The following is a 51,424-nucleotide window of genomic DNA, read 5'->3' as shown; positions in this document are numbered from 1 at the left end:
AATTCGTGCACCTTGAAAGGAACTGTGGGGTGTGAGGCTGCGGTAGGCAGAGGGCCAAGTCTTGGCCCATTCTCTGCCCCTCCTGCCACGGCCCCCTGTCTGCCAGCAGCCCACTCCCGCACCCTGATGGTGCTGACCCTGCTTGCACCCATTGGTAGCGCAGAGCAATTGGGGCTGGTGCTGGCCTTGAGTGCCTGGTGGAACCGCAGCACGTGGAAGCAAAGAATTTTCAGTAACCACCAGATGCTCTCCCCAATGACAGCAACCGATGCCCTGCCTTGGTTTGGCGCCCCCGTTCACCTGCTCCATCCTGCCGCAGCTGATGCCTGCCATGTTCTGCGCATGCCTCCTGTTGGTCAGTGAACATCATAGCGGCTGGTGGTTAGGTTGTTTCACCGTTCTATTTGCATATTAGCCTTTTGTTATATAGGGTTGTAAAGATAAATGGCAATATCACGGAAATGTATTTAGGACTAGAATATTTTCAGAATCTCGGAGGAAGCAAGCAAAAGTATTGAACACATTAAAAGAGGTTTTTGTGTTCATGGAGGTTGAGAACGATGTCCAATCATCTTTTTAAAGATTTTGTATTGATTTTTAGAAAGGGAGAAAAACATCTATTGGCTGCCTCTTGCACACCCCTACCAGGGATTAAACCCACAACCTTTTGCTGCACAAGACAGTGCCCAACCAACAGACACACCAACTAGGGCAATTCACCTATTGATTCAAAGTTTGGTAAATTCAAAAGAACCTTTTTGATGGTTCTTAGAGATGTACAGGAATGTGTCGCTATCTACACATGTGTTCTGAGAAGTGCGTTGTTAGGTAACTATCCTGTGAACATCTGACTCAAACTTAGGTGGTTTGCCTACTGCTGCAAGCTACAAACCTGTACAGAATGCTATAGGCCAACCGTGTCGTGTCAAACTCCAGCCAGCGGGCTGTGAGTTTGACATACTTGCATAGGCAATGGTAAGAGAAGGTACAGTAAAAATACGGTATAAAAGATTAAAAATGGCACACCTGTATAGGGCATTTCCTGCAAATGGAGATTGCAGGAGTGGAAGTTGCTCTGGGTGTCAGAATGGTGAGTGAATGAAGGCCTAGGACATTACACTACTGTAGACTATAAACACTGAACCACAAACCCTCTCCCCTCCCTGCTTGCTTGCTTTATTTATTTATAATATATTTTATTGATTTTTTTACAGAGAGGAGAGAGGGATAGATAGAGAGTTAGAAACATCGATCAGCTGCCTCTTGCACACCCCCTACTGGGTATGTGCCCGCAACCAAGGTACATGCCCTTGACTGGAATCGAACCTGGGACCTTTCAGTCCGCAGGCTGACGCTCTATCCACTGGGCCAAACCGGTCTCGGCCCTGCTTGCTTTCTAATAGGGTCGTGTAGAATGTCAATGCTGCTCCGTGAACAGTATGTTAGTTGGACTGATTGGGAATACAAAGAAGAAACCAAATCGGCTGGGCAAGGTGTAGATACCATGATAGTGACTAAGGAGGGAACAAAACTTGGCTTGAGGGTCAGGAGGAATCATTAAGATGGGGGAGATAAGGGGATCTAGAGGATTGTCATGGCAATGTGGTTTTGGCTATTGCATGTTGGAGCAAAAGTCAGATTAAGGAATTTTGGTATGCCTAGAAAACGCGGAGATGGTGTTTAACGTGCAGAGGATCTAGAGCTGATCCTCTAGGTTTTAACTTGGGAAATTTTGGTTTTTGCTTCATTACCCCATCTGGTTCAAAGGGCTCTCTGGCATTGAATTGATGGAAGAAATAAAACTTACACTTTACCCTATGTAATAAAAGTGTACCTGGTAATATGCTAATTAGACCAGACAACTTCCCAGAGGAAGACGAGGCTGCGAGGGAAGCTGGTGCTGGAAGCCGGGGGAAGGAAGGCCTACTCTCGAATCGGGCCTCTAGTACCCTAACAACAACAAATTTGCAAAGTACAGGGAGGGACAGGCTGGCTCCACTACTGCAGAAAGCTCTTACTGAAGTGGCAGTGGTACATAGTTCTTGAGGTAGCTCCTGTGGACCTGTGTCCTTGTGCAGGATCTGAGGTCCTCCAGGAGTTTACAGCAGTGTCCTCTGGAGACATCAAGGTAGATCAGGCTCCTCTGCTGAGCGGGTCACTGGGATGTAATCCGTGCTCTCAAAACTGAGGTTGTGAGAAGTGGAATCTATTGCCAAGCACACAGATAGTGACCCATCAGAGATCCTGTGCCACATACCCTTCCATTTCTTAGACAAAATTCAGCTCCATTATGATCTTATGGGACCATCATGGTGTATGTGGTCTGCTATTGACGAAACATTATGTAGTGCATGACTGAAATAGTTGTCTTAGGGAATGGGAAAGCAAATATACTAGGGAAATAGAACATCTGGCAGGTGGGGGGTTGGTTTTAGTCAGGGCTTTGCCACTTAACTTCAACAGAGGAAGAAAAGAGCAAAACTATTGAAAGTGAAGGTAGGGCTATAGTTGACAGGAATGTTCCCAGCATCCCCTGATCCAGGGATGGGTCTGATTAGCCAAAGCCAATAAAAACATAGCATTCTCTGGTGACTGGAATTGGTCCAGGACTTGGCAAGTGTTCCAAATTGACTCAATGGAGTGGGAGTACTATTTTAAGGGAGTTGGTGGTAGTGGTCCTAGATTGGCATGCTTAACCTTGAGATGTGGTGCAGTTACTGGTGATGACGTGTAGGTTATGGTCATATGAGGGGAAGATGAAGAGAGACTGCTGGAAGTGGAAAGGTCAGAAATAGACAATGGTGTTCAAAGACTCCTCTGGGCAATGAGATGGTCACAAGTGATGGTAGAAGTAGTACCATGGAGAAGCCATGACGGTGAGCCTGGAATGAAAATCTATAAGGAATGCTGCTGGATATCGGATATAATCAGGGTGTGGGCTTCAAAGAAGTTGACATTGAGGTCTTATGAGGGAGGAAAATGGTGTAACAGGAGACTTAGCCCACCACCAGGCATCATGGTACTTGGGTTAAAAGAAGAAAAAGACGTCACTGAACAGGCTCCGAGGGAAGTGTCCTAGGGGTGAGTCTGGTTAGAGGTAGAATAAGAAGGTGAAGGAATATTCAGAATAGGCTGGTGGCTGGCTTTCAGAGGGCACGGTGGAAGGTTTGGGAAGGGAGCAATATTGGATCAGAATCGGAGTAGGAGAGAGTTCATGGGATTAGAGTGACAGCTGAAAGGGGGAAGCTTTAACATCTGGTAGAGGCAGGCGAACAGGAGTGTAGCCCGGGACAGGCTTAGTCCTGCGGTTCTGCTGGAGGAAGGACTAGTCTGATACTGGTGAGGCTGGCTTGTGGCTGGGAAGGAGCAGTTTTAGCAACTCTGCCTCTCCCTGCTCGGAATGGTGCCCCAGGGAGAGGAGGGCCAGTTTACATTCCTTTAATCTGGCTGCCTGCTTACAAGGCTATAAATGGTACAGAAGTGAGTAGATTTACACCTATTCGAGTGATGTTTTAGCACTTTACATGCTGGGCTGCTAGCTGGTGATAGGGAATCTGGATTATTTTTAAATAGAATGCTTTTCATTTCAAAAATATTACGCCCTAACCGGTTTGGCTCAGTGGATAGAGCGTTGGCCTGCGGACTGAAGGGTCCCAGGTTCAATTCCGGTCAAGGGCAAGGGCATGTACCTTGGTTTCAGACACATCCCCAGTAGGGAGTGTGTAGGAGGCAGCTGAGTCGATGTTTCTCTCTCATTGATGTTTCTAACTCTAGTCCTCTCCCTCTCCATTCCTCTCTGTAAAAAATCAGTAAAATATATATTTTAAAAATCTTTAAAAAATATTACTCTGGGGCAAAGAAAAGAGTTTAATCAGAAATGACCAATTTAGACATTGTTGCAGAAGTCCATGTAAGTAATGAGACCTGGACCATAGACTTGACAGCAGGAAAAGGAGGTCCAGTTTGAGGTGTTTTCAGAAATGGAGTTGACAGATCTTTGTGACTAGCTAGATGTAGGGATGAGGACGAGGGAAGAATCCAGCGTGATTGTGGTATGTTGATGCAAATAGTGCCATCTGCTGGAATAGTGAATGCAAAGGGGTATGCTCAGTTTTAGCTATATGGAGCTTGGGCTACCTCTGGGCCATCCATGGGGAGTATGCAGGAAGCCGATTTGGAGCTGAAGCCAGGTTGAAGCTGAATGTTTGACACTCAGCAGGCAGCTATTGAAAGCTATGGTCATAGATGAAGTCACATTACTCCAGGAGCATCTGTGAAGAGCAGAGGGTGGAGGCCCCGGCTTTGGAAATAATGCCAAGGACATAAAAGTGATGACTGGAAACGATGTATTAAATCAAGAATCATGGACATCGTAGAGTTCTAAAGAAGAAAGTAGAAATGGTTCAGCTGGATCAAAGCCAAGAGTTCCAGGGCAGGTGAGCTAGGCCCCAGACCGCAGCAGCTGGAGGGTGAATGGAGCTGCGAGCCCACAGCCTTCCCCATTTCGGTAACAGCCGTTCCATCCTGACAGGTCCCAGCCCCTCAGAGTCAATCCTGACATCTCACTTGTTCTCACATTCCACGTCCCATAAGTCTTTAAATCCTATGGGTTCTACCTTTGAAACCCCCAGAATCTGAGCACTTCTCACCGCTTCCAGTCACATGGATCCAGGCCTCCATCATCTCGCCTGGATTATTGGCGTAGCCTCCCCGGTGAGCTCCCTGAAACCTTCCTTCCCACGCCCGCCCCTCTCCCGCAGTCAGCTCTCAACATTGCAGCAGGGTGTCTTAAACACCATGTCAGACTTTGGGTCACTTCCCTGCTCAGACCCTCCAGAGGCTTCCGTGTCACTTGCACCGTGTGCCCCCACCTGTCCCATTCCCAGCCTCCTCCACCCCAGCCTCAGGCCTTCCCTCCTCGTGCCAGGCACACTCCCACCTCAAGGCCTTGACACTTGCTTTCCCCTCTCGGCAGGATGACTGTTTCCCCAGATAACAAAATGGCTTCTCCCTCAGACCGCTCTGACCTTCCTTGACCGTCTGTTTAATGTAGCAGGCCCTCCCACACCCAGATCTCCCAGCCTCCTTACTTACCCTGCTTGATTTTTCTCCGTAGTGCATACCCTCACCTGCTCATCTATATTAACTTTATTCTCTCTCATAGAAGGTAAGCTCTATAAGGGATTTTATCTCTTTGGTTCACCTGTTGATGTAGCCAACAAGACTAAAAGAGTACAGAGTTAAAGCTCACAGCCCTAGCTGGCTTGGCTCAGTGGATAGAGCATCAGCCTGGGGACTGAAAGGTCCCAGGTTTGATTCCAGCCAAGAGCACATGCCTGGGTTGCAGGCTTGATCCCCAGTAGGGGGTGTGCAGGAGACAGATGATCAATGATTCTCATCATTGATGTTTCTATTTCTCTCTCTCTCTCCCTTCCTCTTTGAAATCAATAAAGAAATATTAAAAAAAAAAAAAAGCCGAAACCAGTTTGGCTCAGTGGATAGAGCGTCGGCCTGCGGACTCAAGGGTCCCAGGTTCGATTCCGGTCAAGGACATGTACCTTGGTTGTGAGCACATCCCCAGTAGGGGGTGTGTAGGAGGCAGCTGATCGATGTTTCTCTCTCATCGATGTTTCTAACTCTCTATCCCTCTCTCTTCCTCTCTGTAAAAAATCAATAAAATATATTAAAAAAAAAAAAAAGCTCACAGGATATGTTGAAGTGGGATGAAGGAAGCAAGGGCTGTCGCTGGAAGGGTAGATGCGTGATTGGGGCCGTATTAATTTACATATTAGCCAATTAGGATGCCTGTGAGAAGGAAGGGGATGTGGTTATCATTCGTACTGGGATGAAAATTGCCCTGGGCAACATGGGAGTTCCAGTAGCTCTAAAGATAGGTAAATTTTGGGGAAGGATGAGGAGACATGTTTATAAGGCGAGGGAGAAGGAGCCAGCTAAGAAGACAGCTTTATGCATACGGTACAACAAAATGCCTCATTTTACCTGTGCATAAAATTTGATTTCCATAAGTCATTTTCAGACACCAGGAAGGAACGTGATTTGGAGTCAGGAAGCCTGAGCTCCACACAGACAGTGAAATCCCACCTTCCAGAGCCTCCTTGTGGAGCTCACACAGAAGTCAGTACGGCACGTGGAAGTAGTTCTCAGAGTGTGGTCTATGGGCCCCACTCGGGAGTCCCCATCAAACCGCTAATCCAGATGCAGGGGAGGACCCTCCGAATGAGCATATTACATAAGCCTGGAAACATTCACATAGAACCAACTTCCTGAAGTTCTTGTGAGGATCACATGAAAATCAGTAAAATGATAGATAATACCTGAATAATAGCTGAAGTGGCTCCCAGGGGATATAAAGGCCTGGTGCCTCCCTCCCTCCACCCCACTCATTTTAGCTTTTTTCTCCTTTTGGGAGCCGGGTGTTAAAGTTTAGGGGCCAATCAAAAGCAGCCACATATATGGGGGAAATCAGAAAGTCACTGCACGTGCCCAAGGAAAGCCACAGCCTCAGTTAAGACCTGAAAAGACCTTAAACTTACACCTGAGGCTGATCCTTGGCTTTTTGCCGTAAGTCAGAACCCACCTACATCAGCACCTATGTCACTCACATGGAACACATACACAGCAGTAATGAAGTGAAACAGTAAAAAAAAAATTTTAAAGAAAGATACCAATTCCTGACCTTTACTTGTGGTAAATAATAAAAAACATAAAGCACATATGTACATATGTCGAAATGACGGAACTTTTCTTTTTTTATGAATAAACTAGCGTTCCCGTTGCAGGAAAAATCCTGCAATAGGGTTTCCTACTGCACTCTACCCCGCCCCTCCTGCTCTCCTCCCTTCTCTCCCCACCCTGCCTTCTCTGCCAGCTCGCCTGCTCTCCTTCCTTCTCCCCCGGCCCCGCCTCTGATCCTCCCTTCTCCTCCCCCCAGCTTGCTTGCTTCTCCGCAGCTTGCTCCCTTCTGCAGCTCTTGGCTTCTTCTACACTGTCTTGATATGCAAATTAGCCACCATCTTGGTTGGGCTAATTTGCATACTCGTCCTGATTGGTTGGTGGGCTGGCTTGGCTGGTGGGCATGGCTTGGGCATAGCAAAGGTGCGGTCAATTTGCATATTTGTCTATTATTAGGTAGGATGGGAGATGGCAACATAACCATGAAACGATGTACATCGAGTCCGACGTAACCCAAGGACTGCCTGTATTTACTTATTTGTTCAATCCCCGTCACATGTAACCAATCTGTGCCCCTGCCAGCCAAGGTCTCCGCAGCTCTGGGGGCCACCATGTGATCTACAGGGAGAGGGAGTGCTTCCGTGGCACCATAGCATCGTGTCAGCCTTTTGATGCTTTGAAAAAATTTTTACACTTTCCCCAACAGGAGTGTTGTCCAGAAAGAAATTGCCTAAAATTTCTCATAAATAGAACCAAATCTTACTTTTATGGGCTCTAGGAGCAAAAAAGATCAGGGAGCATGACTTTGGTCCAGTTTTTCCTGGGTCAGGTGTAGCTGGGGCTCTCCCTAATCTCACCAACTCGAGATGAAATAATAAATTCATCCATTTTCAATGCACCTAGTATTCAAATGATGGAGGAGCACAAGGTATCTCAATTGAAATTCTCCTCGAGAAAAGGAGAGCACCACACAGCTCTCGCTAGCTTAGGTCAGTGTTTCCCAGACTTCAATGTGTACACGAATCACCTGGAGATCTGGAAACGTCTGTTCCACGGGCTCCGGGGCGAGGCCTGAGATCCCGTATTTCCAACAAGCTTTCGGAGGATGCGATGCTGCTGTCGGAGGGCTGTGCTCTGAGTAGCAAGTCCCTAAAGTATTTGTCACACTTATTCCAGTGGTCAGCGGGGCTATATTAAATCGTACACCTGAGAAACGTGGAGGGATTTTTAGCCTTTTATTTCTTGCACTTGCAAACGTCCACACAGAGAGGACAGTGACCCTCTGAGAAGCACTGGTTAACACACAGTGCACCGCACACTGCTGAAGATGGAACTCAGCAATTACAGGAAAGAGGAAGGCCACTCAGGCCCAGAGTCTAGGAGCGTGAAGCAGCCTGCAGGTTTGGGGAGCCTGGAGAAACTTGTCATTGAACAGCAGTTAAGTGTATTTGTCTGCTTCCAATTTCCAATTTCCATTGCAAATGTGATTAGTTTGCTTGAATGCATAGGAATATGAAAGAAAAGAAAAACACTGGTTACCAAACTTATTTTATTTTTTATTTTTAAATATATTTCTTTATTGGTTTCAGAGAGGAAGGGAGAGGGAGAGAGAGATAGAAACAAAAATGATGAGAGAGAACCACTGATCGGCTGCCTCCTGCACGCCCCCCACTGGGGATCGAGCCCACAACCCGGGCATGTGCCCTTGACCTGAATCGAACCTGGGACTCTTCAGTCCGCAGGCCGACACTCTATCCACTGAGCCAAACCAGCCAGGGTACCAAACTTATTTTATAACTTCTTCTGCCCTTGACCTTTTTGTTCCTAGAGTATTTTAAAGCAAAGTTAGCCATTATATTATGTGAGGGTGCAGTTCTAAGAGATAAGGGTTAAAAAACAAACAAACCACAGTGTCATTATCACACAAAATGAACAACACAAATAACACAGAATTAACCGTAATTCCTTGACATCATCTAATAGTCAATCCCCACCCAGATCTTTGGATGCAGGCAACAGGTGAGTCCCCTGGCCAGCTACTCCAGTGCCCGGGTTTACTCCCCTTGCTACTTGGACATTCCTTAGGGGCTGAGCATACAAATATATTCCTCCCCAAACCGTATTTTTTGGCCAATTTCATTCTTAGGGGAGCAGTGTTTGCAAAAACAATGGCAGAAGCTTTAGGATCAAACCCTTTGCCTCTGGCTAATTCTTTAGCCTTGAGGTTGGGACAGTAAACAGGAACCCAGTCCTCAGGCTTGGGAAGTTAACCCCACCACAGGTTGGCAGCCCAAGTGACCTTGACTTTGACATTTGAAAGAGGTTGCTTCAGGAGAGTCCTGGGGGATCAGGCTTCCCAAACTCTTCTAGCTCCGAAATCTTCTCACTTCTCCCAGGCACCCTCACATTGCCAGCACCACAACCTCCGCCCCCTCTCCCCCCCCCCCCCCCCCCCACCACACACACACACTGTTCATCAGTGTATCAGCTTGGTTGTATGTGGTGATCTGACTCCACCTCTCCAGACTCTGGCCTCCCTTTAGGAAGGACCACACTGAAGTGTGCTCCTGCCTTGCTCTCAGGCCTGCCCGGGGCGCAGAGCTGGGCTCTCTCACAGCCTGTCCCTGAAACCCTCAGGAAGCAGCTGGGGCAGCCTATCCCCACATCTTCCTGCCGCGTCCTATCACTGCAGAGCCTGGTTCTATCCTGTTTTAACAAGACCCAGAATAGAAGTTTAACCTTGGTGTGGGGTGGGGGAGGGGGGTAATGGTAAGATATGTACACATATAATACCTCAATAAAAAAATATTAAAAAAAAAAAAAGAAGTTTAACCTTGGATACACCACCTGGGAGAACACTGGTGGCCCTTAACGTTACCCCTCACAGTCCCGCCCGCATCCTGGCCTGAGGAGTGCAGACCTGAGCCGTGCCTCCTGTCCCCTTTCTTTTCTCTAAAGCTGGTGCTGTTTCTATCCGTGAGGATGGTGGTGGTGGTGGTGAGGGGGGGGGGAACCGGGGTGTGTGTGTGTGGACCCTTGCTCAGTGACAGTCCTGAGCCTCTGGTAAACCCTGAACCGTAAGAGACCACAGTTTCCTGGCCAACTGCTTGGTTGCCAAATCCCCAGCCTGGGACCGAGGTCGAGCCTTGGGCCCCACGTCCCACGCTGCTCCGCCTGCACCAGTGACAGCAGCCTTCACTGCGACTCTCAGTGACCAGGTCCAACTCGGGGTTAGTCAGGGCTCTTGTGGCTGCGCGACAGGAATCACACTCCAAGTGGTTTCAGCAAACGGTTTGTTTATTGGGAGACTCGGGGAACAGCCTGGTCTCGGGGTCTCAGGAAAGGCAGAGGGAGACAGGGCTTCCTTTCGTCCTCCTCGCCTCTCCTCGGAGGTGCCTTGTTCCTCTGAGACCCCTCAGAGTGGCGAAAAATGTGGCCCCAACTTTAGGCCTCACAGAGGTGCTGACCGCTGCTGTCCCTCGGGAGCTGCCTGAGCTCGGATGCCAGGTCACCCCAGGCCGATTACATGGGGGTGTCAGGGTGGAGCCTGGGCGTCAGAGGTGAGAGCTGCTGAGTTATCGCTCAGGCTGGAACTCAGGCCAGAAGACCCTTTCGTACTCATCCATGACGGGAGGGGCGGCCGTCCTGTAAACCATTTGGGGCCACACTCGGGGCCCTCTCTGGCGCCCCCTCTGGCCAGAGGCTGGATGGGCTTCATGCAACAGCCATTCCAGAGACTCCACACAGATGTGCAGCAGCTGTCCAGCCAGGGCCCACACCCATGATCCCACAGCAGCTCTCCTCCTCCCCCTCCCCCTCCCCCCGAGCATCCACGACAGTCATCTTGTCAGAATTCATCTCTCAGAGTCAAGCTTGGAGAAGGCTGGGTTGTGTCCTGGGATCTGTGACTCGGTGAGAGAGGTGGTCACAAAAAGTGGTGGAGGAATCAGAAGGAAGCTGGCTGAGGAGGGCATCGGGCAGGCAAGGGACCATCGCGTCAGCTCTTTCCGCGTGGGAGAGAGAAGGCGGTGGCCAGAGAGAGACTGGGGGTCCGGGAAGGACGTTTGGGGTGGGAGAGGCCTGAGCAGGAGGGGAGGAACGGATCTGGGTTTATTTCCCCTGCATTCCTCTGAGGCCTCTCCCCCTTTTAGACTAAGCGGGTGGGTACCTGTCCCAGGGGCACACCTAGGAACAGGGGTGGGACTGCATCTCTCTTTAGGTCCGGGGCTCCCTGACCGGGGGATGCTGCCCAGTGCTGGGCCAGGCCTCAGGGTGGGGTCTCCCATTAGGAGGTCCTAGGGCCAACCCAAGGCCGGGCTGCGGAGGTTACTGGGCAGGAGTCCTGGTCAGCCTCGGCCACTGTGTAACCCACCCTGGACCTGTCTCCCCATCCTATGCCTAACAACCCCAGGGACCAGCTCTGACCTCTCTGAGCCAGCCCCCACCCTGGCCATGCCCGGGACACATCAAATGACACCACACTTGGGGCTGGGTGTTCACTTCTCTTTCCAAAAAGCACCAAACACACAGTCTGGGTGTGGCAGGGAGACAGCCAGGCTGGGGGCCTGGGCATTACACACCCAGGGGGGCCTTGGAGGAGGCAGACAATTTAAGAATTGGTCTGAAAGTCAAAAGAGAGGACAGCTGGTTAGTGGGGTGAGCAGCAGAGGGGGAAGGAGGGGCAGGGGCTGTGGGGATCGGGCCTAGGTCCTGGGACGGGCCAGTGGGGTCAGACCTGGGCTCCCACAGCAGCCCTGCCTGGGGCCCGTTCCCTGGGGCGGGGGGAGGAGGACGCAGTCTGTGTGGGTGTCCATGCAGGGCTGGGCATGCTGCAGAGCTGAGACCTGAGCTCAGAGGCAGTGGGGCCAAGGGTCTTGGTCTCCCGGAACCTGTTCCCTCATGCACAACGTGGGGACATTCGTCATCCCAGCACTGCCTCCTTCATGCGGTGGCTGTGAGGAGCCCAGGGCTCTGGCCACCCCAGGGCGCTGGCCACCAAGGTCCATCTTTATTGCTCTGCCCCCAGGGACCAGCACGGTGTAGACCAGGGGTCCTCAAACTGTTTAAACAGGGGGCCAGTTCACTGTCCCTCAGACCGTTGGAGGGCCGGACTATAGTTTAAAAAAAAAACTATGAACAAATTCCTATGCACACTGCACATATCTTATTTTGAAGTAAAAAAAAACAAAACGGCAAAAACACCCGCATGTGGCCCGCGGGCCGTAGTTTGAGGACGCCTGGTGTAGACACTCACATAGCCCTTCAGTGAGTAAATAAGCCTCCAGTGAAAGGGCCGGCACCTGGCCTGTGGGGAAACACGCAGGTGCATGAGACTGTGGACCGGCTCATGCCTGCACCCGGACCTGTGTGTGCACATGTGGCCTCTCTCTGAGTGTCTGGGTCTCGGTCTCAGAGCGAAGGGTGGATGCCTATGTTGGGGACAAGCGGCTCAGAGCCCTAACCAAGCTCAGGGGACACCCTGTATCCCACGGGCCCTGCCCAGAGCGCTGCAGGGGCGGTGGAGCGCTGGGGGTAGACGGCTGGCTGGGGCTGGTGGCTCAGACGTACTCTCTGGCTGCAGCTGAGGGGCCCGGCCGGTAGGGCTGCGGGCTGCTGTTGACTCTCTCAGGCTCTGGGCACGTGCAGCAAAGGAAGGAACCCCCCAGCATGGCCAGGCCGGCAGAGGCCCAGCCCACGAACAAGGCTGGGCCAAACTCGTACCTGCAAGGAGTAGGGAGGATGCCATCAGGTATGGCTGCAACCCAGGCGCTCGGTGTCACCAGGGGCTCCCTAGCCCGGGCCCTGGCTGGGGTCGGGCAGGTGTTGGGAGCTGAGACTGGGGCCTCACAGGCCCGAGCAGCCTCTCCGGATGAGCTGGGATGAGCGCTCATTCTTCCTCCGTGGCCACCCCAGCAGGTCGACACTATACAGGGTGACCCAGACCCAGGGGAGGCTGCTCCATGCAACCCCGGGCCCCTCCCTCATCTGGCCCGTCCAGGGGTAGGGGAGGGCCTGCAGGTCCTGTTGGCAGAGCAGGGCAATCTCTGCTACCTCTCTCAGTCACGGTCTGACCCTTAGAATCCCAGCCAGGGCTCCCCACTGCCCTCTGAGAAGGGCAGACCCTCCACCTGGCACTCCAGGCTCTCCACGTCTGGGCCCTGTCCACCAGCCTCGGCAGTGCCCTGGGTCTGCCTGCGTCTGTGCCTTTGCCTGAGGCGCCCCCTCCTGGAGCATCTCCTGCTCTGCGGCTGCTGTGCTCCGCCTTCAGGACCCAGCTAAGAAGCCACCTCCTCCAGGGGACTTTCCCAGGCCCCTCTGTGCTCCCCTGAAGTGCACGGACTCTCCCTAGGTGGCCATTCAGTACCATGCTTGCTCAGGCCATACACCCGAGGTCTCATTTTTCTTCCCTCTCCATACCTCTGCCTCCTCCAGGGAGCACTCCCAACTGCTACAGCCCAGGCATCTTTTCTCATCCTCCCTCCACCCCCCCGCAACTCCTCCACCCCCCACCATCCTACTCTCCCCACCTGCTCAAGGCCTGTGGGAGGTCTGGGATGGAGGTTGTCCCATTCGCTGCTCCTGGCAGAGCTGAGAGGTGAGGGAGGAGCCACAGGGGCCCAGGTTCTTCAGACCCCCATTCAGCCCCCACGCCCTTGGCCTCACGTGTCCTGACCCTTCAGCCTTAGAAATATCTCTGACCTACTCTTCACTGCCAGCCCCCTGGCCCATGCCCTCTGCTCCAGACCTTTGCAACAGCACCTGCTGGTCTTGCCCCTCTCCCACCATTCTTCACACCACAGCTGGAGGGATTGTCAGCTGCCCGAGGAACAAAACCTTCCCGTGGCTGCAAGGCCCTCCGCGATCTGCCCCATCTCTTCTCAGCTTCACCCACCCTGCTTCCCACCCAAAGCAACGGCTGCCTCCTGCAGAAATAACAACAGCGGGGCCTGGCTGAGGGCTCTCCAGGGCCCAGGGACGGTGCTGAGTCCCTTACCGCGTATCTCATTGAACCCTCACAACCCCGGGTCCTCGGGTCCTAGCTCCCTTTAACAGGGAGGTAACCTGGCCCAGGAAGATTAAGGAACTAGCCGTTACAGAGCAGCACGTGCAGAGCTGGGATTGAAGCCCAGAGCCAGGCACTTAGCTCCTGGGTGTCCTCACAGGCACCCTGTCCTTTGGAGGGCCCAGCCGCAGAGAGCTGCTCGGTGACAGCACCCGGGGCCATCCCCTGTGCCCCCTCCATGCACCCTGCAGGGTGAAGGCCAGTGGCCCCAGAGGCAGCGGGAAGGGAGGCCCAGCCTGACCCCTGGCCCAAGCCATGCCTTGGCGCTCACCTGGCATTGACAGGGGTGCTCGGGTTGAAGAACTCCTGGGTGACCAGGGTGGCATACCATGAGACTGCAGTCAAGGTGCAGAGGCCTAAGGACAAAGGAGCAGGTGCTCAGGTCTGCCCCCTGCTGGCCACAGGGTGGGCCACCTGTCATGGCCAACAGGGTGGAGAAGGAGCCCGGGGCACTCACCGGCCAGAAGGAAGAGGGCCCCCCCAGAGATGGCAATGCGGCCCTTGGCGAGGGGGTTGCTGTCTCCGACCCGGGTGCACTTCATGCCCACGACGCTGAGGATCATGGCCACGAAGCCCAGGAGCACAGCCACCACCATCAGGGCTCTTGCTGACTGGATGTGACCTGGGGGGCAGGAGGGGCTGAGCCGATGGGGGGGCGGTGGGGAAGTGGGTGGAGGGGGGAGCCCCGGATGGGAGGGACTGGAGCAGGAGCTGGAAGCTGCTCTGGGACTGCCACGGGCAGGAGTGAGGGTGCAGTAACGGTGGGACGGGTGGAGCTTCCCTGAATAACCCGTCCTTCACTGTTCCCTCTGGTTTTCAGGCTCCTCTGGGGTGACCAGGCCGTCCCCTCATCAGCCGCTCTCTGGCTGGGACTCCCTTTGGGGCCTACCCCACCCAAACAGCAGAGGCAGCTTCTCCGGGGACCTTTCCGATTCGGCAAAAGGAGGAGCGGAGGGCAGCTGAGGCCCAGTTCAGCCCAGATGGCCCTTAGGCAGGGATGCCAGCCCCCATTGGCCGTCGTGATTATCGCCACCTTCCCCTTTGCCCTTTGAGTCACCCATGCAGCCATATGCCTGCTGCTCGTGTCAGTTCTGGGCTGGGGGCAGATGGCTGGGCGCTGGGCTCCGGCCTGTGGGCCCCAAGCCAGGGACAAAACTGCAGTGGTGCCTGCTTATGAGCCAACTTTTTAAGGCTCAATTCCAAACCCCAGGAGGAAGCAGAGAACAACTTGAGGGCTGGAGCACATGCGTGTGCACATGCATGTGTGCATGCACGTGTATGTGTGTGTGCATGTGTGTAGTGTGTGTGTGTGCGTGCATGCATGTGGGTGTGCTTGCATGTGGATGCTTTCCTAGCTGGCGGGGCCAGCATGTGAGTGCGCACCAGGTGTCTGCCTACAGAGCATGGGGAGAAGGGGAGGGGAGGGTCTTGCCAGGCCCTCATCTCACCCGACCCTCCCATCAGCCTCTGTCATGGTTCTCCCTTTACACATGAAGACGTAGGAACACAGAGAGGGCGGGCCAGTGGTTTTTTTCAAGGTTGCAGTGGCAGAGCTGGGATCTGGACCCCTGGCTGCCAGAACCTAGACCCCTGCCCGCTGTGGGGCACCCGGCTGGCCTAGATTATCAACAAGTTCACAGGGCGGGGGGCGGGGGCTGGAGAGTGGAGCCCAGTGCGGATGGTGGACTGTATGGAAGCTTGCTCGGGACCTCCCCCGCCCCACTCTCCACCCCCACCCTCACCCCACTCCCAGCCCAGCCCGCATGAGGCCTACCTTCCAGGGCAAGCAGCGAGTCGTAGAGCTTGCACTGCACCTGCCCGGTGCTCTGGGAGGCGCAGGACATCCAGAGCCCTTCGTAGAGGCCCACGGCGGTGATGATGGCGTCGCCCGCATAGGAGGACTGCTTCCACTGCGGGAGGGCTGTGCTGGCGATGATGCCCACCCAGCCACCCAGGGCCAGGAAATAGCCCAGGAGCTGGAGGCCCGAGTTGGCCATGGCCCAGGGGAGGGGGCTGGGGGTCCCAGAGCTCAGGGCTGGGCCAGGGTCCCTGGGGGAGCCGGGGTCATGGCCAGGCGAGCCAAGCTGCCGGGCGGGGTGAGGTGCAGCAGTGGTAAGAGGCTGCGGAGCGGCGGCAGCCCGGCCACAGCAGCAGCAAAGGCAGCGGCTGGGGCTCTAGAATGCAGGGGGCGGCCGAGGCGCTGGCCTGGCCAGGGGCCCGCCCACAGCAGCCGGCTAAGCCAGGGCAGGTCCCAGCAAAGCTCCTGGCCAGCCCCCTGGGGGTGGGAGTTGGCTGTGGAGCAGGTGGGTGCTCTGCCCCACCCCCAGGGACAGAGAAGGGAGGGGCTGCGGGGAGTGACCCTGTTGTCCTCAGGGCCTTCCTGCCAGGAAACCCCCTTTAGGAACCTGATGCCAGTGCCTAAAATTCTCCTAATTCCTGCCCGAGCTCCAGCCCCGAGGGGAGGGGAATGACTTTGCTCTTGGGTGGCTGAACTGACCCAGGGGCTTCTGTGCTCTCTGCCTGTGGGGCAGAAAAGAAACGGAATTCCAATGTGCAGCAGGTAAGGCTAGAGGAAGACACCAGGGAGAAGAGCTCTCTGGAGAGGACTCAGGCGGATTTGGAGAGACGGGCTGGGGAAGGGGGGTTGGAGAGAGGGTGTCCTGGGTACCTGGGGGCCATGTGTATAAAACCAGGGGAGGCCAGACCAGGGAATATGCACCGTGGAGTCTGTTTACGATATGAGCAGGGCAGAGAGGGACCCATCAAGGCTGGGCCAGACCTGGCTGCTGGTCAGCAAGGGGCCTGGCAGGGAGGTAGGAGATAGCACCGGCCTTCTGGCATCAGCCTGAAGGAAGGCAGACTGTTCCGCCCGTTAATCCCCTTCTGGCTGGCTTAGCAGCTCCTGCTGGGGCCCGAGGCGCTGTGCCCTGGCCCCCAGCTCCAGAGCAGCCTGGTGGGGAGGGAGCCGTGGCCTCTGCACATTCCTGGGGTTCAGGCTTCCCCCTCTTCCCACCCACCTTCCCCTCTCTCTCCCACCCCAGCTCCGCCCTCTGGAGCAAGAGAATATTTAACTCTCCTGGACCTCATTAGCAATCCCCTCACGTTCAGTTGAGTTCGGTTGTGGGTACAAGGGGAATGTCACAACCCTGCTCCCACTCCTGCCAGCTCCCTCCCCCAGCGCCCCCTGCATCTCCAGGGGCCACCTGCTTTTGCTGGACTGAACTGGGTGAATGCAGGGTCCTGCTGTTGACCACCCCAGCTTCCTCCCCCACAGCCCTGGCCCCCCTCCACAGGGACCCGTCCCCAGCCCGCATCCTTGCATTCTTCACGTGGCTATGCAAACGAGAGGGTGCCAGGCCCTGCACAGACAATGGCTGCCCTGTGTGTCCACCCAAGGCGTGGGCCCCTGGTATGGCCTGGAGCCCCAGTCCTTGGGAGCTGGGGGAACAGCCAGCCCTCTGAAGGGTCAGGGGTGGGTGCTGTTTGGCCTGCGGTTTGGAACACTGGCCCCCTGTGGCCCTCCCTGCTGGGAAGACCAGAGCCACCTAGATCTGTGCACTTGGGAAGGCCTGGGGTCCCAGAAATCAAGCAGAAGGTCTAAGCCAGGGGTGGGGAACATCTGGCCCGAGGGCCATAGAAGGCCCGTGAAATCATTTGGTCTGGTCCTGCCAAGGCATTAGGGTGAGTTAATTAAATGTTTGACCAAATACAGCAGGCTCATTTTCAAGTGGATAATTTTGTATGGCCCGTGAATGATGTTATACATCTCCACATGGCCTGGGTCAGAAGAAAACTTCCCCACCGCAGGCAGGAGCAGTTGTAGAGAGGTCAGTGCTGGGTTCAGATTCCTCTCCCCCCATAGACAATGCCGAGACAGCACAGCCAGGGGGAGTGAGGACACTGCGGGAGCCCAGGGTGGACACGCCTGGCCCCCACCGAGCACCTGGCGCCGGTCTTGGCACTTTAGTATCGAGATCACACAGAAACCAAGTGTCAGAGCCACACAGGCCCTCACGACCACGGCTGCCATCCCATCCGTTGCTGAGTGAGGGAGCCGAGGGCCAAAGAGGCCACGTGCGTGGCTGTCTCCAGGACAAAGGTCTCGGGCTCTGAGGCCTTAGAGGATATGTGCCCGAGCCTCCATCCCGGCACCCCCGGCGCCTCGCTCACACTGCGACCAGAGACGTCTATGATCCAGAATGACGCTCACATCCCCCCCGCAGCCCTCTGTCCATCTGTTCTCTGTTCTTTGAGGTCTTGAGTCTGTTCTATCCAAATGTCCCCCATGGCCTCCCCTCACCCATGTCCCAAGGCCTTTCAGGGCTCAGGTCCTGCTCCTGGAGGGGAGTTCCCTACCTGGCGAGCTTCTCCACCCAGGGCTCCTCCCACGCAGGGGCCTGCCCACCTCAGCCCAGTGACTCCCAGGCATGCTGGAGAGCACCCAGCCTCCATTAAGAGCTAACTGGGAACTGCCCCGGGGTGTCACACCTCACTGTTTAACAAGTGTTTTCACATACATTACAAGAGGCTTAGCTTTACCTCTGCCACTGAAAGCTGTGTGACATTAGCAAGTCCCTTAGCTTCTCTGGGCCGGGTTCCTCAACTGAAAAGTAGCGCTACTACCCCTCGCCCTGCCTGGTTCATGGCGGTATTTACAGAGATCCAACAATGGGTGGGGAGTGCTTTTGGAAAACACAATGTGCCTGAGAAATGTGGGCAGTGAGAGCTGTGTTCCCAAAGACTCCCCCCTGGCAGGGTCTCCCCTTCGTGCCCTCGTCCCGGGTGTGGGTGCACTGACTGTGGCCGAAGACCCACTGCCCCGCCTGCCTGGCAGAGCCTGGCCGAGAGTGGGCGCCGAGTGGGCCTGTGCTGATCATGACCGGTTGGCTTGAGGATGACATGTTTTTGCTTCCCTCCCGGTGGCACGCGGGCGCCCTTCCCCGGGTCCTCTCCCGCTGACAGTCAGGAGGGTCTGACTCAGTTGGTTGCCATCCGGCACGTTCTCTGCAGCCACCACCTGAAACACCGGAGCTGGTCTTACTGCCCCCAACCAGGTCTGACTTCCCTGCAGAGCCACAGGCTTGGAATGGAGAGGACTTGCCCCAGGCCCCACAGCTAGAAAGTGGTGCAGCAGCAATGCCTGTACCCCCTCCCCCCGCCTCCCCTCGCTCCCCCCTCACCCCCCAGCCAACCTGCCTGCCCAGCCAGGTCAGGCGCCCTGACCCCGGATCCCGGAATGCCCTGCATATTTCCACTCACAGCACTTGGCGTGTTGTTTGCCTCCTTCAGAGGACTGAGGACGGGGCGAACCTCATGGCCCTGTTACCAGCTCATTGCTGCACCCCACGCCTAACCAACTCACAACCGTGAGCACAGGCTCTCGCAATGCCTGTGCCGAGAGCTCTGCCAACTGCCGGGTGCCGGAGACCACGGTCCGCGTCCACACCTTCCATGTTTGCTGAGCTGCCTCCACCCCCTCTTGTGCTTGCACAGCACGCTCTTCATCTGGAGCAAACTCCCGCATGGCTGATGTGCCTTTGCATGTGCATCACCAACACGGATGAAGCAATCACAGCCGCATCTTGCCCGGACCCTGCCGTCATTTGGCCTTTTGTGATTTACTGAGTCTGCTGTCTCCATGTGATTAGCATCCGTTGAAATGGTTATCTGCCTTGATGTAGAAGCTTCTGGAAGACCAGAATCAGGCAGGTGTAGTTTTCTGTAATATTGGGAATTTACTATGTGCTAAGTATCGTGCCAACTGCCTTATGAGCATTCCCTTGTGAACATTCTTTTAAAAATATATATATTTTTATTGATTTCAGAGAGGAAGGGAAAGGGAGTGAGAGATAGAAACATCAGTGATGAGAGACAATCATTGATCGGCTGCCTCCTGCACGTCCCACACTGGGGATCGAGCCCGCAACCTGGGCATGTGCCCTGACCTGGGAATTGAACTGTGACCTTCTGGTTCATAGGTCAATGCTCAACCACTGAGCCACGCCAGCTGGGATTCTCACAAACACTCTTGAACATCCTGGGAGGTCAGGACTGCAAGCCCAGGTGCTGGGGAGGAAGCGCACTAGAAGATCACGCAGCTCCAAGTGGTGGAGGGAGTCTTGCCCACTCAGCACACGGTGGAGCTCATGTTCTTCCCACTAATGTGGCCCTCTCTCCACAGGGCGAGCAACTCACTACACAGGTCATGGGACTACAGGAACAGACCATCCCTACAGGATCACTCGCAGGAGCATACGCACACGCGGTGCTTGTCTCCCAGCTAACAACACAACCGTTCCTTCTCTTCACGTGTCCCTCCAGCTCACCTCTTTGGCCCCACGGAGAGCCAGACGCCTGAGAAGAGCTCTCTATACCCACCTTCCCTTCTCACTTGAACTCACTCCAGCCCGTCTTTCTCCACACTACCTCCCCAATACATCGCTTGCCCCTGATCTCCATGTCGCCAGATCAAAGTGGGTTCTCTGTACCTCCCTCCCCGGCGGCTCAGCCTCTCAGCAGCACCTGACAGCGGTTCCCTCCTCCAGGATCTCTCTCATCGGCTTGTCCCTCTCGGGTCGTCTGCTCCTGTCTCTGTTGGCTCCCAGTGTCTGAAGCCCCTGACACCTCCAGCCAGGCTCAGTCTTCTGACTCTCTCTCTCTCTACACTGACCTCAGTGTCCTGGCTTTGAACACCATCCAGACGCTGATGATGTCTCCGTCACGCAGCCTCCTGCTGTCCCTGAACTCGACTCAAATACAGCCAATTCTCTATTTGGTATTCCCACTTGGACACCTAACGGGCTCCTCAAACTTCAGCACCCTGTGTGCAGAACCAAACCCTGGTTTCTACATCACCTTCCCCCCTGCAGCCTTAGGCTGGACTCCTTCTCAATGCTCCTTTTCCTCAGCCATGCAATCCATCAGCCACTCCTGCTGGCTCTCCGTGAGATCCAGAACCTGAGCTTTTCACTGCTTCACCCCATCCAGCTTCACCTCCTCCGGGGCCACTGCAGCAGGGCTGCTCTCCTCTCTCCACCCTCCCCCACAGCCCTCTCCACACACATTCTCCCTGAGGCCTTTAAAGTAAGTCCATGCCCTCACTCCTCCCCTCAAAACCCTCCGAGGGCTCAGGTCTCACTGAGTCCAAGCCCAAGCGCTTGCGAACGCCAACAAGGGCCCGAGATTCCGACTTCATGCTGCCCTCCTTCTCGCCCACTCTGTGCTGCCTCGGTGCTCCTGGCTGCTCCTCCCTCCTCAGGGCCCGAGTGCCTTCTTCTCTGTCTCAAAGGATCACACACACACACACACACACACACACACACACACACACACACACACACACCTTACCTGTCTGCCTACTAAAAGAGAAGCAGAGGGCAGGGACTTGTTTTGCTACCATATTCCCAGGACTGTAAGCCCAGGTTGCTGTTGATTGGCACTGGGCTGTGTTCAATCAGCAACCACTGGCTGAGGGAATAAATGAGCACCGCGTGCAGGCTCCCAAACTCACTGCCCCGCAGCATCTCCAGCCCGGGACGGGGCTGGGCCGTGCCAGAGGGGCTGAGTCTCCAGTTCCTCTCCTCCTCTGTCTCCTGAGGTGTGTGTTGTCCTGCACCCGGAGGCCCTGCGGGACGGGACTGAGGCCGGGCCGCACAGCAGGACCCACATGGGGCCAGCGTGCCCAGCACTGCTGACCGCTGCTCCTCGCAGAGCAGGATTAAGGATAATCCCTGCCATTCATCCAGCGCATTCCAGCTCACCAAGTGCTGCCGTACCTGGTACTGCATCTGGGCCATACAACTGCCCCCGCTGGGCAGAGTGGGGACTGAGGTTCCCATGATAAGAGACAATTCCGGTCCTAGCCGGTTTGGCTCAGTGGATGGAGCCTGCGGAGTGGAGGGTCCCAGGTTTGATTCCGGTCAAGGGCATGTACCTTGGTTGTGGGCACATCCCCAGTAGGGAGTGTGCAGGAGGCAGCTGATCGATGTTTCTCTCTCATCGATGTTTCTAACTCCCTATCCGTCTCCCTTCCTCTCTGTAAAAAAAAAAATCAATAAAATATATTAAAAAAAAAAAAAAAAAAAAGACAATTTCGAGGTCCCCAAGGTTAAGTTCTGGCCTGGGCTGCACAGGAAGTGGAGAAGCAGGGTACTGGGCCTGGCCTCTTCCCACTGTGCCTGTGTCCTGCCCAGAGCAATTTTTACCCAGTGAGACCTCTCGGGCAGGTGGGCATGTTTCTATTCTCTGAACAAACTACTGGGTAAAAAACACGAATCATTTATTCTTTGGTTGTCTACACAGACACTTAAATACTGTATCACTGTCACGCGGCTGCCTGAGCAGGCACCCCGTGGTGGCTCTGAGCCTGCGTCCTGAGCCCTCAGCCATGTCCAGGGTAGCAGGCCGTCCTGCCTTGTCCATTCCAAGAGCAGTAGCACCGTGCGGGCGGCTGTGAGCAGGGTCCTCTCGCTGGGCAGCAGATGTAAGTGCCCACTGCTCTGTGGCCCCCAGCGGCCAGCCAGTCCAGGCCGTAGGCCAGAGTTTCCCACGGCGGGTCTAATCCCCAGTCCACGGTGAGCTGGACACGGTCAGAGCTCATCCTTGTGCCCTGACTCACTGCTGGAGACAGATTCCTCTGCAGCTTGGGGGGGCCCCTGCTGCGCTTCCTGGGGCTGCTCCTGGGGGAGGTCCATCTCCTCTGGGCTGAAGAGCATCTTCACCAGGTCATCGGCCTGTACCCTGTCCTGCAAGGACAAACCCCTGCTACTCAGGGAGGCCTCTGGACCAGGTACTCGCCACCGCTCAGGGGCGACTTCCTCAGTGGCCTCTGAGCTCATCTCCTTCCCAACGGGTCCTGCTCTCTGGGCAAAGCCGGCTGAGGTGGTGCGCAAAGAGGAACCAAGAACCAGGGTCATTCCCCATCGCCCCCTCCCTGGAGCCCCAGGACAAGTAGGGAAGAGGGCCAGGGAGGATGAGGCAGTGACCCGGATGACACAGTGCACCTTCCATGTCTAAGCCACCGGCAAGGGGACTGGGAGAGGTGGAAGAGAACAAGGCCCTTCCCGGGCATAGCAGCACCAGCTGCCCTCACCCGCTCGCTGTGTCTGGCGTCCAAAGTGAACCACAGGGCGATGGCACAGCGCTGCCCCCTGGTGACGGCCTTCACTCCGTGCGGGTTTTCGGTGCCCGAGGAAAATCCCACGGCCCTTCCGCACTGGGGCTGCACCTCTGCCTGAAGGGCACAAAGGGGGACACAGGACAGACTGTGACCTGCCTTCAGAAGGGACATGGGGTCATTAGCGTCCACGCGTGAGGGTGGCTCCTCAGCCCAGCTTCCCAAAGACCAGGCTGAAGAGCAGAGGTGACCAGAGGAGCGACCAGCACCTGGAAGCCCCTGGATGGGGGAGGGGAGCGCTGCCACTAGAAGACCAGGTGGCCGCTCTGCCCTGCACTCTGAGGGTTTCTGTCTCTCAAGGATGGGGACCAGGACACACTCACGGTCACGGTCTTGGCATCCAGTTCAGTGAAATAAAAGTTTCCTCCATCGAAGTCTCCATTTAGGTAAAGAATGGCACTGGGAAAGGCAGAGAGAATTCAACACAGACTTTCTCCTCCTCCCGCTCCCCAGACAACCCACAGGTCCAGTGCCTTCATCTCCAAGTGCTCTCAACCAGCAGCTAGACGGGCCTTTCATAGGAAGAAAGCCTTCTAGAGCCTTCTTTGAAGCCTCACAAATGACTCCAACCTTCCCATCCCTACCTCCTTGCCCCAGAGAATCCACCAGGCCCTTCTCTGGGAGGACTTCTGCACCAAGTCCACTCTTCCTGTCCTCATCACACTACACTGTAAAGGTTTCCTTGTTGTCTGACTTCCTATCCAGAGGGTCTGGGGACAAGGGACTGGACTCTGGGAACAGCCGCTCCCAAGCCTGTGTGTATGTGTAGCTGTTGGGGGAGGGGGCAAAGAGCAGGGCACTGGGGGGCTCAGAGGGCGAGCTGGCACCTGTAGTCCCGGAAGGTGTAGGCAGGGGGCTCCTTGATGCACACGAGGGCCTCGGCGTTCAGGATGCAGTTGTCCACGTGGACCGGGTGGCTACTGTCCTTCCTCTCAGCCTGTGTCTCTGGGACCCAAGTAACACATGTTAGTGCTGAGCGCCTCAGGAGATATCACAGCTCTCCCGTTGGCATTGGCGGGGGCGGGGGGAGGGTGGGCGGAGTGCTTCCCCAAATGAGTCTGGGTCTTGGGAATACCCAGTGAACAAGCAGGTCTCCAGCTGAGCTGTATCAGCCCAGGGGTCAGGACAGAATCACATGAGTGCCCAATGCCATCATTGAGAATCACTGGCCTAACCAAACTCTTGAATGTAGTTCCCCATAATTTGGCTTCTGAGGACCTCACCAGCCTGATCTGATTGCTCCCCCTTAACCTCACTCTCCAGAATGGCAGCTTTCTTAGTTCCCCCAACTGCCGGGTTGCTCAGTGCTCCTTTGCACATCCTGTTCTCAACCCTGTGCGCTCCACTACTGCTGTTCATCCTGCACAACTATCATCCCCTCCTCCAGAAAGCCCACCTGCCTGCCCAGGTGGAATGACTGTAACTGCCTCAGCTGTTGCCACTTATTTGGTGACGTCCTCAGCACCCAGTCAGGGCCCGGCCGGCACGTGCTTAGGGAAGGCTGCAGGGTGAAGGAGGCCTACCTTCGATGGCAGTGCGGCACACCAGGTGGGAGTAGGAGAAGTAGAGGGGGGTGTCCAGGCGGAAGTAGGACTCCATGACACGCCGCACTTTCTCCGTCACGTTGTAGTACAGGTGGGCACTCTGCAGAGGAACTTTCCCTTCCTGTCCCAGCTGCCAAGGAGACCAGTGGTCAGCTGCCCTGAACGCCCCTTGTGGGCCAACAGGGACCCGAGGCCCCAGGCTCCTCATCCCTATAGCAAAGGTGCAGTCTCTCTGCTTCCCACGCACAACACCCCAACGTCTTCCGCTTTCCCTCGCCCTCATACTTCTCTTTAACAATAATCTGTGCACGTCACGCACAAGTGCGGGCCCCTGAGTCAGCCGTTCTTCAGAAAGCACTCACAGCTTTGGATATGGGTCTTACCTTGCTTGCCTCATTTTATTACTCTTGGTCTAACAGCCACAATTCCAAAGTGAAACTCACTCAGCTTAATTTACCCTCTCTCCATGGCAGCTGGAACGTGGCCAGACAGACATCTTTAACTTTTTCTACCACCATCCCCAGTTCCTGCCCCAAACCTGGCCCCCCCCCCCCCCTCACTCTAGAACGCCGAGCACTGACTCTACCTTGAGGGCTTTGAAGACAGTGACGCCATAGAACTTTTCGTTGGGGGTGTGTGGGGAGGTTTGGCCCCGGTAGCCATCACCTGATGTTGCTGCTGCCTACAAGCCCAAAAACAGGTGGAGTCAGCCAGGGCAGCTGACCACCTCTTCTCAGGCCCCAGCCTGAGTGGGGGAAGCCGGGTTCTGGGGAGAGGTGTGGTCACTGGTCCCTCACGTTGGTCAGCCTCTGCAGCTCCCGGCACTCATCATCAGAGATCATGCCATCCATCACTACCCGCTGGGAGCCATTCAGGACTTTGGAATTCATGGTGAGATGGATGCCTTCATAGAGCAAAGGGCCACCTGCAAAGCAATGACAAGACTAAATCCAGCAGCCACTCTGTCCAGAGACTCCATCGGATACTGCTTCCCTGTCAAGAACAGAAATTCCACTTGTTTCCTGTTCACCAGAGAAATCTCCCATTTGGTCACTTCCAAAGGTACGGTGGTCCAAAGGAGAGAGCTTGGAGCTGGAAGACAGGAGATCCAAGTCCTGGTCCTAGCTCTACTCCTGACCAGCTGCTGGCTCTTTAGGCCTTTACTTTCCTAAAACAAGCTCCTGAGTCAGGAAGAACTGGGTTTGACTCCTGAATTAATGAGCTGTGTGACACTGGCAAGTTATTTAACCTCCCTGAGTCTTAATTTTCTCATCCGTAAAGTGGCATCTACCTCATGTGATATCTGTTTGATATAAATAAAAATACAAATTAAATCCTTAGCATAATACTTGGCACAAAGTATATGCTCCAAAGTTTAGCTACCATCATCATCACCATCATTTATTTAATACTAGAGGCCTCTTCCGACTCCTCGGCAGCACTAAGGATGTCCACCTGGTGGCTTAGGCTGCTCCCTGGGGAAAAGGGCCTAACCTGGCAGTCAGACATCCCTCTGACAGCCTGGGAGCCCTCAGCGGGCCTAAGCCACAGTCAGACATCCTTAGTGCTGCTGAGGAGGCGGAAGAGGCGCCCACCACTGCTGCTGCGCTCGTGCTGTTAGCCCAGCTTGTGGCTGAGTGGAGCCTCCCCTGTGGGAGCGCACTGACCACGAGGGGGCAGCTCCTGCATTAAGCTTCTGCCCCCTGGTGGTCAGTGCATGTCATAGCAACCAGTCGTTCCAGGTCATTCCACCGTTAGGATCAATTTGCATATTAGCCTTTTATTTTATAGGATGAGGATCTTACAATCTGCCCAACCTACCTCCTGGGGAGTAAAGAGAAGCAAGACAAATATCACTGAAAGCACTTAGAAAACAAAGGAAATCCAGACACATTCTTTTCACATGCCAGTCTTGTTAAATTAATCACTTTTTGTAGAGCAAAGGCCAATGCTTCTCCTATTTCTCAGGAGTCTCTCTGTGCTGGGAACATACTAGAGACTCAATCCAACTCCATCTATTTACTGAGACCATAGCGTGCTAGGCAAGGCAAGGGGTTAACTCCTGAAGACAGCACCTGTTTCAACAATTACACAAATAACCAGCATAAGACAGACCTTGTGAAAATACAAAGAATTTCAACAGAAAGAGGGAGGGGGTCCCAATTCGCCAGGGGAGGCTTTGCAGGGTGTATCTGAGACGCCTCACAGGCAGAGATGAGAGGAAGTAACTTAGGAGGGATGGGCATGAACAAAGATTTGTGGGCAAAGAGAGGCTCCAGGAACAGGAGCAGTCCAGGTGGGAGGGGAGAAGAACATGTGGTTAAAGGTCAGAATCCCTGTGTTTGGAAGACTGAGCTGACCCCGGTGTGGAAAAAGGCAAGGACAGACAGGAAGAGGGAAGACAAGGGCAGTGCTGGGCCTGAAGCAGGCTGCGGCAGTGGGAAAAGAAAAAGGCTGGGCTGAGAGGAGAAACAGAGCAGAGTCATGGGTAGGCCTTCCTGGAGGGCTGGAGGGGATGGCCTCGGGGGGAAGGAGAGGAGAACCAGAGGACACCTGCAGCTTTTGAGGCTTGGTGACAGGATGCATGGTAGACTTTTGGAGAACACAGCTTGGAAGTAGTGAAACGGGGTAAGTTTTGCCCTATGAATACTTCCTAAACTAGTGTCACTGTGACAAGAGTCTAATTTCTTTCACAAAAGCCAATTCTCAGTGCCCTTCCCTGATGGAAGTCCTGTTGGCGAATTAGGAGGGACACCGAGGCAAGGTGAGGCCTGGCCCATGATGGCTTAGATCCTGAGGCTGGCTCACCGTGAGCTTGGAGCATCCAGGGCACATCCCGCTAGTGCGGGGCAGCTGCCTTGCTGCCTCCACGACAGCCGCAGGGCCCTGAGCTCTGTCCTCTCACCTTCCCGGGTCAGCCTGCTCACATCCAGCGACTCCTTGGTCTTCTCTTCCACGAGCGTCTCAATCTCCTTCATCAGGTTTCCAATCTCCTGGGAGATGCGGGCGGCTGTTTCCCGTTCTGACCTGTGAGCACAGCTGCTCTGAGGACTGGATTCTGGGTCTGGCCCCGGCTTCCACCCCAACTTCCCAGATTGGACCTGCCCACCCCTTGCCAGGAGTTCACATCTGCCTGGGCTCAGAAGCCTCAGTGCTTCATCAGACCGATCCAAGCATGCAGTTCTTCAAGGTCCTCACTTCTGTTTCTCTTGTAATCTCTTGGGAATCACCTCTTCTGGAGTCCATGAGTCCTAAGGACAGGTCAGGAAAAATGAACAGTGTAGGGTGACCTACTTAAGCTTCCAGGTCTTGATGCATAGAACAGGGTCCACAGGAGAAGCCTCCTTATCACCTTTGTGGTCCCAGGAGATGAAGTGAGAGGTCTATGAACTCGTCACCTCTGGCTAGCTGCCCAGAATTCCCCTTTGTCATTTTCTGTCTCTCATCCATGGGTTTCAAGATCCCATGTTTGGCTCACTCCCTGGAGTACCCCCATCCTTTTCCCCCTCACACTCCCCCATCCCCCCAGCTCCTGTGCCCTGGCTCACCGGATCAACAAAGGGAATTCCAAAAACATCATAAGCAAAGAAAAGCAGTTCTTTCTCCAGCAGGCTTCGCTGTCGGTACTCCTGGGCGCTCTGAAAAACAAAGTAGAAGAAAGTCGTGGAACTTGGCCCTGTCCGTTAACTCCTGGGCTTTCTACATGTCACTCCCATGGTGAACCGAGGCTCCTCTCCATCACTAGTGTGTCAGTTCCCCTGTCGGGGACCAAGTCTCACTGCTGTGCTCACAGGCCTCCTGTATGGCTCAGGAAGAACCTCTGAGGGCAGCATAACCAGGCTTCCCTTGAAGGGCTAAAGCCCCCTTCCCCCCCGAAAACCCCCATTAATCTCCAAGACAGAAAATCTGATGATTCTCTGGAGATATGAAAATGCTTCTCAAAGGAGAGTTCCTTCTTGATTTCTGCAGCTTAGTGCTCAGAAAGGAAACCTCAGGAAGTGAGTAACTTGACTGTTACTCCCTGCATCCTTATAGCCACCTTTGAGATAGATACTACTATCCTCATTCTACAGATGAAGACTCCGAGAAGCAGAGGGGATAGACGATTTATTAAAGGGGACACTTTAGGAAATGGTAGAGCAGGGACCTGCATTCAAACCTTGGTCTTTCCAATCCTAAAGCCCATGTGCTTTTCATTACCCCACTGCCTCCCCTCAGACTCAGGACAGACCATGCCCCTCCCTGGAGATGGGCAGCTGCAGCAAGAGCAGCAGGTCTGGCATCTGGCCTTCCCACAAGTGCTCACAGTAGGGCTTACCCAGGGCGGGGAGACTAAGTACCTTCCGGGTCACATCTTTCCCTAGGTGCCCTGCTAGTCTCCAAGCAGCGGAAGGAAGGAAAAGAAAAAGAAGACATCGTCAGTTGAAATAAAAGATGAGGGCAGTAAGGAAAATGTTAATGGTGTCAATGAGTCCTATACCATCTACTACTATATTTACCCAAGAGGAAGATGGGAATTTACTCCTGCAGAATTTAAGTGATTGGCTTCCTTTATCAAGTGCTAGACACCAGCTAGATATGTTATCTCACCTAACCCTCCCAATAGTTGTCTGAGGCTGCTAGGGAGCAGATCCCCCTTCCACCATTTATTCATTCCACACCAATCCACTGTGTCAGGAACTGAGCCAGCACTGGGATAAAACAAGGAGACAGGTTTCGGTCAGCACTACCAGCCATTCACCACTGTGCAAGTTAACTCATCTCTTGGTGCCGACGTGTCCTCACCTCTGAAAGGGAAAGAACAGCGCCTATCTCACAGGATGGCGGTGATGATTAAGTGAGATGATGGGGGTAAGGCACCCAGCAGTGCTTGGCTCAACAAATGCTCATTACCTTCTTCCCAGAAGGGGAGTTCTAGTTAAAAATGGTAGTTTGACCATATGAGCTTTTTTCCTCTCTACCCCAGACTCACTAGTATGACCATAAAGGAAAGAAGAAAAAAAAAAGGAAGACAGAGACTAGAAGTGCCATCTCAAATCCAGATGGTCACCATCTAGTGGCCAAAGAGGACAACTGCAAGGTGACCCTCTCCCTGTGGCGGGGGATGGCCAGAGAAGGACTATTTCTATTGGAGATCTCAGGGTTCCAAAGCTAGGAAGAACCTTGGTATTTTTCTTCAGGGTAGGCTGGTGACCCCACCCTCACTGAGTTATTTGAGAATCAAAGGAAATAAACCGTGAAAGAATTTTGTAAGCTCTAAGATGCCACATGCATTTGAAAGGTGGTGTTTTTCAATAGTGAGCGCCACAACAGCCAGAATGGGAAGGCTGTTACTACCACATCATCTACTTCCTTCTCCCAGAGATCAGAGGAAACATGAGCTACCCGGCTGGAGTCCCGGCAGAGGAAAGCATCCCGTGTGTCCCTGAGTTCGGTGGACAGCACCGTGCATGTGTCTCCCAAGCTGGAACACTTAGTTCCCCTCTTGTAGCCACTGCCTCACTCAGGCCTCTTGACTCCCCTCTGCACCCCCACAATAGCTTCCAGCTGGCCTCCTGCTTCCAGCACCTTCCCATTCTGAGTCATTCACCGTCACATCCTGTCAGGCTACTGCTTAAAATCACTATCTCATGGAACAGAGTCCAAGGTCCTGGTCGGGCACTCAAGACGCCTTAAAATCTGACCCTCCCCGGCCTCATCTCTGGTAATTCTCCATTACCACCTTTCATTAATATGGGACAATTGTCCATGTTGTTTGCACACGCTGCTCTCTGTCTGAAAGGACCTTTCCTGCCTCATTCACTGATTGTTTTTAAAAATATATATATATATTTTTATTGATTTCAGAGAGGAAGGGAGAGGGAGAGAAAGATAGAAACGTCAATGATGAGAGAGAATCATTGATTGGCTACCTCCTGCACGCCCCCTACTGGGGATTGGGCCTGAAACCCAGGCATGTGCCCTTGACCGGAATGGAACCTGGGACCCTTCAGTCTGCAGGCTGACGCTCTATCCACTGAGCCAAACCAGCCAGGGCTCACTGACGGAGTTTTTTAAAACAAATGTCAACAGCACTTTTGTGAAGCACTCCCTGGCTCCCCAGCTGGCTGCTTTTCCTCCCTGCTTCCACTAGAGCTTGTACTCACTATCTACTCTCATATGCACTAGAGTTCTACACATTTTGGATTACATGTCTTTCTGTACCATCCATGCCCTAAGGTGTGTTTTAGATGGCACTGAAAAAGACACGAGAACAATACATTTATAACTAAAAGAACTCCAGAGTATCAACAGCCATGAAAAAAAATCAGTCTCCCTCCCACCCCTAACCTGTAGGCCCATGCCTCAGGGGTAATCCCGATGAACAGTGTTTTATCCGTCTGTACAGAAAGATTACAATTTAAAATTTAAAGCATAAATATGTATCTTAAAAAGACAAATAGGATTTAATATATTTATTTTAGATATTTAATTTTTTTTCTTTACTTAAAATCATATCATGGAGACAATTTCATATTGGTGCACAGCAATCTGCTCAATCAATACAATAGTCTTGTAGGTCACTGAATGAGTGTCATAATTTATTTAATCAGTCTCCAAACTGATGGCAGTTAGCCTGCTTCCAGTCTTTTGCATTTAGCAGGAATGTTCTGGTGCACATCTGTGCATACTTAGCTTTGCATGCCTGTTCAGTACAGCTGCAAGGTAAATCTCTGCAGTCCCACTGCCGGTTAAATGAACAGTCCAATTTACAGTCCCACCAGCAGTGCAGGAGTGTGCCTGCTTTCTCACCCCCTGTATTTCTCCAATATATTTGCTGTATAAATAACTGGGTGGCCTCTAGAGTAACTGTAGCTATTGACTCTTTGTTGACAAAGTGAAAAACTGGTCCAAAGTTACAGCCATTTTTGCACACACTGTAGACGGGGTGGGAGAGGCCAGCAGGACACAGGTGACTGAAAGCCACGGTGATAAGACACTCGTTTCAGGAGGTGGCTGAGTTTGGAGGTGAAGAAACAGGCCGCCTGCTATATGTGTTCCGGCACAACACCGCCGTGATGCTACCCGTCCACACAACACTTTGTACACACTTGTCAGCTCACTATCTCATTTGACCCTCATACTCATTCTGTGTTGAAGACAGAGAAGAGCCATAATCCCATTTAATAGAGGGAGAAACAGATGCAGAGGGGCAATGCAGAGTGCCTATGATCTTCATGATGTGCTGAAGATCACGTGGCTAGTAAGTGGAAGAGCGAGGATTTGAGTACAGACTAGTGACTTCAAATCCACCTCATTGGCCCTAGCTGGTTTGGCTCAGTGGATAGAGCATCGGCCTGCAGACTGAAGGGTCCCAGGTTCGATTCCGGTCAAGGGCACATGCCTGGGTTTCAGGCTCAATCCCCAGTGGGGGGCGTGCAGGAGGCAGCCAATCAATGATTCTCTCTCATCAATGATGTTTCAATCTCTCTCTCCCTCTTCCTTCCTCTCTGAAATCAATAAAAATATATTTAAAAAAACCCCAACCATCTCATTGCTCTGGGTTCAGGAAGGTAAGGGTCCAGGTTTTTTGCAAGACGTATACACAAATATCAAGGTTTATAGTATCAAATTCAGTAATTTAAAAACAGCAATTTTTTCGTGTTTTGAATTATAAATATAATACCCATTCACTGCAGGGAATTTAGAAAACATAAATAAGCGAAATACAAAAATCACCCATAATCTTACTACCCAGAAATAACCATTGCTAACATTTCAGTGCATTTCATTTTGGTCACTGCATTACATAGATTTTTCTCCTTGTTTTGGAGGGAGATGGAAAATAATGCCAAAAGAGGGAGAGTTCAGACAATGGCAGAAAGAAGGGATGGGGAGGAAAATAGAGACAGAAAGCTTGTGAGTAAAAAAAAAGAGCATGATGTTAAAAATGATAAATCTTGGCCAAGTGGTATCAAGTCTCAAAGTAAGGGGTGCCAAATAGGAGAAAGGCGTACTGCTTGGCAATTCTGCTTTTCTTTGACAACTCAGAAAACATGCATCTGGGCCCAGATCATGCTAATTAATTATGCTGGTTAGGGCTCCAGAAGCTTCTCCATGCTTCCTCTGCTCCCTTATTCTCTCAGTGACAAGCGCTCAGTGCACTCCCAGCCGCCCAGGCCCCCTGTCCCCACCGCGCCTAAGCAGTGCCAGCTCCCCTCCTCCACCCCACTCTGCCCTCTGGTCTGGGTTCAGCTGGAACGTTTCTCACCTCTCGGGGGCCAATGGATCTGGCTTGCTCCTCTCCAAGCATGGCAGTATAGTAGGCCAGATTCTGGTTCATCACCTCATCGTTGGGGAAGAAGAGGAGATAGGTCTTCGCACATTCAATAGCCTGTGTATAATTCCCAACTGCAAAGGGAAAGAAAAGTGGCTGAGAAAGGTCTAATTCTGGGTGCCAGGAACCACCAGTGTTCATTCTCAGCACAGATTTGGGGGGAGACATAGAAGAATAATATTGAAACAAAAGAATTTGAATCCTCTGTGTGCTCACATTTTAAAAAATTCACAAGTAATTCAAATGCTGGCCCCCAAATTAGACCAATTTCAGGAATATTCCTGTCTTCCTACCTTCTTTTCCCTTTTCAGAAGAGAAGGGAAGATTATAATAGCATATTACCTCTTTGTTGGTATGGGTTAGTTTATAGTTGAACTATAAACATCATATACTCATGAATATGCTGTAATGCTTAGCACATAGTAGGAACTCAGTAAAGATCTGCTGACTTGTTTTTCTGGATATTGATAGATAGACACACACACACACACATACACACACACACACACGATCACATACCTGCCCCAGAGCATCAGTGCTATACAAGGGGGAGGGCTGAGAAATGTCCTGTGAGCTGGTTTAAATGACCTATGAGCTGGTTGTCCTAGCTTTGCTGTAACAATTCAGTTGCAAAATTAGATTATAAATGTCATAAGAGGAATGAGAGGGAGTCCTAGAGCCCCCTCTCCCAGCTGGTATGGGCTTCCTTGCTTTTGGCTTCTGATTTAAAAGCAGCAAAGAGGAAAGTCGGCCTTACTGTTATAGTAGGCAAACTGCAGATAATTATAATGCGACGGGAGGAAGTCTTCGAAGGGCTTCTCTCGACTTGGGTGGGAAGCCAGCTCCGTGACACAGTTCTGCTTGCAGCTGAGGACCTGGATGTAATGATCTGAAAAGAATCAAAGAGGGGGAATAAGGTCAATCTTCAGGTTACAAATGCCAGTTAAGATGAACAAATTCAAGTGGAAGCAATTGTCAGTCAGATTCCCAGATTTAAGAGATTTAGAAATGAGGTTGAAGATGCTGTGCGTGTGTTATCACGACACTGTCCTTGGAGCTGGGGTAGGGTTGAGGGCTGGGCTCTGAGCAGCGCACCTGTGATGGCCTGGAAGAGGTCAGCGTTGTACTCCAGGTAGTTGTAGCCGTCATAGTCGTAGGGTCCTTCGCAGAGGGCCCGGCACTCCTCCTCCGCCACAAAGTACTGCTGCAGCGCCGCCTCTAGGTGGGGCACGGCTTCCTGCGGTTGCTCCTCTGAGTAGAGTCGCACCCCCAGTCGGAACTGGTCCTACTGGGAGGAAGCAGTACCCAAATGCAGGCCAGATAGCCCTCTCTCCTCCCCCAGCCCCCATCTTCATGAGGGTCCTCATTTCTTGCTCATCTCAGGTTATGAATGGAAAGGGTGGCCGCCATATAATGAAGCCCTTTTGTAAATGGTCTTGACTTGCTTCATTTGAAATTTAAAAGCATTTAGTAACTAGATCTAGATGAAAGATGTGGGAGTTCATTGTCATTTGTTTCACTTTTCTGTTGGGCTAAAGTTTTCAAAATAAAAGTTTAATGAAAAAAATTGAATTCTTAAATGTTAGAATGCGGTCTGTGGCGATGACAGCAATCTTCCCAGCAGTGAGGGACTTGGGCACGGCAAGCAGCTGATTACAGACTCTGCTTTTGCTGTCTGTGGGACACAGCTCCCATTCCTGTGGACAACAACCATTTTCACTTGTCACAGAATCACTAAAAACACAATCCCAGACCTGTGTGTAGGTGTATAATCCAAAACTGTGTATGGCTGTATAATGTACTAGGTGTGCGCGGTTCACTTTTAAAAGCAAAACCTGCATAATAAAAAAATTGTGACTAGTAGATTAAGACAATCTATGCATGATATGGACTATCATACAGCCATTAAAATTGTGTTTTACAAGAAAATTTGAAGACATGAGAAAAGGCTCATGATACAATGTTAGTTCAAAAAGGATGATGAAAAATACACACAGAATATGACATCAAATTATGTTTTAAAATCACATACAGAAGACTTAAAATATAGGCCAAAATATCAACTACTGGTTTTCCTAAGATGGCAGTATTATAAATGATTACTTTCAGTTTTATACTTCACTGCAATTTTCTAATGGCATACAACGAACATACATTACTTCTGCAATCAGAAAACAATCCAAGAGTGTTGGGGAGGGGGGAAAGAGGTCAACCAAAGGACTTGTATGCATGCATATAAGCACAACCAATGGACACAAGACACTGGGGGGATGGGATGAGGGCATGCGACAGGGGGTAGGGGAGGCTGGGGGAAGGTCAATGGGGAAAAAAAAAAGGAGATATATGTACTACTATATGTAATATTTTAAACAATTAAAAAAAAGAAAGAAAAGGATCTTGCAACAAGAAAAAAAGAAAGAAAGAAAGCAACCCTAGTAAGTATCACTGTAATAAAAAGAAAGGAGACAAAGGTTTTCACCATATGAGGTTTGGCCTCCAGATCCTTGAAGTCAGCCTCCTTCACCCCAGACATGGTCTGGTAATAGTCTAGGTTCTGACGCATCTCCACGTGCTCAGGGTTGCCCACGAAGAAGGTGTGCGCTGCTGCTACGGCTTTCTCCAACTTGTTTATCTAAGAATGAAGCACAAGAACATGTTTCTCACAGCCAAACCCCGAAGGTTTGTCCACATGTGCAGTCCACAGTAAACAGGAAATCTCAGCCTTCCTGAGCCTTCCATTCAGTGTGCCCCCGCCCCTGTCCGCCCCAGAAAACACCTATGGCAGGAACTACATACCAGAGATTAGACAGGGGTCCTCAAACTTTTTAAACAGGGGGCCAGTTCACTGTCCCTCAGACCGTTGGAGGGCCGGACTAAAGTTTAAAAAAAACTATGAACAAATTCCTATGCACACTGCACATATCTTATTTTGAAGTAAAAAAACAAAACGGCAAAAACACCCGCATGTGGCCTGCGGGCCGTAGTTTGAGGACGCCTGGATTAGAAGCACAAGGCCCTGGGCAGATTTTCAGTTATTTCCCAAATCAGGTTTAGGGGCTCCCCAAATTACAGGAGGTAATGCTTCAACAGTGTAAACATTCTGTTTTAAAACAAAGGTAATATTGTAGAAGGAACACTATAGAAGACTGACTGCCCAAATAATGTATTCTCAAGATTTAGATGCTCTGACTGAGCTGAAGAAAATCCAAGGCTTTAAGAATTTATTTAAGGTTAGAGGAGAAAGAGCAGTTAACAATCAGACCACGTCTAAGAAAGAATGTGCTTAGAAAAAGTGTCTAGTTTGTTTGGTTAATCCCTCACCTGAGGATATTTTTCCATTGATTTTTCTTTTCTTTCTTTCTTTCTTTTTTTTTTTTAAGAGAGAAGACAGAGAAACATTGATGTGAGAGAGAGACGCACACACATCAATGTGAGAGAGACACGTTGATTGGTTGCCTCCAGCACGCCCTGATCAGGGGCCAGGGATCCAGCCTGCAACCTGCAACTGAGGCACGTGCCCTTGACCAGAATCAAACCCCGGGGTTTCATAAACCCTGCAGTTCAAGGACCAATGCTCTATCCATCCACAAGCCAAAATGCCCAGGGCAAAAAAGTGTGGGTTTTTTGTGTTTTTTTTTTTTTGCATAAAATGATACATTCAAGGAAAAGATGGGTGGCTGAAAAATACTAAGGTCCTCTGCAACAAGCATGTCAAACTTGCAGCCCGTGGGCCCCATGCAGCCCACAACAAATATTTTTGCGGCACAGCCAATATAACGGTAAGAAATGTTTTAATAACAATTTCATAACTTAATTTTTACAATATCCTGTTATACATAATCCTATATAATAAAAGGGTAATATGCAAATTGACCCTAATGGAGGACAACCAGGAACGACAGGTCACTATGATGTGCACTGACCACCAGAGGGCAGATGCTCAATGCAGGAGCTGCCCCTTGGTGGTCAGTGCGCTCCCACAGGGGGAGCTCCGCTCAGCCACAAGCCAGGCTGACGGCTGTGAGCGCTGCAGTGGTGGTGGGAGCCTCTCCCGCCTCCTCCACAGTGCTAAGGATGTCTGACTGCGGCTTAGGCCCAATCCCCCAGGAAGCGGGCCTAAGCTGGCAGGTGGACATCCCCCGAGGGCTCCCGGGCTGCCAGAGGGATGTCTGACTGCCAGTGTAGACCCGATCCCCTGGGGAGCGGGCCTAAACCGGCAGGTGGACATCCCCCAAGGGGTCCTGTACTGCAAGAGGGCGTAGGCTGAGCTGTAGGACCCCCCAAAGTACACGAATTTTCATGCACCAGGCCTCTAGATATTAATAACAAACTACAATGTTTGCTAATGACTGATTACTATAATCGTGTTGCATTCATTTCCCTTACACACCTTATGCGCAGGCACACCATTTCTTTCCAATAATACCAGCAGCGAATATTTTAGCAGCTGATTGCCATGTCATTAGTCTTGTACTGACTTGTTTGGTGTGCGCAACAGGAAATATTTTGCTTTCGGAGAACAAGAAAAAAAGGTTTATTTGTGTTATGCTTATTAATTTGTGCAGTTATTCAGTGTCTGGTAAGTTAATGTTCAAGAAAATACTAATTTTTATTAAAATGTTCTATTATTTTATTATTCATTTATTTCAGCCCTTGTATTCAGCATGTCTCTATCAAAATAAACCTACGTTGCTATGAAAATTGAAGCTTTTGTTTTTTTGCGGCCCACATAAACTTAAACCTTGCTTATTTGGCCCGTGTTAGCCTTTGAGTTTGACATGCTTGCTCTACAACATCCAGACATGGCATCTTCAGACTCAAAATCCAGGACTCATGAGGTTATACAAATATCTGAGGGGAGGGAGGGCAGTGATGTGCTACAGGCCCCAATAATGTCCACAGCAATGGACTCCAGCATATCAAAGTTACACAGGTTCATATGTAGAATCCAAACTAAATCACTGATGATGTAATGATTAACTAATGGGCAAATGAATTAAAAAATGCAAAGTATTTAAAATAGAGCCTGTAACCCTAAAATAGCTGTGACGCCAGGTCAATAATCCCCATCTCTGGACCTCAGTTCCCTTAATTATAAAATCAGAAATTCTCTTAAGTCCATTCCTTTTATGGATTTATTCTCTCTCCCATCTTTCAGCATTGCTCTTGCTGTCTCTGTTCTCCCCCATCTCCTCACTCCACCCCCAGCCCTTCAGTTTCCTTCTCTCATGTGAACAACTGCACTCATCGTCCAATGGTTCGCCCTGCCACCACTTTCTCCTTCTTCCAAGGCTTATTCCACATGGCCTCCAGGATTAGCATTCTAAAACCCACTTCTGATGCTGGCTCCCTGAAGCCTACAGAATTCTCTTCCCAGTCTGACCTCACGCTACCTGGAAGAGGGTGCTCTCCTCTAGCAATATCTAGAATCAGCATCAAATGTCACCTCTTCTCTTTTCAAGTCTCTCTAATTTCTCTGAGACAAAGCTAGATCTCCCTCCTCTGTGCTCCCACAGCCCTACGTACGTATCATTTTAGTAGCCCTAATTATAGTGATTCTTAACAGCAACGCAAGCCAAACAAAAAAACCCATAAAGTCAAGCATTTTAGTTACTTGCACAAGAACTGGAATGTAGTAGGTATTCAATAAATGTTTGTCAAAGACTTTTAAAAAGTGCTAAGTGACATGACTAAAGATAGCCCAACTGTTTTGGTTTCAAACCCAGTACTCTTCTGAGTAATTAGGAGGAATGGAGCAGAACTGTGTACACAAAATATTTGTGGAGGGGTGGAAATCTGAGGTTCCAAAGGTTTTCTAAGTCTCTCTTTAGGCTGAATTGAAAGTCTATCAAACTATGGACATAACAGATATGAAGCACAGCTCCTTCTTTTTTCACCCAATAAAATGGGGCTAATAAGTAGTACCTACCTTACAGGATATTGCCAGGATCTGGGCAAATGAATTAATAAACGCAAAGTATTTAAAATAGTGCTGAAAGTATGTGCTGGCTATCATCATCATCATCATCATCATCATCATCATCATCATCATCAAGCAAGCCAGGAGCGCTCCAAATCCATGTGTACTTGGACTTAAGGCACTCTGGAACTCCTAAAATTACTCATTTCTTTGGAAACCTGACAGCTAGCCAGAGGGTCCCCCACAGGGCGGGGCCAGACAGCCCCTACCGGCGACGTGGCAACCTCAGGTCTTGAGAGAAAGCTGTGGCACTCAGGCAGCAGGAAAAGCATCACTGAAAAACGAACCGGAAGGAAGACAGTGCAGAAAGGTCCGGGCTTCTCACTCGGACAACTACAATGAAATCAGGCTGAGAAACCCAAGCTGCCACTTTAGTTCCCTTTAGGAAGCCTGTCGGGGAAACACGGGCCAAGTTTTGGTTGATGGGTGCCCTAACCCTAGGCGGGACCTCTGGGGCTACCACCTGATTATGCGAAGCGGGCTAGGCAGGTCTCCCAGCAGGGTCCTTGCCCTCCCTGGGTCTGAGGAGAGCTCCCGGGCCGAGACCTCCTTCCCGCTCCGCGGATACTTCCCGGCCCCCCTTCCCCCCTCCCCCGCCAAGTTCCCCTGGGTCGCCTTCAACTATGCCCAGAAGGACCCCAGCCAGCGGACAGGTCTGCACCTTGAAGTAGGCGACCTGCAGGTAGTTGTAGGGGCTCCGCTTGTGGAACTCCAACTCCAGCTCTTCGCTGAGCGAGTGGGCGCCCGGCGGTCCCAGGCAGCGGCGCAGACAGGCAGCGCGGCGCAGCAGGCCCCCGAAGAAGCGCAGATCGTGCAGGGCAGCGCCCGAGGCCTGCGTCAGGCTCGGGGGCGATTCGGAGTCCAGCTCCCACGGGAAGTCGGCGGCACACCGGGTGCGGCAGCGCAGGCGGAGGGCGCGCAGGGCGGCCCGCGAGCGCAGCGCCCGCTCCATGCTCAGTACCACCCCGGGCCAATCCCCGCGCGCGTAGGCCGCGGTCCCCTCGGCAAAGAGCAGATCCGGCGCCAACATGTCCCACTCTGCCTCGGATTCGGCATGGGCTCGGGAGGCAGCGGCGGCGACGGCCAACAGTGTGGTCAGCAGCTTCAACACGCGTGCCGCCATCACCTCCTCAGACCTAACCAGATTGCTCGCTACCCGCCACGGAGACCCGAGTCCCACCCCCAGGCAGCCCCGCCCCGCCCCGACTGAAGCCCCGCCCCCGACTGAAGCCCCGCCCCCAGGCGGGGCGCTGCAAGTACAGAAGGCTTGCAGGGCTCCACCCCTCAGCGGAACCCTATGCGTCACTCGGAGTCCCGCCTCCGAGCTCCGCATCTCTGACGCCATTGGCCAGGGACCAAGGAAGCTCCGCCCACGGGCTTTTGTGCGCATACTCTTCCGCCGCGGGCCACTGGTGGTAGGGAAGGTTAGCTGCTGCCATGGAGGACGCAGCGACGCCCGGGCGGACTGAGGGAGTCCCTGAAAGCCAAGTTCCTTCGGCGACCGATCGGGGAGGTACGCGGGGCGGGAATCAGAAGGGGAAGAGAGGCCCGCACGGGGCAGCTAGTCTGCCGGGCTCCGCGGGAGGCCGAGGGCGGGCGCTCACGGCCTGTGTTCCCGGGTGTGTGTCGCAGGAGCCCTGGTGGAGCTCACCCCGAACCCCGCCGGCCTGGCCCTGGTGAACCCCTACCTCACCCACCGGGCCGGGGACCCCTTAGACCTCGTGGCGCTCGCAGAGCAAGTACAGAAGGTGAGGAGGCGCGGCCGGGGACGTCAGTAACCATGTTCCTTCACTGCTGGTCCTGCGTCTTACGACTCGGACCCCACCACCACTTAGTGTGGGGTAGCAGTGTTCTTGTCTCCATTTTACACACAGGGAAACCTGATTGTCACTGCGCGTCTGGTCTCGAACTTGATCTGAGACCAAAGGCTCCTTCAGCTGCAGCTTGCGCGCCCACAGTCTCCGTTGGTGGGAAGGTTTGCACAGCACTGTCAGTATTCATGATTTCTTTGGGGCCTTAGGACAACCCTGTGAGGTAGGCAGCACAGAAGTTGCTCTTCTCATTTGACACTTGAGAAGTTTCCTGGGAAGTTTCAAGAACACTGTGTAGTAATGCAGGTTCTGCAGCGATGCATAGTCCACTTAAAACTGTTTCCCCATAAGATCTTTTATCTGTGACCTGAGAGCTTTTAGAACTTAACATCTAGAAGGGCAACGACTCTAAGTTGGCCTCTCTGTCCTACGAGCCCAGTGCGTAGACATTGATTGCTAAAAGAGTAAAATAAGGAGGAAATGTGACATAACGGAAAAAGCACTGGAATTTACACACATGAGTTTTAATCCCACTTTTGATATTAACTTGTGCTATGACTTGAGGCAAATTACTTTTCTATGGACCTCAGCTTCCTTATAAGATGCAGAGTTTAGACTTAGGAGAGCTCCTAGATCCAAAGCTCTGAAAAACCAAATTCCATCTAATCTCTTACCAAGACTTCCAGTTATAGAACCTTCTTCAATTTGTACTGGGTCCTGCTGCTTTAAAGCTTATGATAGTGCCCTGGCCGGGTGGCTCAGTTGATTGGAGAATGGTCTCCTACACCAAAAGGTTGTGGGTTTGACCTCTGGTCCAGGGGCAGATGGGAGACAAATATCTGTCACATCGATGTTTTCTCTCTCTCTCTCTCTCTCTCTCTCTCTCTCTCTCTCCCCCCTTCCCTTCTCTACCCCTCCACCCCCATATCCTCAGGTCCTAGCTGGTTTTGCTCAGTGGATGGAGCGCCAGCCTGCGGACTGAAGAGTCTTGGATTCGATTCCGGTCAAGGGCACATGCCCGAGTTGTGGGCTTGATCCTCAGTAGGGGGCATGCAGGAGGCAGCTGATCAATGATTCTCTCTCATCGATGTTTCTTTCTTTCTTTTTATCATCATTGATATTTTTCTCTCTCTCTTACTTTCCCTTCCTCTCTGAAATCAATAAAAATATATTAAAACAACAACAACATATCCTCAGGTGAGGATTAAACAGATAATAGCCATGGCTGGTGTGGCTCAGTAGTAGAGCATCAGCCCACTCACCGAAGGATCCAGGTTTCCATTCCCTGTCAAGGGCACCATTCCCCAGTAGGTGGGGGCACGTGTGGGAGGCAACCAATCAATGTGTCTCTCACATCGATGTTTCTTTCTCTCTCTTCCTTCTCTTTCTTTCCCCCTCTAAAAGTCAATGGGAAAAATATTCTCTGGTGAGGATTAATAAAAATAACAACAATAATCCTATATAATATAAGGCTAATATGCAAATAGACTGAACAGGGGAGCAGCAGGTCACTATGATGTGCACTGCTCAGCCAAAAGCTGGGCTCATGGCTGGTGAGTGCTGGTGAGTGCAGCGGTGGTGGCGGGGCCGGCTCCGTGGCAGTGCTAAGGATGTCCAATTGTCGGACATCCCTCGAGGGCTCCCAGACTGCAAAAGGGTGCAGGCTGGGCTGAGGGACCTCCCCTCCCCCAGCGCATGAATTTCGTGCACTGGGCCTCTATTAAAGCTTATAATATACATTTGGCCTTGATTATGTTCAAAGGTTTTTGTATAATAATGTGCTCAAATTCCCTCACCATATACATCTCTGTACTTCAGGGTTTTTAATTTTTTTTAAACCAAGAAATATTCAAATGTTTAGGAAAGCTCTTTTGATTCAAACCTTGTGCCTTCTCTTTTCTAGACAGGTAGGGAGCAAAGTATAACTTTTCTGGATTAGAAGAATGTCATGTGTCTGTTTAATCAAATCACTCTTATTGGGAGGGAGGCTTCCAAGGCCAAATTTTACGCAAACATTTTCATGGGTTACTGAGTAACCATCATGTTTATTACAATGTCCTGAAACAAAGAAAGAAGGGATATAGTTTTTGTTCTTCAGCCTATAGTCTAGTGAGATATAGAGGATACAATATTGTGGTGCCTCATTGTTTGAGAAGCTGAAACAAAAACACTAGAGACAAACAGATTGAATCAAGAATATTTACTGCCTGTGTACTGAAATGTACTTTCCAGCAGGACTGACCTCTGACGTGCCTTTTAAGTATTAATATGTGTGTAGAAAGCTCTGAAATTTGTAATCAGACTGATCTGTGTTCAAATCTTCAACTGCTATTTATTAGCTGCGAAACCTTGGACAGGTGGTTTCACCTTTCTGAGTCTAATTCCTAAAATGAGAAAGTGAAGTTATCATATCCAACTTCATAAGGCGTTACGAGAATTAAGTCATAATATATGTAAAGGGCCTCAGAATGATTTGGGCCAGAGTTTGTGCTTAGTAATTATGGTTACTCTCATTTCTGTTTTAATTAGGCTCTTATGTTTACAAGGAACAGATTTGCTGCCACCACCTTAAGAAAAATGAACTACTTTAGTTCTAGAAACCAGCTACTCTGTCATTGGCCATAAGGTACCTCATTGTCCTTGGAACAAAATGAAAATTCTTTTGTCTTGGGCCATGATCTGGTCCCTGCCCTCTTTTTCACCCTCCCCATTCCCAACCCCACTAACTACTCTTCAGCTGCACTGGCTTCAGAAATGCCTGGAAGCTTAGCCAGTTTTTTGCATGCCTGGCCCTTTCATTCAGATCCAAGACAATGTCACATCCTGAGTGAGGCCTTTTGTCTGTAGAAGGCTATGTCCTACCCCATCTAAATTATTAATGAGTGCCTCTATACATGGGTTCCAATTCCTGCAGTCCTCACCGCTCCCTGTTATTAAACCAGTTATTTCATTTGTTTTCTTTGATCCGCTTCTATCATAGGATTATGGCTGTTTCCTTCATAATAGTGCATCATTATTCTAAGTACGTGTAATATTACCTTTAATTTTCTTTTTGGTGTCTGTATTACTCACTACAGGGCTGTGCTGTATAATATGGTAGCTACTAGCTATATAATGGCTGTTGAAGACTTGGAATTTATGGTTAGTGCAACTGAGAAACTAAATTTTAAATAATTTTAATTAACTTAATTAAAAAACCTGATAGTTATTGGAAACTTTTACCCGTAAGTATATTTGGAACAATTTGAGTATGTGAATCAACTCAGCTGTAAACTTTATGAAGTCCAAATATAGATCAAGTATTTCCAATGAAAATTTAGCATCCAAAATTGATAGGTGCTGTGAGTATAAAATATAAACTTAATATGAAATGTAAAATATCTTACAAACAATTTTTATTTTATTATTTTTAAAAAATATTTTTATTTATTTCAGAGGAGGGACAGAGAGATAGAAACATCAATGATGAGAATCATTGATCAGCTGCCTCCTGCATGTCCCACACTGGGGATCAAGCCCTCAACCCGGGCATGTGCCCTGACCGGGAATCAAACCGTGACTTTCTGGTCCATAGGTCGACGACGCTCAACCACTGAGCCATGCCAGCCAGGCTTATTAACAATTTTTAAAATATTAATTACATTTTGAAATGATAAGCTTTTGATATATTGGTTAAATAAAATGTTATTAGAATTAAGTTTAGTTACTTTGAACACAGCTACAAGAAAATTTAAAATTACATATGCAACTTGTTTTATATTCTAAAGGACAATTGCATTAGATTTGAAAGCTAGGAGAGATGGTGTAATCTTGACGAAGGTAGGGACCTCTCTCTCATGTTTGTCAATGCATCCGGTGTTTAGCACGGTGTTTGACACACAGTAGTTACTAAATATATATTTGTGGAGCAGATAAATGATTGACTCAACTAACTCAATTATTTCTGTTCACTCATAACACTGGCTGATACCTGACTTTTACCTTAAGCTCTCTAAACTAACCAGCAAATTTTGTTATTATTCTTTATTTCAAGTTCAAGTTTAGCCTCCTAATTTCTTTTTCTTAACTTAATTGTATGCCACTGGAAATTAATCAGCTTTTCTTGAAAGTTTTTGACAGATTTCTGATGCCTGAGTGATAATCCTTCCCATTGATTAGTCACACCATATCTCCCAGCTTTCAAGTTTATTTTATTTATTTTAAGCAATTTCCCTTGCTTTCACACATTTTTCTAGCACATGAAAGGCAGTCTTATGTGTACATTATAACTTTGTTTCAGGTCTACACCATGGACATTTTAAATAACAATTATGAATGTAAATATAAGTTCAATTGAGGTATTGATCAGAGGAACCAGATACTCTCTGTATATAGCTAGATTCTTATATAACAGGTGATAAGAGCCATATCATACATGTCTTTGGATTTTCATTGAAAACCCAGCCCTGATTTCAGAAATGTTTAAACCTGAGAAAATAAATGGAGGCCTAAGGAATAAGCGGGGTTAGTGGGGTGGAGGGATGTATTAGATGGAATCAAATATACATAATCGTATATTTGGTAGCAAGAGAAATCTGGGTAGACCAAAGAAGTCCAGTGTGATCAGAACAGAGTGAAAAGGGCAGAAAGCTGTGGGAAGTAGGAAAGAGCACTTAATTGTGTGGTGTGGGGTCATGTCAGGGCTGGCTTCTCATTAGCAGTGCTATTTGAACTGGGCTTTGAGATGAATGAGAATTCGTGGGGGAATGGTGAGGTTGAGGAAATATTTTAGGCATAAGCAAAGATGTTGATGCAACTCTTCATAAATGGGATCTAAATAAGAACATCACAAGTTGATCCTTTCTTGACCCACAGTTCAGTTTCTCTCCCCTTTAGGCTGATGAATTCGTCCGGGCAAATGCCACCAACAAGCTAACAGTGATAGCTGAGCAAATCCAGCATTTGCAAGAACAAGCCAGGAAGGTGAGTCATGGCTTTTAGGCAGGACTTCATTTTCCTCATTTAGTTCACAGGATTGACTTATAATCATGTAGCTTGTCTTCAGTACCTTCTAGAAATATAGAGGTATTGAGCAAAATAAAATAAGTCCAAGAGGTTAAGTATAAGCTAAGTTTTTTCACTAGGAGTAAGTTCAGTGAGATAAAGCATTTTGAAGGGAAAATATGATTTCAGTTATAAAAGCGATGTACTTACTACAGAAAAGTAGGAAAGAAATATAAAAATCACTCAAAGCCACTAATGCTTAACATTTTGAAATATATTTCTTCTAAAGGAATTTTTACAGCACAGTAAAATTATAGTCTAATTTTTATCTCTGCAGAATCATCTGATCCCAGCAGTGATTTTTTTTTGCTATGGGGGAGGAAGCAAGATCATAAATATTAAACAGTTTCTAGATTTTAATTGGGATGATCACTGATTATGAGTGCCTGTTACCTCCAATACCTAATTTGTTACCTCTCTGTGGTTCTTAGGTATTAGAAGATGCTCGCAGAGATGCTGACTTGCACCATATAGCTTGTAATATAGTGAAAAAACCTGGCAACATTTACTACCTTTATCAACGGGAGAGTGGTCAGCAGTATTTTTCTATTATTTCTCCAAAGGTAAGAACATTTATTTTTGCACAAAAAAATCTACTCCTAGTCATTGAGAAATTTTTGGCATGTGTGTGAAAATGTAGGCATAGGGGTTGGTAAATGGTTTCCCAGAAAATGGGAGGTTGTGTGAACCCCAATATGATTCTGAAAAACATACCTGTGCTTAAATTATTTCACAGCCATTATTTCTGCAAAGGGAGGAATCCGTAATGTGTAATGTTAGGCTTTCCAGGATGATTCTGACTGGTCTGAAGTGAAAAGCCAAAAAAGAAATTTGTGGCATAATTAGGAAATGTCTTTACATCTTATCCTACTCAGAACTGACCCCTTTGCCTTCTCAGGAATGGGGAACGAGTTGTCCACATGACTTCATTGGTGCCTACAAGCTACAGCATGACTTGTCCTGGACTCCCTTTGAGGACATTGAGAAGCAAGATGCTAAAATCAGCATAGTGGACAAGTTGCTAAGCCAGCCAATGGCCCTGCCTCCAACGCCCGACCTCAACTTCCAGGGACTGCCTCACTGAAAATGGACTCTGACAAACAGCTCTCACGGCAAGGACCTGTCACCTCCTTGTTGCCCCCATTCTCTGCCTTGATGGGAGGTGGCAGGAGAATTGAGGATGTGTAAGTGAATCATGAACTTCTTGGAAGGAGACCCTGTGTGATTGTAATGCTGTCATTATTAGTTTTAGTTGGGATGGTAATGAATCACATTGGTCTTTTTTGGTATCCTCTCTGGATCAGGTACCCAACCAGTCAGTTTCAGCATACTGGCTAGTGTATTTTCTTTCTCTTTTGTCTCCCTCTGTTCTCCTAAGTCAGAGAATTACAGAAAGAAGTTTTTTCTTCCCATAAAAAGATTGGCAAGGATTTCCATAGGGGACTGGTTTTAATTTTTAAGGTAACTAGTCTTTAAGATTGGGTTTAGGCTACTTTAACAGTTGGTGCAGTCGAACTTCAAATTCATCAGGGAGCTCAGCCGGCGTTGCTCAGTGGTTGAGTGTCCCCTATGAACCAGGAGGTCATGGTTTGATTCTTGGTCAAGGCACATGCCTGGGTTATGGGCTTGATCTCCAGTGTGGGACATGCAGGAGGCAGCGGGTCGATGATTCTCATCATTGATGTTTCTATCTGTCCCTCTCCCTTCCTCCCTGAGATCAATAAAAATATATTTAAAAGAATCCTATATAATAAAAGGCTAATATGCAAATTGACCAAACAGCGGAATGACTGGTCACTATGATGCGCACTGACCAACACAGGAGCTGCCCCCTGGTGGTCAGTGCACTCCCACAGGGGGAGCGCTGCTCAGCCAGAAGGGCTCATGACTGGCAAGCACAGTGGCGGTGGCAGGAGCCTCTCCCGCCTCCATGGCAGCGCTAAGGATGTCTGACTGCCAGCTTAGGCCCGTTCCCCAGGAGGAGCAGACCTAAGCTGTCAGTCAGACATTCCCCAAGGGCTCCCTGACTGCAAGAGGGCACAGGTCAGACTGAGGGACAAGCCCTCCCCCGCCCCCCGAGTGCACAAATTTCATGCACCAGGCCTCTAGACCTATATAATAAAAGGGCAATATGCAAATTAACCATCACTCCATCACAAAGACGGCAGCGCCCATAGCCACAAGATGGCGGTGCCCAGTCCTCTCAGCCCCGCCGGAGTCCCCCAGTCCCAGAGAGGGGGGCGGCCGCTGAGAGCGGGCAGCGTGAGCGGCCTGGTGGAATGCTTGCTTCGTCGCCGCGCCTCGTTCGGGCTGGCCCACCCCCCTACTCCCCGGAGCCGGAACGGACAGGGACAGGGACGGGGACAGGGGGACCCTCCCGCAGCCTCCGCGGCCGAGCACAGGCCCGGAGAGGAGACGGTGGGCCCGCCTCCTGCGGAAGCAGCGTGGGTCCTTCCGGCTCTCGTGGAAGTGGCATGGGTTCCTCCTGGCTCCTGTGGAAGCAGCACGGGTCCCTGCGGCGCGCTGTGGTTCCTGCCGGCTCCTGCGCAAGCGGTGGGTGGCCTACTGTGCGCGATATTACGCGATGGGTTACTAGTAATGATAATACATTCATCAGGGAAGAAGAATGTTGTGTAATGGAGGATGATAAACAACTTGGCTTGGCTGCACTAGAGTGTGTGATTCTGGTATTTCTGCGCTATTGGTGAGGTTTGACTTGCCCTCTCTGCTCATTCTGCTTTGCTAGAGTGACTGGAAAATCTGAGGAAGCACAATGGCCAGATTTTGGGAGGGTCAGCCTCTCAACTCACAAGAGTCTGCCCTTAGATCCTTGCTACATGGGTCTCTCCAACATGGCAACTTTCTTCTATTCCCTCTCCAATCCATTCTGCAAAGATCAGCTTGATCTTACCTAAAGTCACACAACTCATAAGCAATGGAGCACCCCTCCCCTTCACAAGATAGTGTTTATTAAGGAGTTGGAGATGGGAGGACGGAGCTCCTAAGTGCCTGGAGCAGTTAGGCCTTTGTAGTCTCCAGCAGCACTTGATTCAGTTGTCCACTCCCTGCTCGAAAGGTTCTTTTCCTTCATTTTGATTTGGAATTACCATCTATCTGCTTTTCTCCTACTTCACCAATTGCACCTTTTCAGTGTCCTGGCACATTTTTAACTGCTCTGGGCCAAGCCCTTGGCCCTGTTGACTTTCTCTCTAATCCATCCCCTTGACTTTAAATACCACCATATGCTTATGACTGACATGCAGGTCCAGCCCTGATCTCTCCCTCAAGTTCCACACAGACTGTTTATGCAGGAGCCTTTTTTGACACTAGAGGCCCAGTGCGCGATTGAAATCGTGCGAGGAGGTGTCCCGTCTCCCGCCGTGTGAGAAGGCACCCCGTGGGGGTCAGGACCTGCGCCTGACTCTCAGGGTCCCCCGGCCTCCCTGCCTGTATCTGGGGCTGTCTGAGCCACCGTGCCAGCTCAGGCAGGCCCCCTGCCTCTGTCTCTGTCTCGGTCTCCGCTCCGGGCCTCACCTGCACGCACAACCACCTCCTGTCTGGTCGTGACCTGTTAAGGAGTCCCGGCCTAATTTGCATATTACCTCTTTATTAGATAGATCATTACAAACTTAACCATGTCCAAAATGGAAGTCTTGAGTTCTATCCAAAAACCTGTTTCATCAGCAGTTTTCTCTGCATATTTCCATCAGCACCTATCTCACCCTGTTGTCAAGGCCAAAAACCTATGTCATCCTTGATTTCATTTGTTCTTCCCACACCAATCAGCAAGTCATCCTAGCTCTGTCTTTAAAATACATCCCAAATCTGACTGCTTCAGACCACTTTCACCACTACCCTCTTAGTCCACAACACCAACATTTCTAGCATACACTAATGCAATATCCTTGTCTCCCCACCACTGTTCTCACCCTTCATTCTGTCTCCACAGACTGTCAGCATCATCATTAAAAATTATAAAGCAGGTCACAACACCTCTCTATATAAGAATAACCCAACAATTTCTCATTACACTTAGAATAAAATCCAAACTTTTTACCAAGGTGTTAGGTGATTTGCCACTGTCAGTATTCACTATGTTCCTGCTGACATTCCCGTCATAACACACCAAGCTTGTTCCTGCTTCAGACCCTTTACATTTGCTGTTCCATCTGCCTGGAATATCCCCCAAGATCTTTGTATGATTTGCATCTTTAGGTCCTGCTCAAATACTACTTCATAGATGACCTTATCAGAAGTACCAACTCTCATGTCAAAATCACTCTGACTGCTTTGTTTTCCATAGCCCTTATGATCAGACCTTATTGGTTGCCTTTCTCAATAGGGCAGAAATGGCATCTGCCTTGTTTACTGCTATATCCCTAGCACCTAAAATAGTGCCTGGCACATAATAAATACTCTAATGATGAACGGATGAATAGGTTGACATCTGGAGCTCTGCATTTATTTTTTTTTAATATTATTTATTTATTTATTGATTGATTGACTGATTTTTTACAGAGAGGAAGGGATAGAGAGCTAGAAACATCGATGAGAGAGAAACATCGACCAGCTGCCTCCTGCATCCCCCTCCCCCACCGGGGCTGTGCCCGCAACCAATGTACATGCCCTTGACCGGAATCGAACCTGAGACCTTTCAGTCCGCAGACCGACGCTCTATCCACCGAGCCAAACCGGTTTCAGCTCTGCATTTATTTATATCCTACAAAGGATCTCAGTCAATGTAGCTAGAAGAAATACAATATGAGCCATGTATGTGGTTTTAAAAATTTTGGTAGCTACATTAAAAAAACAAAAAGAATCAGATGAAATTAACTTTAATAATACATTGTACTAACCCAGTATATGCAAATATTAAAATTTCAGTAGATAATATTAAAAATATTAGTTATTTTATTTTTTAAAAACAATATTCAAACTCTGGTGTGTATTTTGCACATATAGCATGTCTCTATTTGGACTAGTCATATATTTTTTTTTTAAAATATATTTTATTGATTTTTTACAGAGAGGAAGGGAGAGGGATAGAGAGCTAGAAACATCGATGAGAGAGAATCATCGACCAGCTGCCTCCTGCACACCCCCTACCAGGGATGTGCCCGCAGCCAATGTACATGCCCTTGACTGGAATCGAACCTGGGACCCTTCAGTCTGCAGACCGACGCTCTATCCATTGAGCCAAACCGGTTTTGGCTGGACTAGTCATATTTTAAGTGCTGAAGAGCCAGATATGGCTAGTGGCTACCATATTATCACAAGGGTAGATTGTCTAACCTTACTATTCTTGTTCTTCACTTCCTGTGAGATCCAGAATAGGAAGAAGCTAGAAACTTCTGGAAGATGGAGAAGAGGGGCTTTCTTAGCTACTCCTGCTTTTCTCCCTCTTCTGAAGGAAGCCTTGGGGAAGTTTCAGCTAACAAATGCATGATCATATAATAATAATAATAATAATAATAATAATAATAATAGAGCTTTTACTCTGTGCTAAGTGCTTTATATAATCCCATTTACAGACTAGAATATAGGTTCATGAAACAAAGTGACTTGTTCAAGTTTACACAGCTGGTCAGTGTTAGTGCTGGAATATAACTTGGTTAGAAGTTAAAGCCAGTATTATAACCATTATGCTACAGTTTTTAATTTACCACCTTAATGGACCACATGGCATGGACAAATTCAGAGAAACACAAGTGACAAGTCAATCTGGCCCTTGGCTTGAACATGCAGCACACCTTTAGTTGCCTCCATCCTGGTTCTTTCTTTTTTTATTATTATTATTT

The 51,424-nt window shown here is 50.4% G+C and overlaps 3 protein-coding genes across 3 annotated transcripts; 1 reads left to right on the top strand and 2 right to left on the bottom strand.

Annotated features, from left to right (window-relative positions):
- Positions 1-9,990: 9,990 nt before the first annotated feature.
- Positions 9,991-15,906, bottom strand: CLDN19 (claudin 19). The gene is made up of 5 exons (XM_008151277.3): positions 15,531-15,906; positions 14,214-14,378; positions 14,028-14,112; positions 12,262-12,414; positions 9,991-11,314 (listed from the first exon to the last, which is right to left on the bottom strand). The coding sequence occupies exons 1-5, from the start codon at positions 15,751-15,753 to the stop codon at positions 11,266-11,268; spliced, it is 675 nt and encodes a 224-aa protein (XP_008149499.1). The 5' UTR covers positions 15,754-15,906; the 3' UTR covers positions 9,991-11,265.
- A 6,112-nt stretch (positions 15,907-22,018) lies between these two features.
- On the bottom strand, positions 22,019-39,918 carry P3H1 (prolyl 3-hydroxylase 1). The gene is made up of 15 exons (XM_008151276.3): positions 39,434-39,918; positions 35,272-35,424; positions 33,888-34,077; positions 33,550-33,681; positions 32,727-32,866; positions 28,024-28,113; positions 27,674-27,726; positions 27,381-27,502; positions 25,273-25,400; positions 25,062-25,157; positions 24,455-24,605; positions 23,759-23,876; positions 23,255-23,330; positions 22,848-22,988; positions 22,019-22,500 (listed from the first exon to the last, which is right to left on the bottom strand). Exons 1-15 carry the CDS (start codon positions 39,893-39,895, stop codon positions 22,345-22,347), a joined length of 2,208 nt encoding a protein of 735 aa, XP_008149498.1. The 5' UTR covers positions 39,896-39,918; the 3' UTR covers positions 22,019-22,344.
- A 251-nt stretch (positions 39,919-40,169) lies between these two features.
- Positions 40,170-46,841, top strand: C9H1orf50 (chromosome 9 C1orf50 homolog). Its single transcript, XM_008151275.3, has 5 exons — positions 40,170-40,285; positions 40,405-40,520; positions 45,459-45,545; positions 46,058-46,189; positions 46,525-46,841. Exons 1-5 carry the CDS (start codon positions 40,210-40,212, stop codon positions 46,708-46,710), a joined length of 597 nt encoding a protein of 198 aa, XP_008149497.2. The 5' UTR covers positions 40,170-40,209; the 3' UTR covers positions 46,711-46,841.
- Positions 46,842-51,424: the final 4,583 nt, after the last annotated feature.

Source organism: Eptesicus fuscus, chromosome 9 (assembly GCF_027574615.1).
Source record: "Eptesicus fuscus isolate TK198812 chromosome 9, DD_ASM_mEF_20220401, whole genome shotgun sequence".
Classification (NCBI taxonomy): domain Eukaryota; kingdom Metazoa; phylum Chordata; class Mammalia; order Chiroptera; family Vespertilionidae; genus Eptesicus; species Eptesicus fuscus.
This window is presented reverse-complemented; position numbering and strand designations above follow the sequence as displayed.

Coding starts and splice junctions, on each gene's coding strand:
- CLDN19 (XM_008151277.3), bottom strand. CDS start 15,753: ATGGCCAACTCGGGCCTCCAGCTCCTGGGCTATTTCCTGGCCCTGGGT. Junction 14,113..14,213: donor GGCCCTCTTCCTTCTGGCCG/GTGAGTGCCCCG, acceptor CTTTGTCCTTAG/GCCTCTGCACCTTGACTGCA. Junction 12,415..14,027: donor AGCACCCCTGTCAATGCCAG/GTGAGCGCCAAG, acceptor TACTCCTTGCAG/GTACGAGTTTGGCCCAGCCT.
- P3H1 (XM_008151276.3), bottom strand. CDS start 39,895: ATGGCGGCACGCGTGTTGAAGCTGCTGACCACACTGTTGGCCGTCGCC. Junction 35,425..39,433: donor TGCAGGTCGCCTACTTCAAG/GTGCAGACCTGT, acceptor CTTCATTCTTAG/ATAAACAAGTTGGAGAAAGC. Junction 32,867..33,549: donor GCAGTTTGCCTACTATAACA/GTAAGGCCGACT, acceptor TTCCCTTTGCAG/TTGGGAATTATACACAGGCT.
- C9H1orf50 (XM_008151275.3), top strand. CDS start 40,210: ATGGAGGACGCAGCGACGCCCGGGCGGACTGAGGGAGTCCCTGAAAGC. Junction 40,286..40,404: donor TTCGGCGACCGATCGGGGAG/GTACGCGGGGCG, acceptor TGTGTGTCGCAG/GAGCCCTGGTGGAGCTCACC. Junction 45,546..46,057: donor TGCAAGAACAAGCCAGGAAG/GTGAGTCATGGC, acceptor TGTGGTTCTTAG/GTATTAGAAGATGCTCGCAG.